At 51.3% G+C, this 70,119-nt stretch overlaps 2 protein-coding genes across 2 annotated transcripts; both read left to right on the plus strand.

Annotated features, from left to right (window-relative positions):
• The first annotated feature begins 2,367 nt into the window (after positions 1–2,367).
• LOC147412803 (serine/threonine-protein kinase PAK 3-like) lies at positions 2,368–24,689 on the plus strand. Its single transcript, XM_086480998.1, has 6 exons — positions 2,368–2,384; positions 4,755–4,872; positions 11,150–11,249; positions 11,654–11,850; positions 22,922–23,059; positions 24,600–24,689. The coding sequence occupies exons 1-6, from the start codon at positions 2,368–2,370 to the stop codon at positions 24,687–24,689; spliced, it is 660 nt and encodes a 219-aa protein (XP_086337124.1).
• A 7,713-nt stretch (positions 24,690–32,402) lies between these two features.
• LOC147412804 (serine/threonine-protein kinase PAK 3-like) lies at positions 32,403–43,280 on the plus strand. Its single transcript, XM_086480999.1, has 4 exons — positions 32,403–32,509; positions 36,571–36,757; positions 41,484–41,621; positions 43,191–43,280. The coding sequence occupies exons 1-4, from the start codon at positions 32,403–32,405 to the stop codon at positions 43,278–43,280; spliced, it is 522 nt and encodes a 173-aa protein (XP_086337125.1).
• Positions 43,281–70,119: the final 26,839 nt, after the last annotated feature.

Here is a 70,119-nt window from a genome sequence, read left to right on the forward strand (position 1 = left end):
TAATTCCCTCAGGTACTTAATACCTTTTTCCATAGTGTTCCATTTGCTTGGGCGGCATTCAATATCTTCCTTAAAGGGATACCTGTACTTTACAGCTGCTAAGAGTCGTTTCCAGAGGCTGGCATTGCCTTTCTTTCTTGCAAGTGCCTTGTCAATGCCTCCATTCTTAGCCAGGGATCCCAATTGCCTAGCTTCTTTACCGTCCAGTTCTATGGTTTCGGCCCCATTATCCCAGCATCGGAGCAACCGGCTGGTAATAGACTCTCCTTCATGACGACTAAAGTCCTTTCTTACATTACGCAGCTCTTTCCTAGAGAAGGGTGTACTTTCCTCTCTCTCTGACTCCTCCTCTGATGCTTTTGTTTTAGAAGGACCCTCGTCTGAATCTTCATCATCTGTAACTGGGCGATCTGTCTTTTTAAGGTGTTTTTTCCCAGTCACAGGGGCCTTATCCTCCTCTTCTGACTCTGACTCCTCTACATGTGCTGGTGAGGCTTTAGAAGGGCCCTCTCCTGGATCTTCCTCATCTCTCACTGGGCGATCTGATTTCTTTGTCCGTTTCCTTCTGGACACAGGGGCAACTTGTGCTGCTAGAGATTGAGTGGGAGCCTTAGTACTTATCGGTGCAGCTGCGGTGCTCGCCGGAGTTGGAGTAGTGCCAGAGCTCACTGTCGGAGTTTGAGCAGTGGCAGCACTTGCTGTGGGAGCAGCAGCAGCGCTTGTGGGAGCTGGAGCAGCGGCAGCGCTTGCTGTGGGAGCTGGAGCAGCGGCAGCGCTTAGCGGGGGGGCCTGCTAGGTCTGAGTGGCTGTGGTGCATGTTACCCTCACTCGCTGTTTCCTTCGCGGGGTCTGAGTAGCTGCAGTGACTGTAGCTGAACAAGACCTATACCTACACCGAAATTTAACATACCACCACACCCCCTGAAACACATGTAAGAGAACTGATAGTAAAAGGACCATATATAAAATCATTATATTTGGATGTTGACGCTCACATCCAGGAGCCACGTAATCTGATAGATTCCAAGTGCTATAGAAGGGAGCAGTATAGTTTCCCCAGGTATGACTGAAAGTGTAACTAATAACAGAATCCACTATGTAACGCAAGATGTACCTGGGTAAATTTGCTAACCAATTTATCCCAGCACAAACCAGTGATAAGCACCATAGCATAGTGGTAAATTTCGCCCAGCGCCTATAAGGGATAATCCACAAGATAAGGCTAACAACAAGTAAACAATAATTCAACGCATACAGCAGATGAGGCGATATCACGGCACTTAATTTCAAACAAAACATTAGAAGAGAACCCCGTGGTATTAAACTTAAGAGGTTTATCATCTTGTGAGCTGTTTGTTTTAATTTCCAACCGTTCAAAAATCTCGGAAAAAAAATTCAGCTCTTTTAAAAACAAGCGGGAGTTTGTGCTATTCAGGTAATTTATCGGAGCTCTGGTCGTGCCCCACGTTGGGCGCCAATTGTATCTGTCACGGTTTGAGGCTGGGCCGGCCACTAACGAATGACAGACGCTCTCTACTAACCCCTCTCCCCTCCCAAAAGGGAAAAGGAGAGAGAACAAGGGAGAGAGTCTTCACAGTTTGGAAAAGAAAACTAAAACAGCTTTAATGGAACAATAACAATAAAAGAAAAGATAATAATAAGAATAAGGAAAAAATGAAATACATACAGTATGTACAAATATATACAAAACCAATACCGAACCCAACTCCCCCCCACCCTGATGACAATACGTCACCACCACACCGCAGGGCTGGCACTGGGGCAGTCCCAGGCTGGACTCGGCAGCAGACAGGGACGGGATGCAGGAGCTGGACTCAGGCACTGGATTCAGGGATGCACGGATCAGTCCTCCTCAGATGTCGGCCATCGAAGAAGAGCGAAGGGGAGCGAAGGGGCGAGACCCTCGTGATCTCTCAGCTTTATACTGAATATGACGTCTATGGGATGGAATACTCTGTTGGTCAGGTTTGGGTCACCTGTCCAGTTCGCTCCTCCCTGTAGGTGCGACCCTTTTCACTCCTGGCACCCCAACACGCAGTACAAGATTTAGCAGTGACCTTGGTCGCCATAAGAACAAGTATAAGCAAGGGCCTCTCTGCATCCCATTCCTTGGTACGAACTATAAACATCAGGCCTTATCACTGCTAGGAGCAGTCACTGTCTGGAAAAACAGGCTGCTGTTTCAGAAAGTGCTGGTAGTTAGAGGAGACTTAACTGAAAAGTTAAAGCACTAAAACAGAATTAGTTCTGATTTAGCCCAAACCAGGACATACCCTGAGAGGCTCTTCCTCAAGAGAAGGAGGCTGTCCTTCCGCCATCTCTGTTGCCACGACCCCAAGCGACCAGATGTCCACCTTGGGGCCGTAGGCTTCTTTCGTCACCACGTCTGGTGCCAGCCAGTCGGGAGACCCGACCACTGTGCTCCATCGACTCTGCTCAGGGCTGAGCCGAGCACAGACGCCAAAAGCAGCTGAGGAGAAAAACAAGTGGTGTTAAAGGCAGCTCGAATTAGGAAAGCGAGCAAAAGAAATCCCCACTCAATGCCCGAGAACACGTTGTGGAATCTATCTGGAAAAGCGGCCGTGCTCTGTTTGCTCAGTGCTGTAGCCACGGAAATATTGTGGAATTGGCCACTTCAAACCCACCCCTCAAGTTCCCTGCAGTGGCTTTTGTTGACTTGAACCGTTAGACTGTAACTCCCTCTCTCTGGAAGGGCCACACACAAACCAAAGCCGCTCTTGACACCTTTCTCCTTTCTGTGCCTCTCTGCAGATTGGAACTGTGCTCGGAGCTGGCAGCAGTGGTCAGCGCACTACCACAGGCATCCCTTCTGGGGAACTGGCTGTCAGTCAAAAGCACCCCCATGCCACAGCCTGGATTTGACAGTCTCGTCCACTGCAAGCAGAATGTTGTCGCTTTTGATGTCCCTGTGAATTGCTTGCTTTGAATGAAGGAAATCCAGGGCTTGCAGGCACTGAGAGGTAAAAAGAAAACATGAGGGTAAAAATTAATGACGAGATTTCATCACTCAAGAAGGAAATGCCTCTAAAACAATTAATTTCCAGATGAACTGTGAGCAATGCCTGAATACTGCACTGTCAAGAGGAATAGCTTGCTGCTTCAACACTATTAAAGTAACAACTTTCCAAAGGAAGGCATATCAGGTTTGGGAAGAGAAATGTCCATTACTATCAGAGACTAGCCCCTGAAAGCACAGGCAGGATGGCTGCTGCCGCAATCAGTGTGCTATCTCCATCCATATTGTGATAGGTAAAGACACAGACCATTTAAAGTGTCAAAATCCAACGTGAATTTTATTATATTAGCAAGCGAACAAGAGCAAAGGCAACGCTGGGCGGCCGGGGAGTCTGCACTCCACCAACGGCTCGCAACTTTCTGCCTCGTATAAGCACATTATATACAGTCTCATTTCCTGTATTCGCAACGTCAAGACCAGTGTGATGTTATAATCAGGGCGATACTCTGCGCATGCTTCTTTTGTTGCTGGGGGTCTTCTTCTGCCTCCTGGTGGTCGTAAGGATGAAGGCCGAAGGTCTTCCTTGTTGCCCTGTGGGTGAACTCATGCAAGAATGTGATTGCTTAACCCCCTCAGCTGCGGGTCTTATTTACTTTGCCAGATGTCCCTCGGTTGAGCTATCAAGCCTTGCGAGCACATAAGTCTTTCATCCATACCCTCCCCTACAGTTTTAATGAACAAAGCATAATATGTTACCTATTACAGGGTGACCGTGGGGTCCCACAACTGGGACAGTGGTGTGTGGTGGGGGGGCACCCCCACCTCGGTTGTTGTGCCCCTCATGCTCGCCCTGCCACTTGCTGCCCCCCCCCCCCCCCCCCAGGGTGATCCTGTGTCCCCAGGCCCTGTCACACACACCACCACACCCGCCCCATCGGGTGATCCTGTATTCCCCAGGCCTGTGACACCCTAACATGCGGAAAAGACTTTACAACCCGAAAGGTTACACAGTAGGTATGTTTATTGCGCGCAGATGCACGGGGGATTGCTCCACCACAAACGTCCATCCCCACTGGGGCCGCTTCTCCAGTATTTCTCCAGTTAAAACCTCACCTATTTTGAAACGCCTAGACATAGTCATGACCTGTCCCCAAAAAGGCCATTCCTTCCTGTCACTTGTCATTTCCATAAGCTCCGCCTCGGGCTTTTCCTCAGGGCGCTTGCGCAGTTCCTCCTGGTGGTCCTGGGCAGGGGTCTTCAGGGATGAAGGCCGTAGGTCTTCCTCACTCTGCACTCCTCCCCTCTCCCCTGGAATCTCTAATTTGGCTGAGCTTGCAGTACCAGACTGGTTTCAGCCTGGTCTGTCCCTGGGTGCACACCTGGCTATCTCCTTTTTGTTCTTGGTTAGAGATGGGTGTTAGCTAGCCCTCCTTAGCTCTTCTCTCCTCCTGCCTTTGACGCCTTTGAGCCATGAATTAGGTCCTTGTTTCTGTCTTTTCTGTTTCCCTTATCAGCTTCTTTCTCAAGCAATTTGCAGGGGTTAGTGACTAATTGCTTACTTCCATGCATGTTAGTTCTAGGATGCAAGTTTTAATAGTTTTAGCTTTGTTTTTCTATGTAGCTCCCTATTAATATTTTCGATATATCTTGGGTTATAAAATATATTTTCTATGTGGCCCTCTATCACCGGCAGTCTTTTCCATGAGGTCGTTTAGCTGTGCCTGTTCATCTCAGTGCCCTTGTTTTCTTTTTTCAGCTACCTGGTCGGTGATGAGCTCCGGGTGGTGATGGAATACATGGCCGGAGGCGCTTTAACCGAAGATGTTACCCAGTTTTGTATGGAGGAAGGGCAGATGGCAGCTGTCTGTAGGGAGGTAAGGGATCCCGCGTGTGCTTCCTTTCCCTTGGTGTCCTAGGTTACAGTGTAAAATGTGCCAAAAGGAAAAAAAAAATATTCTATTACCATCTTGAGGAGCTGTTGAGACCAGGTGGGGCGGTGCTCCATGCCTCCCCCCTCTGGACTATCTCCTGTTACTGGGCACAACAATGCCTTATCGCCTGACCCATCGATAACTGGCTCCTGGGCTATCTCCTGTTAATGGCCGATCAAGGAACTGCCTCAGGATTCCCCATCCGATTGTGAGATGCTTCGCCCGGGGGCAAGGAGCCAAGCAGTCCATGCCAAATAAAAACGGAGATTTTGAACACCCTAGCAGCCTTCTTCCACTGGATTCCCAGAGGAGCTTTTCCCCCCACTGGAGTTCCAGAGGACAAGAGCTACCTACCTACCACTGGACCTTCGGAGGAAGACCAGACCCTTTTACCTGATCGCTGCTTCAACACAACTACATCCATCACTTCAGGAGGACTGCAGCCAGCATCTTATCGGACTGCTACTGGCACCCTAACAGGGGGTCAGGTTGTATTTCTGACTCTGTCAGTGTAAACCAATGGGTTGTTTGTTTTTCCCTGCCTTGTGTTAGATATGGATATATATATATATTAGTAAAGAACTGTTATTCCCATTCCTCACATCTTTGCCTGAAGGCCCGTTAATTTCAAAATTATAATAATTTGGAGGGAAGGGGGTTGCACTTTCCATTTCAAGGGAGGCTCCTGCCTTCCTCCGCAGACACCTGTCTTTCAAACCAAGACACTTGGACAGGATGGTACTGGTGAACAGGTGGCAAGAACAGGAGGGATTTCATCTTGAGAGCTTTGTTTCTGCCTTGCTTTATGATATGGAGAAGAAAGGGCATCTTAAGTGAACTGCTACCAGTGTCACTGCACTTTCTGTACTCTGTGCTTACACTCTTAAACACCGTTATTGCATTACATTTTTTTAAATTTTTTTTGTTTAGTTTGACTCTTCTCAACTTTTCCTCTTTAAAGACGTGCCTGGAGCATGTCTGTACTGCATTCCTTGCCTGTAAAAGCAAACATGCTGGTGGCAGAATTTTAAAAGAACAGCAAGGTAAAGGAGAGACTCATTTTGTAATAAGTAACATATTGTGCTTTGTTCATTAAACCTGTATGGGAAGGTATGGATGGAAGATTTATGTGCCCGCAAGGCTTGATAGCCCAACCGAAGGACATTCTTGCATAAGTCAACAGGACCCGTAGCTGAGGGGGTTGAGTAGTCACATTCTTGCAGAAGTCCACCCACAGGACAACGAGGAAGACCTTCAGCCTTCATCCTTACGATCACCAGGAGGCAGAGAAAGACCCCCCAGCAACAGAAGGAACATGCGCAGAGTATCGCCCTGATTGCGACATCGCGAATACAGGAAATGAGACTGTATATAATGTGCTTACACGAGGCGGGAAGTTGCGAGCCGCTGGCGGAGCGCAGACTCCCCAGCCGCCCAGCGCTGCCTTTGCTCTTGTTCGCTTGCTAATATAATAAAATTTGCATTGGATTTTGACACTTTAATTTGTCCGTGTCTTTACCTATCACAATTTGGTGCCGTGACTCGGATCGCGACTAGATTGTGGCCTGCAGCTGCATTGGGGAGGCGCCCCGCCATCTGGCGGCCCCTGCAGCCCTCAGGTCGCTTCTGTCTCGACCGACGAACCTAAATTGAACACTGAGCAAAAGAGAACCGGTAACCCTGTAATCTTTGTGCACGAAGCTCCGAACGAAGACGCAGGACGCGTGAGTATAGACCGGGAATCCGTTCGGTTTGGGTTGGGTAGCCTGGGGCACGGTGTATGAGACGTCCTGCCAAGGCGAAGTGAGTGCGGACCCTCTAGTAGTGCGTTTCTCGTAGCCCGCGAGGGAGCGAGCCCCAAACGAGGGGAGCAGTTGGTGTGTGTGTGTGAGTGCCTCAGAAGATGGGACAAAGGAAAAGCAAGCCCTTTGAGCCCATGGGAGAGGGGCCCCATGTGAAATTGCCCCAAATACGGCCCGATAGTCCCCTAGGGCTGATGTTGGAACACTGGGATAACTTTCCCTCCAGGCAGGGAAAAGGATAAAGTAAAAATGATCCATTATTGCATGGAGGTCTGGGGCGGAAAACAGATTCGAGGAGACCATCTGTATTGGCCTGTTTTTGGATCATTTGAGGATTGGATATGTCAGGCGCTAAACATTTATGTTAACTCAAAGGAACCATTTAATTTGGAAGAAAGTGAATATGCCAGTCTGTGGATGGTGGACGACACTAGGGTAAATTTATACCCTTTAAAAGAAAAGGGGGGTGGCTACCGAGGGAGGAAGAATAGAGAGGAAGAATTAATAAAGCTTTCAAGGAATATCAAGAAGCAGATGAGTCGCCCACTAAATGGTTAGAGAGACTACGAAAGAGTCTCCAAATGTATTCCAGTCTGAATGTAGACACTCAGGAGGGGCAGGCCCTGCTGAAAATGCAATTTGTAGCAAATGCATGGGAAGATATTAGAAGAAAAATTGAGAAGATAGATGACTGGCAAAACAGAGGCTTGGATGAGTTATTGAGGGAGGCACAGAAGGTGTTTGTCAGAAGGGAGGACGAGAGGTTTAAGAAGCAGGCAAGGCTGATGGTAGCAGTGGCTCGGGAAGGACAGCGTGGGGGTGGGATTACAAGACGGACCCAAGACCTGGGGTGGAAGGAACAAGGAGAAAGTTATTATTGTGGAGTTATTGTGGAGGGTTATTATTGTGGGAAGAAGGGTCATATGAGAAGGGAATGCAGAAAGTGGCTGCAAGATGAGAAAATATTCAAGGAGGATTAGGGGTGTCAGAGGCTCTATTTGCTGGGGGCTAGACGTAAAACCGAGCCCTTGATAAAAATTAAAATAGGTCCCCAGCAACAGGAAATCGAGTTCCTTGTGGACTCAGGGGCCGAGAGGTCCACAGTACAAGAGTTACCCCGGGGATGTCACTTGTCCCCGGAGACAATGCAAGTAATTGGAGCAAAAGGAGAGCCTTTCGGGGTTCCAGTAATAAAAGACGTTCTTTTTGAAACAAAATCTAAATTTGGGGTGGGATCCCTATTGTTGGTCCCAGAAGCAGATTATAACCTACTGGGACAAAATATAATCATCACACTGGACATTAATTTGGAAGTTAAAAATAATGAGTTACAAGTAAAATTATGTCCCCTTAGAAGTGAGGATGAAGTAAAAATTAACCCCGAGGTTTGGTACACTCCGGAGACAGTGGGCAAATTAAATATCCCACCCTTCACTGTAACTACCAAGGATCCGGAAATTCCAGTAAAAATAAAACAATACCCAATCTCACAAGAAGGCAGGATGGGGTTGAAACCAGAGATTGAAAGATTGATTAAACCAAGGCTACTGGAACCATGCATGTCTCCCTTCAATACACCCATCTTACCCATAAAGGAAACTGATGGGTCCTATAGATTAGTCCATGACCTACGGGAAATTAACAAAAGAACACTTGCAAGGTTCCCAGTTGTGGCAAATACTCAGCCAGCTGGGACCTAAAAGTAAAGAGACCTTACTAACCCCATGGTGGGAAGGGCCTTGTCCTGTTTTACTTACTACAGAAACCTCCATACGAACAGCTAAAAGAGGGTGAACTCACGCAAGCCGAATCAAAGAACCCGTAAAGAATCAACAGTGGCAAGTGACCAGTGTACCCAGGGACCTAAAAATAAAATTTCAAAGGACCTGAATGAACACCTTTAAAATTGAATATAGTGAGAATCCAATTCTGACTGAAGATGGGCATGTAGATGCTGAAATCAAGTGTGGTATATTAACTGTTACCCATTCCTGTGCTTTGTGTGTAAGGTGTGTCGGGAACGGTGGTGGGCCCATTGCCGAGACGGAAAACCCCCAAGGGGCGTCTGTTGAATTTGCTGGGAGCGAGAAAGAGAACTTACAGAATTGGCACTAAAATTAAAAGAATCACAGGGAGAGATTATTCCCGAATCAAGGGAATGGTGGGAGATATTTGCTAAGGGAATCCGGCCCGAAAATTATTGTTACCATTCGAACGAACCGATTCCTTTTGTCGCTGTAATAGTAAGAGGGCAGTGCCGGAAGTTCCTGAAAGTGGTGAAGTGCAACGCACCCCAAGTTAAAGATACCAACTGGAATTCGTACATCCTGAGGCAAGCTGCTAAAGTAAGCACTAGCCCTCCTGAAGAATACCCCTGCTGCCGAGAAGATGGTACCCCTCGTGGCTCGAAGCAACCGAGTCGACGAGCGAGGCAGAGGAGTAAAAAAACTGTGGAGGAACAAACCCAACGATTGGGACTGCAAAGCCTCAAGGATGGTAGCAAAAAGGCGAAGCCCTGGAGCGCAAACGACAAAAATCGGGTACGGGTGTCAAACTGGGGTAGGAATAAGCAATTGGTATATTACAAAACCCACCACTTTTCCCGATACGTATTTATAGGGGCAATCTGGGTAGTATTATGCGTCCCTGTCTGTGAGCCATATGCACACCAACCTTTTAAATGGACATTATCCAGATGGGAAGATCAAGCCATAGTGCAAACAGTAACTGCTCCTGCGTCTCCCAGTTTCACCCCCACATTGTGCCAACTGGTACCGATACAACCCTGTTTACCGGGGATCTCCCTCCGCGTCCGGAGGAAATTGTAAGTTTCCGATTGGAGTCCCCATGTTATCTTTATAAATATCACGCAGCCCAACGACTCGGGGTGGGTAACTGGAAAGACTTGGGGAATTCGTTATTGGGAGTCAGGAACAGATAGAGGGGGACTGATAAAAAGGAGGCCATTCCAAATGATCCTGAACCAATTGGACCAAATTCCATACTCGCACACGAACAAACTCTGGGACCTACAAATGATACAGAAATTAGCAATGATACGCAGTTTACTAGTAAGAATACTCACTCTAGTATAACTATCCCGGAAGAAGATTTAGGAGGGAATACCTTATGGAAAGTGATGCAAGCGAGCTACCAAGTATTGAATAAAACTAACCCACAAATGACCAGCTCCTGTTGGCTGTGTTATGGCATTAGACCGCCCTTTTACGAGGCTGTGGGAATTACATCTAAGGCCAAGCGTGTAAATGGGACGAACCCTGAATCATGATTGAACCATTCTCCTTGGCTTACTACTTTGTTGTCAACATTGGCGGGACCATTAATACTGCTCACTTTAACGCTTGCATTCGGACCGTGTATTTTCAATAAAGTTATCGCGATAGTTAAGGACCGTTTAAAAGCCGCTCACCTGATACTTGTTCGAGCAAAGTACGAATTGGTACCCGATGAGCCCGATTTAGCAGAAACCCTTGTCTTGAGTGCTCAAGAGCTACAAGGGTTCAATGAACAAAATAATGGACAAAAGAAAAAGGGGGGATTGTAATAGGTAACATATTGTGCTTTGTTCATTAAACCTGTATGGGAAGGTATGGATGAAAGATTTATGTGCTCACAAGAAGGCTTGATAGCCCAACCGAAGGACATCCAGCAAAGTAAACAGGACCCGCGGCTGAGGGGGTTGAGTAATCACATTCTTGCATAAGTTCACCCACAGGGCAACAAGGAAGACCTTCAGCCTTCATCCTTACGACCACCAGGAGGCAGAGAAAGACCCCCCAGCAACAGAAGGAACATGTGCAGAGTATCGACCTGATTGCGACATCGCCCTGATTGCGACATCGCGAATGCAGGAAATGAGACTGTATATAATGTGCTTACACGAGGCGGGAAGGCGCGAGCCGCTGGCGGAGCGCAGACTCCCCGGCCGCCCAGCGTTGCCTTTGCTCTTGTTCGCTTGCTAATATAATAAAATTCAAATTGGATTTTGACACTTTAAATTGTCCGTGTCTCTACCTATCACAGCCTGACAATAAAGTCACCCACCCAACAGAGATCCAGTTCACACCGAAGGAAGGGACTTTCTCATTTCTTGCAAACAGTATTTTGTCATATGGATGGAGATAGCACACTGATTGCGGCAGCAGCCATCCTGCCTGTGCTTTCAGGGGCTAGTCTCTGATAGTAATGGACATTTCTCTTCCCAAACCTGAGATGCCTTCCTTTGGAAAGTTGTTAATGTAATAGTATTGAAGCAGCAAGCTATTCCTCTTGACAGCGCAGTATTCAGGCATTGCTCACAATTCATCTGGAAATTAATTGTTTTAGAGGCATTTCCTTCTTGAGTGATGAAATCAGGTCATTAATTTTTACCCTCATGTTTCCTTTTTACCTCTCACTCCCTGCAACCCCTGGATTTCCTTCATTCAAAGCAAGGGATTCACAGGGACATCAAAAGCGACAACATTCTGCTTGCAGTGGACGAGACTGTCAAATCCAGGCTGCGGCATGGGGCTGCTTTGGACTGACAGCCAGTTCCCCAGAAGGGATGCCTGTGGTAGTGCGCTGACCACTGCTGCCAGCTCCGAGCACAGTTCCAATCTGCAGAGAGGCACAGAAAGGAGAAAGGTGTCAAGAGCGGCTTTGGTTTGTGTGTGGCCCTTCCAGAGAGAGGGAGTTACAGTCTAACGGTTCAAGTCAACAAAAGCCACTGCAGGGAACTTGAGGGGTGGGTTTGAAGTGGCCAATTCCACAATATTTCCGTGGCTACAGCACTGAGCAAACAGAGCACGGCCGCTTTTCCAGATAGATTCCACAACGTGTTCTCGGGCATTGAGTGGGGATTTCTTTTGCTCGCTTTCCTAATTCGAGCTGCCTTTAACACCACTTGTTTTTCTCCTCAGCTGCTTTTGGCGTCTGTGCTCGGCTCAGCCCTGAGCAGAGTCGATGGAGCACAGTGGTCGGGTCTCCCGACTGGCTGGCACCAGACGTGGTGACGAAAGAAGCCTACGGCCCCAAGGTGGACATCTGGTCGCTTGGGGTCGTGGCAACAGAGATGGCGGAAGGACAGCCTCCTTCTCTTGAGGAAGAGCCTCTCAGGGTATGTCCTGGTTTGGGCTAAATCAGAACTAATTCTGTTTTAGTGCTTTAACTTTTCAGTTAAGTCTCCTCTAACTACCAGCACTTTCTGAAACAGCAGCATGTTTTCCAGACAGTGACTGCTCCTAGCAGTGATAAGGCCTGATGTTTATAGTTCGTACCAAGGAATGGGATGCAGAGAGGCCCTTGCTTATACTTGTTCTTATGGCGACCAAGGTCACTGCTAAATCTTGTACTGCGTGTTGGGGTGCCAGGAGTGAAAAGGGTCGCACCTACAGGGAGGAGCGAACTGGACAGGTGACCCAAACCTGACCAACAGAGTATTCCATCCCATAGACGTCATATTCAGTATAAAGCTGAGAGATCACGAGGGTCTCGCCCCTTCGCTCACCTTCGCTCTTCTTCGATGGCCGACATCTGAGGAGGACTGATCCGTGCATCCCTGAGTCCAGCTCCTGCATCCCGTCCCTGTCTGCTGCCGAGTCCAGCCTGGGACTGCCCCAGTGCCAGCCCTGCGGTGTGGTGGTGACGTATTGTCATCAGGGTGGGGGGGAGTTGGGTTCGGTATTGGTTTTGTATATATTTGTACATACTGTATGTATTTCATTTTTTCCTTATTCTTATTATTATCTTTTCTTTTATTGTTATTGTTCCATTAAAGCTGTTTTAGTTTTCTTTTCCAAACTGTGAAGACTCTCTCCCTTGTTCTCTCTCCTTTTCCCTTTTGGGAGGGGAGAGGGGTTAGTAGAGAGCGTCTGTCATTCGTTAGTGGCCGGCCCAGCCTCAAACCGTGACAGATACAATTGGCGCCCAACGTGGGGCACGACCAGAGCTCCGATAAATTACCTGAATAGCACAAACTCCCGCTTGTTTTTAAAAGAGCTGAATTTTTTTTCCGAGATTTTTGAACGGTTGGAAATTAAAACAAACAGCTCACAAGATGATAAACCTCTTAAGTTTAATACCACGGGGTTCTCTTCTAATGTTTTGTTTGAAATTAAGTGCCGTGATATCGCCTCATCTGCTGTATGCGTTGAATTATTGTTTACTTGTTGTTAGCCTTATCTTGTGGATTATCCCTTATAGGCGCTGGGCGAAATTTACCACTATGCTATGGTGCTTATCACTGGTTTGTGCTGGGATAAATTGGTTAGCAAATTTACCCAGGTACATCTTGCGTTACATAGTGGATTCTGTTATTAGTTACACTTTCAGTCATACCTGGGGAAACTATACTGCTCCCTTCTATAGCACTTGGAATCTATCAGATTACGTGGCTCCTGGATGTGAGCGTCAACATCCAAATATAATGATTTTATATATGGTCCTTTTACTATCAGTTCTCTTACATGTGTTTCAGGGGGTGTGGTGGTATGTTAAATTTCGGTGTAGGTATAGGTCTTGTTCAGCTACAGTCACTGCAGCTACTCAGACCCCGCGAAGGAAACAGCGAGTGAGGGTAACATGCACCACAGCCACTCAGACCTAGCAGGCCCCCCCGCTAAGCGCTGCCGCTGCTCCAGCTCCCACAGCAAGCGCTGCCGCTGCTCCAGCTCCCACAAGCGCTGCTGCTGCTCCCACAGCAAGTGCTGCCACTGCTCAAACTCCGACAGTGAGCTCTGGCACTACTCCAACTCCGGCGAGCACCGCAGCTGCACCGATAAGTACTAAGGCTCCCACTCAATCTCTAGCAGCACAAGTTGCCCCTGTGTCCAGAAGGAAACGGACAAAGAAATCAGATCGCCCAGTGAGAGATGAGGAAGATCCAGGAGAGGGCCCTTCTAAAGCCTCACCAGCACATGTAGAGGAGTCAGAGTCAGAAGAGGAGGATAAGGCCCCTGTGACTGGGAAAAAACACCTTAAAAAGACAGATCGCCCAGTTACAGATGATGAAGATTCAGACGAGGGTCCTTCTAAAACAAAAGCATCAGAGGAGGAGTCAGAGAGAGAGGAAAGTACACCCTTCTCTAGGAAAGAGCTGCGTAATGTAAGAAAGGACTTTAGTCGTCATGAAGGAGAGTCTATTACCAGCCGGTTGCTCCGATGCTGGGATAATGGGGCCGAAACCATAGAACTGGACGGTAAAGAAGCTAGGCAATTGGGATCCCTGGCTAAGAATGGAGGCATTGACAAGGCACTTGCAAGAAAGAAAGGCAATGCCAGCCTCTGGAAACGACTCTTAGCAGCTGTAAAGTACAGGTATCCCTTTAAGGAAGATATTGAATGCCGCCCAAGCAAATGGAACACTATGGAAAAAGGTATTAAGTACCTGAGGGAATTAGCTGTGCGAGAGGTGATCTATAGTGACTGGCAAGCAATTATAGATCCCGATGAAATGCCGTGTCAGCGACCCATATTGAGGAAGTTTGTACAGAGTGCACCATCAATGTATTCCCATACATTGTCAACAATGGTCTGGGGAGGAGATGCCGAGACACCAACTGTGAATGAGGGGGCTAACAAAGTGCGACAGTATGAGGACAGTCTCGCTGATCCCATGAAGGCCTGTGTCTCAGCTGTAGCTAAGGAAATGGCTGATGAAATATCTAAGAAAATGGAAAAAATGTATGAGAAATTGTCTAAGAAAGAGGATAAATCCTGTTCTTCCCCTAAATGGACTCGTGTTGAAGCCATTAGGAGAAGACGCTATCCTGCAAGGCCAGCCCGAAGGGAACAGTACATGTCCCGAGGTTCCATGTGGTCTTTCCTGCGTGAGCATGGAGAGGACATGAGTAAGTGGGATGGTAAACCTACTTTTGTCTTGCGGGCTCAAGTACGTAGGTTACAAGGTAGAACAAACAAAAGAGAAAGTTCTTCTACCAGAGCGATTGCTCCAGTGAATACAAACCCATTTCTTGATGGGGATTGCGCTAAAAATTAGAGGAGCCCTGCCTCCAGCCAGGTGGAGGAGAGGGACAACCGAATTTATTCGACTGTGTGGATCCGATGGCCTGGCACGTTAAAACCACAGAAGTATAAGGCCCTTGTAGATACTGGTGCACAATGCACCCTAGTGCCATCGAATCGTAAAGGAACACAAACTGTTACTATCGCTGGAGTGACAGGAGGATCTCAAGAACTGACTGTTGTGGAGGCCGAGATGAGCCTAACTGGGGACAAATGGGAGAAGCACCCTATAGTGACTGGTCCTGATGCTCCATGCATCCTTGGCATAGACTTTTAAAAGAGAGGGTACTATAAAGACCCAAAAGGTCGTCGGTGGGTTTTTGGTATAGCACCTATAGAGGCTAAAGAACTATTAGCTTCATTGCCTAAACTTTCAGAGGAGCCCACTGCTGTGGGACAGATGAAGGTTGAAGATCAACAGGTGCCAATTGCTACCGAAACAGTGCATAGACGACAATATCGTACCAGCCAAGACTCACTGATTCCCATTTCTAAGCTCATTCGTGAACTTGAGCGTAAAAAGGTGATTTACAAGACTCATTCACCCTTTAACAGCCCTGTATGGCCAGTGCGGAAGTCTAAAGGAGAATGGAGATTAACAGTGGACTATCGTGGCCTGAATGAAGTTACACCACCGCTTAGTGCTGCTGTGCCGGACATATTAGAACTTCAGTATGAACTGGAGTCAAAGGCAGCTAAGTGGTATGCTACAATTGACATTGCTAACGCATTCTTTTCTATTCCTATAGCATCGGAATGCAGGCCACAGTTTGCTTTCACCTGGAGGGGTATCCAGTATACCTGGACTCGACTGCCCCAGGGGTGGAAACACAGCCCTACCATCTGCCATGGACTGATCCATTCTGCACTGGAGAAGGGTGGAGCTCCAGAACACCTGCAATACATTGATGACATCATTATATGGGGTAATTCAGCAGAAGAAGTCTTCAAGAAAGGTAAGAAGATCATTGAAATTCTCTTAGACGCCGGTTTTGCCATAAAAAGGAGCAAGGTCAAAGGACCTGCACAAGAGATCCAGTTTCTGGGAATCAAGTGGCAAGATGGGCGCCGCCAGATCCCGATGGACGTGGTTAATAAAATCTCTGCTATGTCCCCACCAACTAACAAAAAGGAAACACAAGCCTTCTTAGGCGTTGTGGGTTTCTGGCGAATGCGTATTCCTGGTTACAGTCAGATTGTGAAACCTCTCTATGTAGTGACTCGAAAGAAAAACAGTTTTAACTGGGGCCCTGAACAGCAATAAGCCTTTGAACAAATCAAACGTGAGATTGTACATGCAGTATCGCTTGGGCCAGTCCGAACAGGACAGGACATTAAAAATATACTCTATACTGCAGCCGGGGATAATGGTCCAACCTGGAGTTTGTGGCAGAGAGCACCAGGGGAGACTCGAGGTCGACCCCTAGGATTTTGGAGCCGAGGATATCAAGGCTCTGAGGCCATCTATACCCCGACTGAAAAAGAAATACTGGCAGCGTATGAAGGAGTCAGAGCTGCTTCGGCGGTGATTGGTACTGAAGTACAGCTCCTCCTGGCAGCACGGTTGCCAGTACTAGGCTGGATGTTCAAGGGTGAGGTTCCTTCTATTCATCATGCCACTGATGCTACCTGGAGTAAGTGAGTTGCCTTAATCACACAGAGGGCCCGGATAGGAAACCCCAATCGTCCAGGAATTTTAGAAGTCATTACTGATTGGCCAGAAGGTAAAGACTTTATAATGACACCAGAAGAAGGGGTAACACGTGCTGTAGAAGCCCCACCATATAATCAGTTGCCAGATAATGAAAAGCAATATGCTCTGTTCACTGATGGATCCTGCCGCCTTGTAGGGAATCGTCGGAAGTGGAAAGCTGCTGTGTGGAGTCCCACACGACGAGTCGCAGAAGCAGCTGAGGGAGAAGGTGAATCGAGTCAGTTTGCTGAGGTAAAAGCCATCCAGTTGGCCTTGGACATTGCTGAACGGGAAAAGTGGCCAGTACTTATCTTTACACTGACTCATGGATGGTAGCTAATGCCTTGTGGGGTTGGCTGAAACAGTGGAAGCAGAATAACTGGGAGCGCAGAAGTAAACCAATTTGGGCTGCTGCATTGTGGCAAGACATTGCTGCCCGGATGGAGAAACTAGTTGTCAAGGTACGTCATGTAGATGCTCACGTACCTAAAAGTCGGGCCGCTGAGGAACATCGAAACAATCAGCAAGCGGATCAGGCTGCGGAAGTGTTCCAAACAGACCTAGATTGGGAACATAAAGGTGAACTGTTTCTAGCTCGGTGGGCCCATGACACTTCAGGACATCAGGGAAGAGATGCGACGTACAAGTGGGCTCGTGATCGAGGGGTGGATTTAACTATGGACGCTATTGCGCAGGTTATCCACGACTGTGAAACATGCACCTCAATTAAGCAAGCTAAACGGTTAAAACCTTTGTGGTATGGGGGACGATGGTTGAAATATAAGTATGGAGAGGCCTGGCAGATTGATTATATCACATTGCCTCAAACCCGCCAGGGTAAGCGTTACGTGCTTACAATGGTGGAAGCGACCACCGGATCACTGGAAACATATCCAGTACCTCATGCCACTGCCCGGAATACCATCCCGGGCCTTGAAAAGCAAATTTTGTGGCGACATGGTACTCCAGAAAGAATTGAGTCGGATAATGGGACTCATTTCAAAAACAATCTTATAGACAACTGGGCTAAGGAACATGGTATTGAGTGGGTATATCATATTCCCTACCATGCTCCAGCCTCTGGGAAAATTGAACGGTACAATGGACTATCAAAAGCTACTCTGAAAGCAATGGGTGGTGGAACTTTCAAAAACTGGGACAAGCATTTAGCACAAGCCACCTGGTTAGTTAACACCAGAGGATCTATCAATCGAGCCGGTCCTGCCCAATCTGACCTTTTACATACAGTTGAAGGGGATAAAGTTCCTGTGGTGTGTGAAAGGAATTTGTTGGGAAAAACTGTGTGGGTATTTCCTGCTTCGGGCAAAGGCAAACCCATTCGTGGGGTTGCTTTCGCTCAAGGACCTGGTCATACTTGGTGGGTAATGATGAAGGATGGTGAAGTCCAATGTGTACCTCAAGGGAATTTAACTTTGGGTGAGAACACTTAATTCTGACCTGTACAGTGTTAATTGTTACATAATACTAACAGTGTTCAATAAGTGTCTTTCAGAATAACTGGAGCTAGCCTCATCGAGTGACGTCCAACAACTTCTTAGAGATGGACTTGCAAACCCTGGGCACGAACCACAACGAACTTCATGACATCTTTCCTGCCCTGAGAGACTGCTATGGAAGAATGGAAATCCATAATCATGAACTAAACAAACCTAATGAACTTTCATGTAAAAAGACAAATTATAAGCTAGTAATGAGTATGGCGTAAATGGTATGGAATAAGGGGTGGAATGTCCTGGTTTGGGCTAAATCGGAACTAATTCTGGTTTAGTGCTTTAACTTTTCAGTTAAGTCTCCTCTAACTACCAGCACTTTCTGAAACAGCAGCCTGTTTTTCCAGACAGTGACTGCTCCCAGCAGTGATAAGGCCTGATGTTTATAGTTCGTACCAAGGAATGGGATGCAGAGAGGCCCTTGCTTATACTTGTTCTTATGGCGACCAAGGTCACTGCTAAATCTTGTACTGCGTGTTGGGGTGCCAGGAGTGAAAAGGGTCGCACCTACAGGGAGGAGCGAACTGGACAGGTGACCCAAACCTGACCAACAGAGTATTCCATCCCATAGACGTCATATTCAGTATAAAGCTGAGAGATCACGAGGGTCTCGCCCCTTCGCTCCCCTTCGCTCTTCTTCGATGGCCGACATCTGAGGAGGACTGATCCGTGCATCCCTGAATCCAGTGCCTGAGTCCAGCTCCTGCATCCCGTCCCTGTCTGCTGCCGAGTCCAGCCTGGGACTGCCCCAGTGCCAGCCCTGCGGTGTGGTGGTGACGTATTGTCATCAGGGTGGGGGGGAGTTGGGTTCGGTATTGGTTTTGTATATATTTGTACATACTGTATATATTTCATTTTTTCCTTATTCTTATTCTTATCTTTTCTTTTATTGTTATTGTTCCATTAAAGCTGTTTTAGTTTTCTTTTCCAAACCGTAAAGTCTCTCTCCCTTGTTCTCTCTCCTTTTCCCTTTTGGGAGAGGAGAGGGGTTAGTAGAGAGCGTCTGTCATTCGTTAGTGGCCGGCCCAGCCTCAAACCGTGACAGGGTAAGGTGCACATAAAATCAGATACCAGTGTCTTTCAAATCTATCCCGTTAGTCCCCCGTGAGGCAAAAACCCAGCCGCATCAGCTGGAACCAGCTCCCCCATGGCCCGCTTCTCAAGCTGTCACTGCAGCACAGCAGCATCTCCTGTAGCTTTGGTGAAGTCAAGGGGAAGACTTCCAAAGAGACGTGACTTGTAGCCAGGTCAGAGATGTGCCATCTGTGCCTTCAACTGGGCTTGAAATACCTTGTATGCATTTTGAAATCTCTTTGAGCTCTATCTCTGAGTGACAGCAATTTTTCAGCGGCAAGTTTCTCCAGTTGGGGAATTTTCTGAAAAGCATTCCGGCTGTGTCTGCAGGCAGAGAAGTCTTTTCAAACTCGGGTCGGTGCTGATGGCTTACCTGAGCCTTTCAGGAAGTGTCGCTGCTTGTAGAAATGCCATAATTACTCATTAGCAAATGACTTTCTAAAAATGGGGTTTAGCACAGAAACTTGGAGGAAACTCATGTATTTTTAATGTTTTGAGGTTTTCCGATTCAGCCTCATTCCTTAAAATGAAATGACCAGCTCTTATCCCAAAGGAGTGTGTGAGAGTGAAGGCGTGTATACCAAGATAAAACCTCAGGACTGGTAGCTGGAACAAAGTTAGGTGCTGCACAGTTAATTCCCGATAGGGATGCAGGAATGTATGAGGAAATGAATTGTGACCGTGTGTATAGATAGATCATTTGTGTTGAGGCTGGAATTGAAATCGAGCATGACGTGTAGCTTTTCCCATAGCAGTAAGGCTGTGCTCTCTCTGGTCTATGGCACCCAGTGTGTGTGCTGCAGGCCGAGAGAAGAAACAGCAGAAGGGTCAGGACATACCCCCAGGCAGGCTACTTAAGAAAGGAATACAACAACTACACCAGTGTCAGTCCTCCGCTCTGCTTGAACAAAGATTCCTGAGTTTTCTTGGAAGGCTTGTTTTGGTTTGGTAGGTGCCCGGGGTTGTTGGTTCCAGTGCACACAGGAGGAGCGGTGTGCACTGTGCCACCTCCTGAGGGGGGGAGAAGAAGTAAAGAGGTTTGGGTTCAGCCTGATGCTGAGTAAGCTGAGTGCACCGCAGCTGGCAGGGTGGCATTAGGCCTGTGTCCCTGGATTGGAGGCTGAAAATTCCCAGCTTCCTTAACCTCAAAGGTTGCTTAGGGCTCCTGGAGAAGCCTCAGGTCAACTGTGAGGCAGGGAACTGGATTTTTTCTCTCTGATCAAATTCACATTCAGCCATTCCTGCCCTTGCCCAGATTATTGGAGATGCTCTTTTTCTCCCTACATGCCTCGTCTGCTGCGGGAGGTGAGATCAGCTTGAGCACTCAGAGCTTCACGGTGTCTTCAGGTGCCTGAGTAAAACTGCAGGAGGTTAAAATCAGGCACCTGGACTTGGTCCCATCTATGTTCACTTCCTGGGCTCTTGGGCAGAGCCTGTTGCCCCTGAGCTGGGAACAGTGAACAGCTTGTGATGGACCGCCTGAAGTTCCCCAGTTCCCAGCTGGTTTTGTGAAAGTGAATCATCCCCTGCAGGGACAGGATCCTTCTGCTGTTGTGTGTGGAATCCCAGAGTGCAGCGAGAGCTCTCAGCTGCATCCAAACAGGAGAGCTGATAAGCAAGACCTGTGTTTACAGGCCAGGTTTGTAGCTGACGGCACACAGTAGCTCTTGGGTTTAATATTCACATTTAGACCCCATCCAGGGAGTTCTGCGAAGCCTGGAAACCAAAGGATGTTCTTTCACATTTTTGGGAATGCTTGTTTTAACAGTGCAAGGCACGCAGCAGCTTCCGTTCCTGACAGGAGTTGAAATACCTAAATGTACTCTAAGGGCGTTAAAGGATCATTGATCAAAGAGTTAACACCAGTCTGAATGTAGATACGATTGTTGTTTTCCACGTGTAGAGCAAACGCATCCCCTGTTGCTCACGTTCTTTCCAGCCGACGCAGAACTCACAGGAATGAACCATTTTCCAGCCAAGAGTGGCCTGGATATTTCTGTGACGGTGTTTGTTTTCTCTCACTGGGATTTCCTTCCACCAGGCATATGCCTGGGGCCTGAGGGACAAATATTGGTGCGATAAATGTCCTTTGAAACGCTGCTTGGACCTCCCCAGTTTCAGTTTTAAAAATACCCAAGAAACCAAATCCTAGGCATTTCTGTTTGCTTTTTCATTTGTGAACCAGAGTGCCTCAGTTTTCTTCAAAACTAGAGCATGTTTTCCAAATGCTGCGGATCTTCTACAGTTTCAGGCTGCTAAGTCATCTGTGTGTTCTTCTGTCATGTATCTGGGTGCCCTGGATAACTTGAGGGTATCATTTTCAGAGACTGCAGCTGCAGCTGTATGCCAAATCCCTTCTTGTTTCTGGGTACATTAAAGAAATTGAGGAGCTTCTTGCCCCTTTGCAGCTACTGCAAACACTCATTTCCTTTGGACTGCACTTGCTTGTCTCTGCCAGCTGGATCACAGGAAAGCAAAAGAGACGTGACAAGAAGGTACTTGAGCTTCCCCTAGAGCTTTTGCTGTGGTCGTAGAACTATTGGAAAGGTGCAGTACCCAGCTAAAGATGACTCTCATGATTGGTGTTCTGTGAAGAAAGGAGCAGCTGAAAGAGCTCCATTTGTCCCGGCACTCCTGTTTCACAGCCAGGCGAATGGAGCCGGAATAAAATTCCCAAGGCTGGCGTGGGTGCTGTGTTCCTTTACTGCAGGAGAAGGGACGTCCCTGGGGCAGCACAATTTAAATGCAGTAAGGACAGGCGCTCCGGCTCACCGCTGTGCCCGGTGCCTGAGGTCAGCTGCAGATGGATGGGACAAGGCTGATTTTGTGACACTTCTCTTGTGGGAAAAGTAGAGAAACTTCCTTTTATTGTTTTTCCTCTAGGATAGTTCATTTGCCTTTTTAAGCCTGGAAATTTTCCTCTACCTTTAAGAGGATAAGAGCAAAGTCCCTTTGGCCACCGTCTCTTTAAATGCCAGTAGCGCAGAGCTGTTCTTGTCAGGGCGGACATTTGTATGGAAGACTCCCGGGCCTATTGCTATTATTATTGCTGTATATTTGGGACATATTCTGCAAGTTTAGGTTCAAACAGTTCAAAACATTTGTCTTGCCGTTCTGAAGAACATCTTACAAAAGCAGAATGAACTCATCTGTCCAGCTTCTCAGCGTGTTAGACCTTGGTTCCAAGTGAACCTCCCTGGATAATGCTTGCCTGATGTTTTAAAAATTACGTTCCAATTCCTCGGCATGAGGTCTGTCAGGAAGACTTGCTGATCTGGAATTTGGAGACTGCTGAAAGACAGAGTTGCGGGTGGCTCCTGTCTGCCCAGTTATGTGTTTTCTTCATAATATATTTGTGCACGCAGCTAACATGTCTGTGTTGAAAATGAGGTTCCAAATGTTTCTGTTTATCCAAGGAATAAGCTGATGGATCTACTTGTTTTCCCTCTAGTTACCATTTTTATCTAGAACAGAGCGAAAATCTGGACTACCTGTCTTTTAAGGAAGCTGTACTTTAGGGAGCCGTGAGCACTGCAGGGATGCATTTTATGTCCGAATCCTTTGAAATAATACAGCTGGACCAAGTTGACTCTTTAAAATAGCCAGGAAAGCTGGTGTCGATGCACAGAGAAGCCAAATGTGCTTTTGCTGATGGAGTTCCTCCTAACTAGGTCAGCCACTGCAATCAGCTGTCACGGCAAGATCCCGTTGATGTTGGAGTAGCTGTGGCTGCATCAGAGGTTTTTTGTAGGTAGAGAAAAATCATCTCTAACCCTCTGCCAGGGAGGAAACTGGCACTGGAGGCTGGACCTTAAAAAATGGGCTCTCTGTGAGCAGTTCTGGGTAAGAATGAAACAGGTGGAGTCTCGTGTTTCTTGTCACTCTAGGCGATGGATCTGAGAGCGACCAACGGGACACCAGAGCTGCAGAACCCCGAGCAACTGTCCGCTGAGTATCGGGCCTTTTGGAGCTGCTGCCTGGAGGTGGACGTGGGCAGGCGAGGGTCTGCCCAGGACCTTCTGCAGGTAAAACGCAAAGCGGCTGCAGGTGAAACAGCTGCGCTGTGTCCTGGTTTTCTCATCAGCTGAGCTCGAAGGCATCAGATGGAGCCCCCTCGTGTTAGTCTCCACTCTCGGTGCTTTTCAGATGAAAAACCAGTGGAATCCTACAGTGGTTTGGGCTGGAAGGGACCATTAGAGGCCATCTAGTCCAGCCCCCCTGCAGTGAGCAGGGACATCTTTAGCTGCATCAGGTTGCTCAGAGCCGCATCCAGCCTGACCTTGGATGTCTCCAGGGATGGGGCTTCTGCCACCTCTCTGGGCAGCCTGTGCCTGTGTTTCAGCACCCTCAGCGTAAAAGATTTCTTCCTTGTATCTAGTCCGAATCTGGCCTCTTTAGTTTAAAACCGTTACCCCTTTTCCTATTGCGACAGACCCTGCTAAAAAGTCTGTCCCTGTCTTTCTTCTAGGCCCCCTTTAAGCAGTGGAAGGGTGCTAGAAGGTCTTCCCGGAGCCTTCTCTTCTGCAGGCTGAACAACCCCAACTCGCTCAGCTTGTGCTCACAGGGCAGGTGTTCCATCCCTCTGGTCATTTTCGTGGCCCTCTTTTGTGTTTTGGTAGGAAGTTCAGTTTTACAGGGTGGCAAAATAACTGCAGTGGAACGATAGCAGGTGCAGAGGCCTGCAATGGTGTTGGGGACTGGTGTATGCCGAGAGATGAGCAGGGAGGAACGCAGTGAAGTCAGTCCCAGCCAAGCGGACAGAAGTTTGGCGGTGGGAAGGAAGGGGCTGCGGGTGCTCCCTGTGAGCATCAGAGGGGCCCCGGCTTGTCCCTCGAGCCCCACTTGTAGAGGTTTCTGCCATCGAAACGGGGACGGCTGAGAAGGACTTGTCACAGCTCCTTCTGTTGCCTGGCCTAGTCGAGTAGATGAAAACTGCTGCAGGTTTGGTGCTAGGTTTTGTGGCAGATAGGGAGTGGCACCGTGTGCCCCTTGGCTGTGCCTGCTGTGAAGGTGCCAGCCAGCGCAGGAGGGGCAGGGCATGGGGTGGTAGACACTGCTGTCCCTGCAACCCAGAGCTGAGTGCATCAGCGTTCTGTCACTTGTCTCCCTGCTCTTCTCTCGACCTCAGTGGTCTTCAGAAGAACACATGGGCCTAAATATTGCTGGGATAAACATTTCCTAGAGGTACTGGAGTTCCTTGAGGAGTGGCTTGTGCCCCTCCTCTTTTCTGACCACTAAAAGAGCCCGTGTCTGTAGCAAACAGGAACCTAAGTGAGCATTTTGAGGTTCCTGAGAGGAACAAGGCCCTGGGACAGCAAGCAGCATTCCCAGAGCACTGGCAGGGCAAAATTGCCAGCAAGCTGAAGACACCTTGATAAATGGATTAATCGAATGACGGGCCATGTTGGCCTGGGATAGCAAGGGACTGGACTTGCAGGCGCAGGTGCAGGTGCTCCCCTCAGTCCCATTTCTGCATAGTCCTGGTAACCAGCAGAACACTGCTTGAGCCCGTCAGTAACTGAGTTTGGAAAGTAATGGTTCATTTCTTTTTTTTCCTTTGGGCAGCATCCATTTTTAAAGAAAGCCCAGCCTCTGTCCAGCCTGACGCCTGTGATCATTGCAGCAAAGGAAGCGATTGAGAACAGCAGCTGCTAGCGCTTCAGGGGGGCTTTCTCCCACGCCAGCTCAGAGCAGGAGTGAGAGCCAAACCTCTAACTTAACCCCTAACCCAACCCAGTTCCTCGAGTAAAAATTTATGGTTTGCCTTCTTCCTGCTTTTTGGCTCCTTCCTTTATTTTTAAGATGAAAGACGGCTTAAGACAGAGAGGTAACGACCGAAAATGCTTTGCTGCCTCATCCCTTTCCAAGGTAAAGCAAACTGAGTTGGAAGGGTCTCTTCCTTCTCACCCTGTGAATAAGCTGTACATTCACTTTTAAATTGTCACTTGTTTCTTAGAGACGGAAAGTCCCTTTGACGGTTGTTATATTCTGGTATGGTTTGGAATTGGAGAAGGGTCTCCTGCATTCCTAAGCTGCCGACTGCGCTGCCTTTTCAGTACATACTCGCTGGTATGTGCCCAGTCGTGGTCCTTCTAGAGGAGGAAGAAAGTGAACCTGCATTTGCAACCAACAGTGAATGAGGGGTGGGGCAGGCAAGAGCTCCTGTGGAGAGACAGGCTTTCAGCTGTGACCATGCAGTGTTTTGTTCTTGACAGTGTGGTTTGTGTCACTAACTGCAATCTGTTTGCCTGGGTGAGAGTCTCCCTGAGCTGAAACAGCAGAAAGATCAGTCCGTGTGCTCAGAAAGGGCTCGTCTGATGCAAAGCTACCAGAGAAAGGTGAGGTGAGAGCGGGCCCAGCCTTGCTTGGTGCTGAGCCCCAGCAGAGCCCTCGCAGAGCCCAGAGCAGCCTCAGCATCCGCAGAGCCAGGCGGGAAGAAGGCGCTCGTGGAGGCAAGCAGCAGCAGACCAGCCCTGAATGGGTGAGCTTGGCCTGGGGAGGGAGTCGCCACCTCCCTTTGGTGCATAAGCTCCAAGAGCCCAGGGCCTGTCACCTGAAGTCCCTGCTTGCGCTGAGGGCTCCCGGGTACTTGGGGCTGGTGTGACCCCATTGCAAACATGAGGCAATAGTGGCAGGTTGTGTTTGGAAAGTCAGGCCCTTTTGCTGCTGCCCGTTGTGTGTGTCATTTGTCCAGCCCAGCCGTAGGCTCAGGGATCGGCTACAGGCACTGCTGCTACTGCCACGGAGGTCAGGGAGAATGTGGTTGTTGGCCTCCACGGCAGCACAGCTGGTTGCTTAAGCAGCGGGTGCTGATAATGCCATGGGTAGGGGGGCTGGGGGTGTCCCTCGTCTGAGCGGGTGGAAGGGAGCTGCCCGCTGTCCTTATTCTGAAAAAAACAGGACCAAGCTTTGAGAAAGGAACTCTTGCTGACAGACCACTTGGTCCATCAGACAGAACATTAGGCCCTGGATCTGGGGAAAACTCAAGGTTTGCCAATCCTACGAAAATTTTGGGAAAAACAAGGCCGAAAACCAAAGCCAAACACCAGGGCCAGACTTGGGAAAGCAAAGGAAGGAAAAACTCCATCACTAAAGAGAGAAAAAGAAGGATAAAACACTTCCTTTGCTTGCCGTACATGAGCTGCGGGGGGCGGCCCCAGCGGCAGCCGCCGCCTCTGGAGCCCGGGCGGTCCCGGAGCTGCCCGCACAGCTTGCCAACCGCGGCTGAGACCGGGTCGGCTCTTCTACCCCCAAACAGGCGCATACTGCCTGTAGCAGTGATCTTCCCCGGTGTACGTGTTTTGGGAAGGCCCTGGTGGCAAACGGCTGTGGAGAGCAGGGTGGCAGTGAACTTCCCAAAGAGGCCATGATGCCACGCTGGTTTTTTTCCTGCTGGCTGTGAGCAGGCAGCGCTCGGAGGCAGGCGCCACTGCCTGCCACGGGGCCTGCACACCCTCATCCCGCAGGCAGAGTGTTCAGCAGGGGTTTGTCAGGGCCGTCCGATCCCAGCTTCCGCCTCCCCTCCTGCTTGGAAACCCCCCGTGTTGCTGACACCCCCCACCTCCACCCCCCCTTGAGAGGCCACCGTGCCCCACGCCCATAACGGCGGCTCTGTGACATCAGCCCCAGGGCCAAGGCCATCAGAGGCAGCGAGACTGCTGCGGGCAGTACGTCGGCGGCTGCGCTGGAGGCAACAAGACCTCCTTCTTGCAGCTGACGCTGACACGTGCCGCTGGCAGCAATGAAATTGCTCGCCCTCCTCGTCCTGCTGGCCGTGTGCCGGCCTGCGCACGGCATGTGGGACAGCTGTGGGTAAGTGGGCCGAGGCTCTGGGAGGGAGCTCGGGCAGCCCTCGATGGGCTTCACTGGAGAGGGCCCGCGTGGCCCCTGTGGCCACTCCACAGCTTCCCAAACCCCCTGTGGGAGCCGCAGCTCCTTTCCAGCACCCAGGCTGCTGGCACAACCCGTTTACGGGGCTACAGCGGACAGAGGGCTGGAGGCACAGCCACGGGGTTCCCTGGCCCTGCCGTCCATGCAGCCCCTTGGAGGGAGGGAAGACGGCTGACCTTCAGCCTCAACAGCAGCACAGCCGTCCAGCAGCACACTCATGAGTTTCTTCTTACAGCGGGAGCTGCGGGCTCCGGCCCATGGCGGCTAGCTACGGCATGTCGCGCGTCGTGGGTGGCACGGGTGCCCAGCCAGGGGCCTGGCCCTGGATCGTCAGCATCCAGAGCCCCTGGGGCCACGTGTGCGGAGGGTCCCTCATCAGCCCGCAGTGGGTCCTGACAGCAGCCCACTGCTTCAACGCGGCCAGGTAAGGAGGGCCAGGGAAGGGGGCTATCCCCACAGCACCGGCAGGCGCCCCCTCCGCAGCCCCACGAGCTCCTGCCATCCCGCTGCCTTGCAGTATGCCCGGTGCCGGGGCACTGGCGAGCCCAGCTGAGAGACTGCTCCGCAGAAGGCTGGGCTCGTGCCACCGCTTCCTAGCAGCCTCCAGCTCCACGTTCCTGGTGCCCAAGGCATGCTAGGGCAGTGGCACCCTCCGCAGCGCCGCTTTCCTCCCTGCCTTGGGAAGCAGAAGGCAGGGAACCGCGGGGCTGCTGCAGCACGTGGCTCCGCTCCCTCTGAGGCCTCTCTGCATCTGCCTTCCAGGTACCTCACCATGTGGCGTGTGGTGATCGGGGCCACCCACTTGGCTCAGCTGGGCCCTGAGACCCAAGTGCGCAGTATTTATCGCCTGATACTTCACGAACACTACAACAACGTCACGGAAAGGAACGACATCGCCTTGCTGGAACTGGACCAGCCTGCCCAGTGCGGCTACTACGTACAGCTGGCCTGCGTGCCCGACGCCTCGCTCAGAGTGTCAGAGCTGACGAGCTGCTACGTCAGCGGTTGGGGTGCCACCATGGCAAGATGTGAGTTCCCAAAGAATATTTGTGTGCCGAGGGTAAGCTCGGCACGCTGGGGAGGCGGGCCGGGCTTCTTGGCAGCGGCGGCGGCGAAAGCCAGAGTCGGGCTGCGGGGACGTACGGCCACGGAGAGATGGGCCCGAGCCATTAGCCAAAGCGAGATGGAAGGGCAAGCCCGGCACAAGGCCTCTGCAGGGGCAAAGGCGAGCCCTAGGGAAGGGCTTGGCCCACACAGGGGAGGAGAAGTGGGAACAGAAAGGCTGCTCCTGAGAACTCCTTTCTGTGCTCACAGCTGCAGGATCGACTGCTGTCCTGCAGGAGGCCCAGGTCCACCTCATCGATGTCAAGCTCTGCAACAGCAGCCGCTGGTACAGAGGGGCCGTCCACCCCCACAACCTGTGTGCCGGCTATCCGCGGGGCGGCATCGACACCTGCCAGGTAGGAGCGTGCTCCGCGCCAGCCCCCAGCAGCACAGGCAGCCCTGTCGCCAGCGCCCAAACGTCCCCCGGCGCGTGCTGCGCCTGCCGAGTCGCCCTCCTGCCGCTGGGTCCCCACCGCTCTCGGGGCTTGCCTCCCCTTCCCCGTCTGCAGGCCCTTGCCCAGCACCCCTCTTGTCCCACAGCCCCGGCACTCTGCCCAGAAAGGCCACCCAGTGCTCTTGCCCCAGCCCACAGGTCCGCATCCCAGTCCTGCAACGTCCCCCTTCCACACCTCCAGGAGCAGCGGGCAGAGAGGAGAGAGCGCCCTACCTTGCAGGCCCACCACCCCCTCCCAGACAAGGTCCTGCAGGCTCCAGCACCTGAACAGAGCCTTTCTGGGCACTGGGTACAGCTCTGGCCGGTGCCAGGAGAGAGAAGGAGCCGGCCACAGTGCTGACAGGGGCCACCCAACACCACCAGAACCCTCTGACTCTCCTCCGCTCCGCTGCAGGGTGACAGCGGTGGTCCTCTGGTCTGTCAAGACAAGCACGCCGACTACTTCTGGCTCGTGGGGGTGACCAGCTGGGGGATAGGCTGCGCGAGAGCCAGGCGGCCCGGAGTCTACACCTCCACGCAGCACTTTTACGACTGGATCCTGGTACAGATGGGACTGCACCCAGCAGTCCGGGCTGCTCCAACGGCGCGGGCATGGAGTCATTTTCTCACCGCCTCCACCCCCGTGCAGAGGCCAAGGCCGATCCCCACACAGTCGGGCACGTTTAGCTCCTGCCCATTCCCACTCCAGAAGCTGGTGGTGTTCTTTACTCGGCTGCAGGAGCTCCTGCAGGTGCTAAGGGGGAAAAAGGCTTGAGCAGCAAGAGGAAGAGGATCCAGTGCAGGCTGCAGAGTAGCACCACCGTTTCCTCCTGGGGCAATGCCCGCTGAGATCCAAAGGCAGCCTCAGTGCCACTGGCCTGCTCTCTCCTGCCCACGCTCCTCTCAGGGCACACACAACTGCTGCTCTTGACTTAGGTCTTGAAATAAAGTTGACCATTTTCACAGCTAACCAGGCTTCAGTCCAGTCTCCTGGGCAAGGCAAGGACTTCCATGCCCAGCACCTGCAGAACGAGGCTGCAGGCAGACAAGCGGGTCACACGGGCAAAGAGTCACTGCAAAAGCTGCAACCGTGCCCGGTCCGAGACGAGGGTGCTCAGAGCCACCGTGGGGTGGAGAAGACTGGCTAGATGGAGGCTAGCAAGAGGAGAGGAGGAAATGATGTGACACGCAGCCAGCGTTGGGGGTATGCCTTAAGGCAGGCAAGCGGAAGATTAGGGCCTGCCGGGAGCCTTCGCTTACTGAACGCACCGTGGGAAACGCCTGAGCATGCCAAGAGATATTGCTGCCTGTAGCAAAGCGAGTGCGAAGCTGACGGGAGTCAGAGTGCCATGAGGAAGAGCCGGATTTCACAGGTAGTTAAGGGGGATTGGTGTGGGTGGGAGGTGGCCACACTTGACAGATAAGTGAAGGAAGAGTTGGGGTGGTTTTGGGGAGAGCAGTCTGGCAGGGACAGCAGTACCCAGGAAAAAACTGCATCGATAATGCCGTGGAAGTCCGAGGTGACGCAGCTAACAGTGCCTGAAACAGCAAACCTGTGGACGGCTGTGGCAAACCTGGGAGCAAGGGGGAACAAATACCCGCGGGGAGGTCCCTTGCTTGGGAGGAGACAGGGGCGGAGAAAGGGGGGAGTCAAGGCATTTGAGGGGCATGTATAGGCATGGAAAAAGGAGGGGAGGGGGGGATGAAGGAGCCAGCCACACAGAGGCAAAATGCTGGTTGGTGTGCTTGTTTGACTGAGCCCTGCAGGTGATCACCGCACCTCCTCTTGGAGAGCGATTCCCACTCCTTTGTGTGCAGCCCCGCTCTGCACCCGCGGCGCGGGTGGGTCCAGAGGGCTGGCGGCCAGCAAGGGCAGGAGGGAACACAGTCCACGGCGACCTAGCGGTGGGCAAGAGCGAGTGTCTCGGGCCAGTAGAGAACACAGAACGGGGAGGGAGGGAGGCAGGTACAAGGAGTCAATTGTACCTTCTCAGCTAGTTCTCTTGTCTTATGTGATGAAACCATCGAAACAAAGGAATGTTGCTGGGAAGACTCTCCCATCCTCCCCATCCTAATTTGTATATCAGAGATTTTGATCAGTAAAATAACCAATGATTAGGTTAGGATAGGACTATTAAGAAAGTTATAGAATAGGGCGGACCAATCATTGTAACTGTCAAAATTAATAGCGGGCAGAACATGCATGCTTATGTTAAAATCTGTTAAAGATCATGACTTTGCAGAAAAAAGGGATAAGATGTTGAATTTTTGATGTAACTTTGAAGCCCGTCGGGTGGAGCTATCCCCCCGTGCTTCCCAGCGCTGCAATAAAGATGTGCCGGCTTCTCTGCAAGCGTGTAGATAAGTTTGTCGTGATTGCGACCCTCCGTCCACACTTGGGGCCGTGTCACCCCTCTTCTGCTCCGGGTGCCTCCCTGTGCCTGTGCCCTCCCATCTTCCATCGCTGGCGTCACTCTTTTGCTTCCCTGTACCTTTCTTCTTCTGTCTCTTCTTGTCCCCTGCTCCCTGTTCGTCCTCTCTGCTTTCCAAGCCCCTCTCTTCTTCTGCTATTCTACCTGCCCCTTTGGTTTTGCTTGCTCTCCCTCTGTCCTGCTCCCTGCCCCTCTTTTTTCCTTCCTCTGTCTCTGTCCTGCAGCGCATGGCTGGGTTTTCGTTCCCTGCCTCTTTGTCCCAATCTGCATGCCTCCTTGATGTTCCCAATCTCTCTGGCTTCTTGCCTGCGCTGCTTTTTCTCTCTCTGCCTCTGTGTCCCACTCCCTGCCCCTGTCCTTCTCTCTCTCCTTCATCGAATCCTAGAATGTATTAGGTTGGAAGGGACCTCTAAAGGCCATCTAGTCCAAACCCCCTACAACAAGCAGGGACATCTCTAACTAGGTCAGGTTGCTCAGAGCTCCATCAGGCCTGACCTTGAATGGCTCCAGGGATGGGGCTTCCAGTACCTCTCTGGCAAGCTCTTCCAGTGACCCACCACCCTCATATTAAAGAACTTTTTCCTAATGTCCAACTGAAATCTAGCCTTTTCTAGCTCAAAACCATTACCTCTCGTCCTATTGCTACAAACCCTTGCGAATTGTTCTTCCCCTGCCTTCTTAGAGGCCCCTTTCGGGTATTGGAAGGTCGCTACCGGGTCCTCCTGGAGCCTTCTCTTCTCCAGGCTGAACAACCCCAACTCTCTCAGCCTGTCTTCATAGGGGTGTCAGACCTTGGTGGCCCCAAACTAATCTCAAGCAAAGACAACAGGAGTTGGAAGAGAAGAGAATGGTAAATGTCTGCTTTCCTAGGTAAAGTTAGGAGGGACATCATTTACTTGACTGCAGTTTCTTTGTTGTTGTTTTGTATAGAAGACGGGGCTTATTGCCCCAAAGGGGTGCTAGCTTTGTGGAATTTCCACCTAGCACACATTTCTGTGCAGAACTGGAATTAAACAAATATCCTGACTGTGTTTTTCAGCTCTTTGCAGACTGAGTAAAAGAACCCTGATTTGGGGGACAACAGGGCTTACAGTGCTACTACCGCCCCCAGCTTTTTGGAAAAGACGTAGAAGAAAATGGGAATAATGAGCTCCTAGAGAGGAGGGAGTAAGAAAAGCCACAAGATGACTGAGAGCTATGTCTGTAGTTGGATAAAGCTGCTCTGAGAGAGAGACATCCATCTTCCCTCCGTGGGAGAGTCAGGAAAACGATTAGAAATGAGGAGCTGTAAGAAGCTGTCCTTTTTTAACCCCAGTGTCAAAGCTGTCCTTTGAGCATTTCCTAATCCCACTGCAGCTGAAGTGGGTCAGGTACCTCAAAAGCATCTCTTGACTGACCCAGCTGATATCTGCAGTTGTCCATATGAGAAGGGGAAAGACACTGGTTTTGAATAATGGCCTCCTTAATAGCTTTAGCCTTAGGGTCTGGCTCACTGCGGTGGGTGCCCAGATGCACTGCGAGCCCCAGGACTACCGGCCCATGCACCACGAGGACTTCAAGGAGGACCTGCGCAAGTTCCGCCGGAAGAGGCACAGCGGGGCGGGCGAGCGCAGCAAGCGGGAGCTCTACAGCCGCCTCAAGAACTTCTGAGGGACCCCTGCAGCCCCCTGCCCCCCCCCCCCCCCGGGGCAGCCAGCACTCACCGTCGCCCAGCCCAAAACCTGGTGGCCCCCACACACACAGACACACACACACACATAGAGCTCTGTGCTGGGTGCCCTGCCCAGCATCACCTCCCTCAGCAGCTGCGGGGTGGGGGGAGGGGGGGAGGGGGGCCATGGTTGTGGGGTTTTACCCCTTTTTTCCACTAAACAGGCTTTAGGTTTTACACCAAATGGTGGCTGGGGGCTGTAGCATGTGGGCGGGGATTGCCTAGGGGGGCTCAATCCCTGCCAGGTTGAACCTTCCTCTGGGAGTGGGGGTCAGGCTACCTCCCCTCCCCAGCATCAGGGATGGGGCTCGGGGGCTGTGGGGCAGCCCCCCAAGCCAGTGCCCCCCTTCCCCTTGCACCCTGGGCTGGGTGGGGGGTGGCTGTGCCAGCTTTGGGAAAGCCACGGGGCTGCAGCACATCCCCCACCACCACCCCCCCGAGCCCTGGGGGGTGCCATGGAGCTGGGCAGACCCTCTCTGGGAGGCTGGGTGTCCCCAGGGAAGGTGGCGACCCCCCCTCTCCGAGGGCTGCGATCCCCCCTCAGCAGAACTTAATGGGCAGAACTGTTACTGAAAAGCACTTAAACCTCCTTTGCAGCCAGGGGGGGCTGCAGGGGGTGGGGCTGGGATGTGCCCCTTTTACCGGTCACTGACTATTTGAGGAGTTCCTTGTTGTGGTGGTGTTTTGCCACCCCGTTGGTTACCTTTGGGAGGGCAGGCGGGGCTTCACCCCCACCCCAGAGTGGCTGCTGCCAAAGCACCACATGCTGGGGGGGGGGGGGAATGGCCCCTGTGCCCCCATGTCTTGTCTGTTTTTATTGTTTTTTTTAACATTTCTGGTTAATAACTCAGTGAGGAGGGAAAGCTTTGGCTCTGGTCTGTGACTGCGCTGCCAATCTGAGGGGCGTCGGGGGGTCCCCCCCTGCTTTGGGGGCGGGGTTGAGGCGCTTGGGGGAATGGGAGAGCTGTTTAAAGGGGTGATGGCTGCCCTCTGGTGCTGGGATCACAGCTGGACCAACCCCCTCAGGGCTGTGTGTGGGGCAGGAGGAGGGGTGGGGATGGTGGGGTGACCGTGGGGTCCCACAACTGGGACAGTGGTGTGTGGTGGGGGGGCACCCCCACCTCGGTTGTTGTGCCCCTCATGCTCGCCCTGCCACTTGATGTCCCCCCCCCCCCCACCTGGGTGATCCTGTGTCCCCAGGCCCTGTCATACACACCACCACCCCACACCCCCCCCGGGTGATCCTGTGTCCCCCAGGCCTGTGACACCCTTAACGTGCGGAAAAGACTTTACAACCCGAAAGGTTACACAGTAGGTATGTTTATTGAGCGCAGATGCACGGGGGATCGCTCCACCACAAACGTCCATCCCCACTGGGGCCGCTTCTCCAGTATTTCTCCAGTTAAAACCTCACCTATTTTGAAACGCCTAGACATAGTCATGACCTGTCCCCAAAAAGGCCATTCCTTCCTGTCACTTGTCATTTCCATAAGCTCCGCCTCGGGCTTTTCCTCAGGGCGCTTGCGCAGTTCCTCCTGGTGGTCCTGGGCAGGGGTCTTCAGGGATGAAGGCCGTAGGTCTTCCTCACTCTGCACTCCTCCCCTCTCCCCTGGAATCTCTAATTTGGCTGAGCTTGCAGTACCAGACTGGTTTCAGCCTGGTCTGTCCCTGGGTGCACACCTGGCTATCTCCTTTTTGTTCTTGGTTAGAGATGGGTGTTAGCTAGCCCTCCTTAGCTCTTCTCTCCTCCTGCCTTTGACGCCTTTGAGCCATGAATTAGGTCCTTGTTTCTGTCTTTTCTGTTTCCCTTATCAGCTTCTTTCTCAAGCAATTTGCAGGGGTTAGTGACCAATTGCTTACTTCCATGCATGTTAGTTCTAGGATGCAAGTTTTAATAGTTTTAGCTTTGTTTTTCTATGTAGCTCCCTATTAATATTTTCGATATATCTTGGGTTATAAAATATATTTTCTATGTGGCCCTCTATCACCGGCAGTCTTTTCCATGAGGTCGTTTAGCTGTGCCTGTTCATCTCCGTGCCCTTGTTTTCTTTTTTCAGCTACCTGGTCAGTGATGAGCTCCGGGTGGTGATGGAATACATGGCCGGAGGCGCTTTAACCGAAGATGTTACCCAGTTTTGTATGGAGGAAGGGCAGATGGCAGCTGTCTGTAGGGAGGTAAGGGATCCCGCGTGTGCTTCCTTTCCCTTGGTGTCCTAGGTTACAGTGTAAAATGTGCCAAAAGGAAAAAAAAAAATAATTCTATTACCATCTTGAGGAGCTGTTGAGACCAGGTGGGGCGGTGCTCCCTGCCTCCCCCCTCTGGACTATCTCCTGTTCATGGGCACAACAATGCCTTATCGCCTGACCCATCGATAACTCGCTCCTGGGCTATCTCCTGTTAATGGCCCATCAAGGAACTGCCTCAAGACTCCCATTCCCATTGTGAGATGCTCCGCCCGGGGGGGAAGGAGCCAAGCAGTCCATGCCAAATAAAAACAGAGATTTCGAACACCCTAGCAGCCTTTCTTCCACTGGATTCCCAGAGGAGTTTTTCCCCCCACTGGAGTTCCAGAGGACAGGAGCTACCTACCTACCACTGGACCTTCGGAGGAAGACCAGACCCTTTTACCTGATCGCTGCTTCAACACAACTACACCCATCGCTTCAGGAGGACTGCAGCCAGCATCTTATCGGACTGCTACTGCCACCCTAACAGGGGGTCAGGTTGTATTTCTGACTCTGTCAGTGTAAACCAATGGGTTGTTTGTTTTTCCCTGCCTTGTGTTAGATATAGATAGATATATATATATATATTAGTAAAGAACTGTTATTCCCATTCCTCACATCTTTGCCTGAAGGCCCGTTAATTTCAAAATTATAATAATTTGGAGGGAAGGGGGTTGCACTTTCCATTTCAAGGGAGGCTCCTGCCTTCCTCCGCAGACACCTGTCTTTCAAACCAAGACACTTGGACAGGATGGTACTGGTGAACAGATGGCAAGAACAGGAGGGATTTCATCTTGAGAGCTTTGTTTCTGCCTTGCTTTATGATATGGAGAAGAAAGGGCATCTTAAGTGAACTGCTACCAGTGTCACTGCACTTTCTGTACTCTGTGCTTACACTCTTAAACACCGTTATTGCATTACATTTTTTTAAATTTTTTTTGTTTAGTTTGACTCTTCTCAACTTTTCCTCTTTAAAGACGTGCCTGGAGCATGTCTGTACTGCATTCCTTGCCTGTAAAAGCAAACATGCTGGTGGCAGAATTTTAAAAGAACAGCAAGGTAAAGGAGAGACTCATTTGTCAGAGTCCTCAGCTTAAAAGGATAGCATTCCACCCAAAATGGTCTTTGCTCCTGAAAAATGACTAATATGCTATTTCCAAATCTGCTGTAGAGCCTGACAATAAAGTCACCCACCCAACAGAGATCCAGTTCACACCAAAGGAAGGGACTTTCTCATTTCTTGCAAACAGGACTTTGTCATATTAATGGAGATAGCACACTGATTGCGGCAGCAGCCATCCTGCCTGTGCTTTCAGGGGCTAGTCTGTGACAGTAACGGACATTTCTCTTCCCAAACCTGATATGCCTTCCTTTGGAAAGTTGTTACTTTAATAGTGTTGAAGCAGCAAGCTATTCCTCTTGACAGCGCAGTATTCAGGCATTGCTCACAATTCATCTGGAAATTAATTGTTTTAGAGGCATTTCCTTCTTGAGTGATGAAATCAGGTCATTAATTTTTACCCTCATGTTTCCTTTTTACCTCTCAGTGCCTGCAAGCCCTGGATTTCCTTCATTCAAAGCAAGTGCTGCAAGCTACAGCACTGAGCAAACAGAGCACGGCCGCTTTTCCAGATAGATTCCACAACGTGTTCTCGGGCATTGAGTGGGCATTTCTTTTGCTCGCTTTCCTAATTCGCGCTGCCTTTAACACCACTTGTTTTTCTCCTCATCTGCTTTTGGCGTCTGTGCTCGGCTCAGCCCTGAGCAGAGTCGATGGAGCACAGTGGTCGGGTCTCCCGACTGGCTGGCACCAGACGTGGTGACGAAAGAAGCCTACGGCCCCAAGGTGGACATCTGGTCTCTTGGGGTCGTGGCAACAGAGATGGCGGAAGGACAGCCTCCTTCTCTTGAGGAAGAACCTCTCAGGGTATGTCCTGGTTTGGGCTAAATCAGAACTAATTCTGTTTTAGTGCTTTAACTTTTCAGTTAAGTCTCCTCTAACTACCAGCACTTTCTGAAATAGCAGCCTGTTTTTCCAGACAGTGACTGCTCCTAGCAGTGATAAGGCCTGATGTTTATAGTTCGTACCAAGGAATGGGATGCAGAGAGGCCCTTGCTTATACTTGTTCTTATGGCGACCAAGGTCACTGCTAAATCTTGTACTGCGTGTTGGGGTGCCAGGAGTGAAAAGGGTCGCACCTACAGGGAGGAGCGAACTGGACAGGTGACCCAAACCTGACCAACAGAGTATTCCATCCCATAGACGTCATATTCAGTATAAAGCTGAGAGATCACGAGGGTCTCGCCCCTTCGCTCCCCTTCGCTCTTCTTCGATGGCCGACATCTGAGGAGGACTGATCCGTGCATCCCTGAATCCAGTGCCTGAGTCCAGCTCCTGCATCCCGTCCCTGTCTGCTGCCGAGTCCAGCCTGGGACTGTCCCAGTGCCAGCCCTGCGGTGTGGTGGTGACGTATTGTCATCAGGGTGGGGGGGGAGTTGGGTTTGGTATTGGTTTTGTATATATTTGTACATACTGTATATATTTCATTTTTTCCTTATTCTTATTCTTATCTTTTCTTTTATTGTTATTGTTCCATTAAAGCTGTTTTAGTTTTCTTTTCCAAACCGTAAACTCTCTCTCCCTTGTTCTCTCTCCTTTTCCCTTTTGGGAGAGGAGAGGGGTTAGTAGAGAGCGTCTGTCATTCGTTAGTAGCCGGCCCAGCCTCAAACCGTGACAGGGTAAGGTGCACATAAAATCGGATACCAGTGTCTTTCAAATCTATCCCGTTAGTCCCCCGTGAGGCAAAAACCCAGCCGCATCAGCTGGAACCAGTTCCCCCATGGCCCGCTTCTCAAGCTGTCACTGCAGCACAGCAGCATCTCCTGTAGCTTTGGGGAAGTCAAGGGGAAGACTTCCAAAGAGACGTGACTTGTAGCCAGGTCAGAGATGTGCCATCTGTGCCTTCAACTGGGCTTGAAATACCTTGTATGCATTTTGAAATCTCTTTGAGCTGTATCTCTGAGTGACAGCGATTTTTCAGCGGCAAGTTTCTCCAGTTGGGGAATTTTCTGAAAAGCATTCCGGCTGTGTCTGCAGGCAGAGAAGTCTTTTCAAACTCGGGTCGGTGCCGATGGCTTACCTGAGCCTTTCAGGAAGTGTCGCTGCTTGTAGAAATGCCATAATTACTCATTAGCAAATGACTTTCTAAAAATGGGTTTTAGCACTGAAACTTGGAGGAAACTCATGTATTTTTAATGTTTTGAGGTTTTCCGATTCAGCCTCATTCCTTAAAATGAAATGACCAGCTCTTATCCCAAAGGAGTGTGTGAGAGTGAAGGCGTGTATACCAAGATAAAACCTCAGGACTGGTAGCTGGAACAAAGTTAGGTGCTGCACAGTTAATTCCTGATAGGGATGCAGGAATGTATGAGGAAATGAATTGTGACCGTGTGTATAGATAGATCGTTTGTGTTGAGGCTGGAATTGAAATCGAGCATGACGTGTAGCTTTTCCCATAGCAGTAAGGCTGTGCTCTCTCTGGTCTATGGCACCCAGTGTGTGTGCTGCAGGCCGAGAGAAGAAACAGCAGAAGGGTCAGGACATACCCCCAGGCAGGCTACTTAAGAAAGGAATACAACAACTACACCAGTGTCAGTCCTCCGCTCTGCTTGAACAAAGATTCCTGAGTTTACTTGGAAGGCTAGTTTTGGTTTGGTAGGTGCCCGGGGTTGTTGGTTCCAGCGCACACAGGAGGAGCGGTGTGCACTGTGCCACCTCCTGAGGGGGGGAGAAGAAGTAAAGAGGTTTGGGTTCAGCCTGATGCTGAGTAAGCTGAGTGCACCGCAGCTGGCAGGGTGGCGGTAGGCCTGTGTCCCTGGTTTGGAGGCTGAAAATTCCCAGCTTCCTTAACCTCAAAGGTTGCTTAGGGCTCCTGGAGAAGCCTCAGGTCAACTGTGAGGCAGGGAACTGGATTTTTTCTCTCTGATCAAATTCACATTCAGCCATTCCTGCCCTTGCCCAGATTATTGGAGATGCTCTTTTTCTCCCTACATGCCTCGTCTGCTGCGGGAGGTGAGATCAGCTTGAGCACTCAGAGCTTCACGGTGTCTTCAGGTGCCTGAGTAAAACTGCAGGAGGTTAAAATCAGGCACCTGGACTTGGTCCCATCTGTGTTCACTTCCTGGGCTCTTGGGCAGAGCCTGTTGCCCCTGAGCTGGGAACAGTGAACAGCTTGTGATGGACCGCCTGAAGTTCCCCAGTTCCCAGCTGGTTTTGTGAAAGTGAATCATCCCCAGCAGGGACAGGATCCTTCTGCTGTTGTGTGTGGAATCCCAGAGTGCAGCGAGAGCTCTCAGCTGCATCCAAACAGGAGAGCTGATAAGCAAGACCTGTGTTTACAGGCCAGGTTTGTAGCTGACGGCACACAGTAGCTGTTAGGTTTAATATTCACATTTAGACCCCATCCAGGGAGTTCTGCGAAGCCTGGAAACCAAAGGATGTTCTTTCACATTTTTGGGAATGCTTGTTTTAACAGTGCAAGGCACACAGCAGCTTCCGTTCCTGACAGGAGTTGAAATACCTAAATGTACTCTAAGGGCGTTAAAGGATCATTGATCAAAGAGTTAACACCAGTCTGAATGTAGATACGATTGTTGTTTTCCACGTGTAGAGCAAACGCATCCCCTTTGCTCACGTTCTTTCCAGCCGACGCAGAACTCACAGGAATGAACCATTTTCCAGCCAAGAGTGGCCTGGATATTTCTGTGACGGTGTTTGTTTTCTCTCACTGGGATTTCCTTCCACCAGGCATATGCCTGGGGCCTGAGGGACAAATATTGGTGCGATAAATGTCCTTTGAAACGCTGCTTGGACCTCCCCAGTTTCAGTTTTAAAAATACCCAAGAAACCAAATCCTAGGCATTTCTGTTTGCTTTTTCATTTGTGAACCAGAGTGCCTCAGTTTTCTTCAAAACTAGAGCATGTTTTCCAAATGCTGCGGATCTTCTACAGTTTCAGGCTGCTAAGTCATCTGTGTGTTCTTCTGTCATGTATCTGGGTGCCCTGGATAACTTGAGGGTATCATTTTCAGAGACTGCAGCTGCAGCTGTATGCCAAATCCCTTCTTGTTTCTGGGTACATTAAAGAAATTGAGGAGCTTCTTGCCCCTTTGCAGCTACTGCAAACACTCATTTCCTTTGGACTGCACTTGCTTGTCTCTGCCAGCTGGATCACAGGAAAGCAAAAGAGACGTGACAAGAAGGTACTTGAGCTTCCCCTAGAGCTTTTGCTGTGGTCGTAGAACTATTGGAAAGGTGCAGTACCCAGCTAAAGATGACTCTCATGATTGGTGTTCTGTGAAGAAAGGAGCAGCTGAAAGAGCTCCATTTGTCCCGGCACTCCTGTTTCACAGCCAGGCGAATGGAGCCGGAATAAAATTCCCAAGGCTGGCGTGGGTGCTGTGTTCCTTTACTGCAGGAGAAGGGACGTCCCTGGGGCAGCACAATTTAAATGCAGTAAGGACAGGCGCTCCGGCTCACCGCTGTGCCCGGTGCCTGAGGTCAGCTGCAGATGGATGGGACAAGGCTGATTTTGTGACACTTCTCTTGTGGGAAAAGTAGAGAAACTTCCTTTTATTGTTTTTCCTCTAGGATAGTTCATTTGCCTTTTTAAGCCTGGAAATTTTCCTCTACCTTTAAGAGGATAAGAGCAAAGTCCCTTTGGCCACCGTCTCTTTAAATGCCAGTAGCGCAGAGCTGTTCTTGTCATGGCGGACATTTGTATGGAAGACTCCCGGGCCTATTGCTATTATTATTGCTGTATATTTGGGACATATTCTGCAAGTTTAGGTTCAAACAGTTCAAAACATTTGTCTTGCCGTTCTGAAGAACATCTTACAAAAGCAGAATGAACTCATCTGTCCAGCTTCTCAGCGTGTTAGACCTTGGTTCCAAGTGAACCTCCCTGGATAATGCTTGCCTGATGTTTTAAAAATTACGTTCCAATTCCTCGGCATGAGGTCTGTCAGGAAGACTTGCTGATCTGGAATTTGGAGACTGCTGAAAGACAGAGTTGCGGGTGGCTCCTGTCTGCCCAGTTATGTGTTTTCTTCATAATATATTTGTGCACGCAGCTAACATGTCTGTGTTGAAAATGAGGTTCCAAATGTTTCTGTTTATCCAAGGAATAAGCTGATGGATCTACTTGTTTTCCCTCTAGTTACCATTTTTATCTAGAACAGAGCGAAAATCTGGACTACCTGTCTTTTAAGGAAGCTGTACTTTAGGGAGCCGTGAGCACTGCAGGGATGCATTTTATGTCCGAATCCTTTGAAATAATACAGCTGGACCAAGTTGACTCTTTAAAATAGCCAGGAAAGCTGGTGTCGATGCACAGAGAAGCCAAATGTGCTTTTGCTGATGGAGTTCCTCCTAACTAGGTCAGCCACTGCAATCAGCTGTCACGGCAAGATCCCGTTGATGTTGGAGTAGCTGTGGCTGCATCAGAGGTTTTTTGTAGGTAGAGAAAAATCATCTCTAACCCTCTGCCAGGGAGGAAACTGGCACTGGAGGCTGGACCTTAAAAAATGGGCTCTCTGTGAGCAGTTCTGGGTAAGAATGAAACAGGTGGAGTCTCGTGTTTCTTGTCACTCTAGGCGATGGATCTGAGAGCGACCAACGGGACACCAGAGCTGCAGAACCCCGAGCAACTGTCCGCTGAGTATCGGGCCTTTTGGAGCTGCTGCCTGGAGGTGGACGTGGGCAGGCGAGGGTCTGCCCAGGACCTTCTGCAGGTAAAACGCAAAGCGGCTGCAGGTGAAACAGCTGCGCTGTGTCCTGGTTTTCTCATCAGCTGAGCTCGAAGGCATCAGATGGAGCCCCCTCGTGTTAGTCTCCACTCTCGGTGCTTTTCAGATGAAAAACCAGTGGAATCCTACAGTGGTTTGGGCTGGAAGGGACCATTAGAGGCCATCTAGTCCAGCCCCCCTGCAGTGAGCAGGGACATCTTTAGCTGCATCAGGTTGCTCGGAGCCGCATCCAGCCTGACCTTGAATGTCTCCAGGGATGGGGCTTCTGCCACCTCTCTGGGCAGCCTGTGCCTGTGTTTCAGCACCCTCAGCGTAAAAGATTTCTTCCTTATATCTAGTCCGAATCTGGCCTCTTTAGTTTAAAACCGTTACCCCTTTTCCTATTGCGACAGACCCTGCTAAAAAGTCTGTCCCTGTCTTTCTTCTAGGCCCCCTTTAAGCAGTGGAAGGGTGCTAGAAGGTCTTCCCGGAGCCTTCTCTTCTGCAGGCTGAACAACCCCAACTCGCTCAGCTTGTGCTCACAGGGCAGGTGTTCCATCCCTCTGGTCATTTTCGTGGCCCTCTTTTGTGTTTTGGTAGGAAGTTCAGTTTTACAGGGTGGCAAAATAACTGCAGTGGAACGATAGCAGGTGCAGAGGCCTGCAATGGTGTTGGGGACTGGTGTATGCCGAGAGATGAGCAGGGAGGAACGCAGTGAAGTCAGTCCCAGCCAAGCGGACAGAGGTTTGGCGGTGGGAAGGAAGGGGCTGCGGGTTCTCCCTGTGAGCATCAGAGGGGCCCCGGCTTGTCCCTCCTGCGCCACTTGTAGAGGTTTCTGCCGCTGAGCCCCACTTGTAGAGGTTTCTGCCATCGAAACGGGGACGGCTGAGAAGGACTTGTCACAGCTCCTTCTGTTGCCTGGCCTAGTCGAGTAGATGAAAACTGCTGCAGGTTTGGTGCTAGGTTTTGTGGCAGATAGGGAGTGGCACCGTGTGCCCCTTGGCTGTGCCTGCTGTGAAGGTGCCAGCCAGCGCAGGAGGGGCAGGGCATGGGGTGGTAGACACTGCTGTCCCTGCAACCCAGAGCTGAGTGCATCAGCGTTCTGTCACTTGTCTCCCTGCTCTTCTCTCGACCTCAGTGGTCTTCAGAAGAACACATGGGCCTAAATATTGCTGGGATAAACATTTCCTAGAGGTACTGGAGTTCCTTGAGGAGTGGCTTGTGCCCCTCCTCTTTTCTGACCACTAAAAGAGCCCGTGTCTGTAGCAAACAGGAACCTAAGTGAGCATTTTGAGGTTCCTGAGAGGAACAAGGCCCTGGGACAGCAAGCAGCATTCCCAGAGCACTGGCAGGGCAAAATTGCCAGCAAGCTGAAGACACCTTGATAAATGGATTAATCGAATGACGGGCCATGTTGGCCTGGGATAGCAAGGGACTGGACTTGCAGGCGCAGGTGCAGGTGCTCCCCTCAGTCCCATTTCTGCATAGTCCTGGTAACCAGCAGAACACTGCTTGAGCCCGTCAGTAACTGAGTTTGGAAAGTAATGGTTCATTTCTTTTTTTTCCTTTGGGCAGCATCCATTTTTAAAGAAAGCCCAGCCTCTGTCCAGCCTGACGCCTGTGATCATTGCAGCAAAGGAAGCGATTGAGAACAGCAGCTGCTAGCGCTTCAGGGGGGCTTTCTCCCACGCCAGCTCAGAGCAGGAGTGAGAGCCAAACCTCTAACTTAACCCCTAACCCAACCCAGTTCCTCGAGTAAAAATTTATGGTTTGCCTTCTTCCTGCTTTTTGGCTCCTTCCTTTATTTTTAAGATGAAAGACGGCTTAAGACAGAGAGGTAACGACCGAAAATGCTTTGCTGCCTCATCCCTTTCCAAGGTAAAGCAAACTGAGTTGGAAGGGTCTCTTCCTTCTCACCCTGTGAATAAGCTGTACATTCACTTTTAAATTGTCACTTGTTTCTTAGAGACGGAAAGTCCCTTTGACGGTTGTTATATTCTGGTATGGTTCGGAATTGGAGAAGGGTCTCCTGCATTCCTAAGCTGCCGACTGCGCTGCCTTTTCAGTACATACTCGCTGGTATGTGCCCAGTCGTGGTCCTTCTAGAGGAGGAAGAAAGTGAACCTGCATTTGCAACCAACAGTGAATGAGGGGTGGGGCAGGCAAGAGCTCCTGTGGAGAGACAGGCTTTCAGCTGTGACCATGCAGTGTTTTGTTCTTGACAGTGTGGTTTGTGTCACTAACTGCAATCTGTTTGCCTGGGTGAGAGTCTCCCTGAGCTGAAACAGCAGAAAGATCAGTCCGTGTGCTCAGAAAGGGCTCGTCTGATGCAAAGCTACCAGAGAAAGGTGAGGTGAGAGCGGGCCCAGCCTTGCTTGGTGCTGAGCCCCAGCAGAGCCCTCGCAGAGCCCAGAGCAGCCTCAGCATCCGCAGAGCCAGGCGGGAAGAAGGCGCTCGTGGAGGCAAGCAGCAGCAGACCAGCCCTGAATGGGTGAGCTTGGCCTGGGGAGGGAGTCGCCACCTCCCTTTGGTGCATAAGCTCCAAGAGCCCAGGGCCTGTCACCTGAAGTCCCTGCTTGCGCTGAGGGCTCCCGGGTACTTGGGGCTGGTGTGACCCCATTGCAAACATGAGGCAATAGTGGCAGGTTGTGTTTGGAAAGTCAGGCCCTTTTGCTGCTGCCCGTTGTGTGTGTCATTTGTCCAGCCCAGCCGTAGGCTCAGGGATCGGCTACAGGCACTGCTGCTACTGCCACGGAGGTCAGGGAGAATGTGGTTGTTGGCCTCCACGGCAGCACAGCTGGTTGCTTAAGCAGCGGGTGCTGATAATGCCATGGGTAGGGGCGCTGGGGGTGTCCCTCGTCTGAGCGGGTGGAAGGGAGCTGCCCGCTGTCCTTATTCTGAAAAAAACAGGACCAAGCTTTGAGAAAGGAACTCTTGCTGACAGACCACTTGGTCCATCAGACAGAACATTAGGCCCTGGATCTGGGGAAAACTCAAGGTTTGCCAATCCTACGAAAATTTTGGGAAAAACAAGGCCGAAAACCAAAGCCAAACACCAGGGCCAGACTTGGGAAAGCAAAGGAAGGAAAAACTCCATCACTAAAGAGAGAAAAAGAAGGATAAAACACTTCCTTTGCTTGCCGTACATGAGCTGCGGGGGGCGGCCCCAGAGGCAGCCGCCGCCTCTGGAGCCCGGGCGGTCCCGGAGCTGCCCGCACAGCTTGCCAACCGCGGCTGAGACCGGGTCGGCTCTTCTACCCTCAAACAGGCGCATACTGCCTGTAGCGGTGCTCTTCCCCGGTGTACGTGTTTTGGGAAGGCCCTGGTGGCAAACAGCTGTGGAGAGCAGGGTGGCAGTGAACTTCCCAAAGAGGCCATGATGCCACGCTGGTTTTTTTCCTGCTGGCTGTGAGCAGGCAGCGCTCGGAGGCAGGCGCCACTGCCTGCCACGGGGCCTGCACACCCTCATCCCGCAGGCAGAGTGTTCAGCAGGGGTTTGTCAGGGCTGTCCGATCCCAGCTTCCGCCTCCCCTCCTGCTTGGAAACCCCCCGTGTTGCTGACACCCCCCACCTCCACCCCCCCTTGAGAGGCCACCGTGCCCCACGCCCATAACGGTGGCTCTGTGACATCAGCCCCGGGGCCAAGGCCATCAGAGGCAGCGAGACTGCTGCGGGCAGTACGTCGGCGGCTGCGCTGGAGGCAACAAGACCTCCTTCTTGCAGCTGACGCTGACACGTGCCGCTGGCAGCAATGAAATTGCTCGCCCTTCTCGTCCTGCTGGCCGTGTGCCGGCCTGCGCACGGCATGTGGGACAGCTGTGGGTAAGTGGGCCGAGGCTCTGGGAGGGAGCTCGGGCAGCCCTCGATGGGCTTCACTGGAGAGGGCCCGCGTGGCCCCTGTGGCCACTCCACAGCTTCCCAAACCCCCTGTGGGAGCCGCAGCTCCTTGCCAGCACCCAGGCTGCTGGCACAACCCGTTTACGGGGCTACAGCGGACAGAGGGCTGGAGGCACAGCCACGGGGTTCCCTGGCCCTGCCGTCCATGCAGCCCCTTGGAGGGAGGGAAGACGGCTGACCTTCAGCCTCAACAGCAGCACAGCCGTCCAGCAGCACACTCATGAGTTTCTTCTTACAGCGGGAGCTGCGGGCTCCGGCCCATGGCGGCTAGCTACGGCATGTCGCGCGTCGTGGGTGGCACGGGTGCCCAGCCAGGGGCCTGGCCCTGGATCGTCAGCATCCAGAGCCCCTGGGGCCACGTGTGCGGAGGGTCCCTCATCAGCCCGCAGTGGGTCCTGACAGCAGCCCACTGCTTCAACGCGGCCAGGTAAGGAGGGCCAGGGAAGGGGGCTATCCCCACAGCACCGGCAGGCGCCCCCTCCGCAGCCCCACGAGCTCCTGCCATCCCGCTGCCTTGCAGTATGCCCGGTGCCGGGGCACTGGCGAGCCCAGCTGAGAGACTGCTCCGCAGAAGGCTGGGCTCGTGCCACCGCTTCCTAGCAGCCTCCAGCTCCACGTTCCTGGTGCCCAAGGCATGCTAGGGCAGTGGCACCCTCCGCAGCGCCGCTTTCCTCCCTGCCTTGGGAAGCAGAAGGCAGGGAACCGCGGGGCTGCTGCAGCACGTGGCTCCGCTCCCTCTGAGGCCTCTCTGCATCTGCCTTCCAGGTACCTCACCATGTGGCGTGTGGTGATCGGGGCCACCCACTTGGCTCAGCTGGGCCCTGAGACCCAAGTGCGCAGTATTTATCGCCTGATACTTCACGAACACTACAACAACGTCACGGAAAGGAACGACATCGCCTTGCTGGAACTGGACCAGCCTGCCCAGTGCGGCTACTACGTACAGCTGGCCTGCGTGCCCGACGCCTCGCTCAGAGTGTCAGAGCTGACGAGCTGCTACGTCAGCGGTTGGGGTGCCACCATGGCAAGATGTGAGTTCCCAAAGAGTATTTGTGTGCCGAGGGTAAGCTCGGCACGCTGGGGAGGCGGGCCGGGCTTCTTGGCAGCGGCGGCGGCGAAAGCCAGAGTCGGGCTGCGGGGACGTACGGCCACGGAGAGATGGGCCCGAGCCATTAGCCAAAGCGAGATGGAAGGGCAAGCCCGGCACAAGGCCTCTGCAGGGGCAAAGGCGAGCCCTAGGGAAGGGCTTGGCCCACACAGGGGAGGAGAAGTGGGAACAGAAAGGCTGCTCCTGAGAACTCCTTTCTGTGCTCACAGCTGCAGGATCGACTGCTGTCCTGCAGGAGGCCCAGGTCCACCTCATCGATGTCAAGCTCTGCAACAGCAGCCGCTGGTACAGAGGGGCCGTCCACCCCCACAACCTGTGTGCCGGCTATCCGCGGGGCGGCATCGACACCTGCCAGGTAGGAGCGTGCTCCGCGCCAGCCCCCAGCAGCACAGGCAGCCCTGTCGCCAGCGCCCAAACGTCCCCCGGCGCGTGCTGCGCCTGCCGAGTCGCCCTCCTGCCGCTGGGTCCCCACCGCTCTCGGGGCTTGCCTCCCCTTCCCCGTCTGCAGGCCCTTGCCCAGCACCCCTCTTGTCCCACAGCCCCGGCACTCTGCCCAGAAAGGCCACCCAGTGCTCTTGCCCCAGCCCACAGGTCCGCATCCCAGTCCTGCAACGTCCCCCTTCCACACCTCCAGGAGCAGCGGGCAGAGAGGAGAGAGCGCCCTACCTTGCAGGCCCACCACCCCCTCCCAGACAAGGTCCTGCAGGCTCCAGCACCTGAACAGAGCCTTTCTGGGCACTGGGTACAGCTCTGGCAGGTGCCAGGAGAGAGAAGGAGCCGGCCACAGTGCTGACAGGGGCCACCCAACACCACCAGAACCCTCTGACTCTCCTCCGCTCCGCTGCAGGGTGACAGCGGTGGTCCTCTGGTCTGTCAAGACAAGCACGCCGACTACTTCTGGCTCGTGGGGGTGACCAGCTGGGGGATAGGCTGCGCGAGAGCCAGGCGGCCCGGAGTCTACACCTCCACGCAGCACTTTTACAACTGGATCCTGGTACAGATGGGACTGCACCCAGCAGTCCGGGCTGCTCCAACGGCGCGGGCATGGAGTCATTTTCTCACCGCCTCCACCCCCGTGCAGAGGCCAAGGCCGATCCCCACACAGTCGGGCACGTTTAGCTCCTGCCCATTCCCACTCCAGAAGCTGGTGGAGTTCTTTACTCGGCTGCAGGAGCTCCTGCAGGTACTAAGGGGGAAAAAGGCTTGAGCAGCAAGAGGAAGAGGATCCAGTGCAGGCTGCAGAGTAGCACCACCCTTTCCTCCTGGGGCAATGCCCGCTGAGATCCAAAGGCAGCCTCAGTGCCACTGGCCTGCTCTCTCCTGCCCACGCTCCTCTCAGGGCACACACAACTGCTGCTCTTGACTTAGGTCTTGAAATAAAGTTGACCATTTTCACAGCTAACCAGGCTTCAGTCCAGTCTCCTGGGCAAGGCAAGAACTTCCATGCCCAGCACCTGCAGAACGAGGCTGCAGGCAGACAAGCGGGTCACACGGGCAAAGAGTCACTGCAAAAGCTGCAACCGTGCCCGGTCCGAGACGAGGGTGCTCAGAGCCACCGTGGGGTGGAGAAGACTGGCTAGATGGAGGCTAGCAAGCGGAGAGGAGGAAATGATGTGACACGCAGCCAGCGTTGGGGGTATGCCTTAAGGCAGGCAAGCGGAAGATTAGGGCCTGCCGGGAGCCTTCGCTTACTGAACACACCGTGGGAAACGCCTGAGCATGCCAAGAGATATTGCTGCCTGTAGCAAAGCGAGTGCGAAGCTGACGGGAGTCAGAGTGCCATGAGGAAGAGCCGGATTTCACAGGTAGTTAAGGGGGATTGGTGTGGGAGGTGGCCACACTTGACAGATAACTGAAGGAAGAGCTGGGGTCGTTTTGGGGAGAGCAGTCTGGCAGGGACAGCAGTACCCAGGAAAAAACTGCATCGGTAATGCCGTGGAAGTCCGAGGTGACGCAGCTAACAGTGCCTGAAACAGCAAACCTGTGGACGGCTGTGGCAAACCTGGGAGCAAGCGGGAAAAAATACCCGCGGGGAGGTCCCTTGCTTGGGAGGAGACAGGGGCGGAGAAAGGGGGGAGTCAAGGCATTTGAGGGGCATGTATAGGCATGGAAAAAGGAGGGGAGGGGGGGATGAAGGAGCCAGCCACACAGAGGCAAACTGCTGGTTGGTGTGCTTGTTTGACTGAGCCCTGCAGGTGATCACCGCAGTGCGTCCTACCTCCTCTGGGAGAGCGATTCCCACTCCTTTGTGTGCGGCCCCGCTCTGCACCCGGGGCGCGGGTGGGTCCAGAGGGCTGGCGGCCAGCAAGGGCAGGAGGGAACACAGGCCACGGCGACCCAGCGGTGGGCAAGAGCGAGTGTCTCGGGCCAGCTACTGGTGGGAGCGCTGTGTGTTTGTGCAATTCACTAGGGAAACCTGAAGCTGGACTAGCTCTCGAGCAAAGGAGAGAGACCCTTGGAGTCGTGCGGATGGCCTGTGGTTGCAGCCCACCCGGGTTGTTGAGCTGCCCGGTGGTGCCGATCCTGGGGAAGGCTCAAGAAACGGCGGCTGCCTGTACCTGCAGGCCGGCAGTGGAGTGCGCACAGCGGGAGCCAGCGGTGGTTTGTGGGGCTGTTGAACGGGTTTGGGCTTTAAATGTGCCCAGCCCGGTATGCCTGCTTCCTTTCTCCTTGCAGGTTGTATTCAGAGCTTTAATGCTATTTTTTAAAAAAAGCAAAAGCAAAAGCAACCAGCAAACAAAAAAAAAGCCGGGCAATTCCACCCTGCAACTGGTTGTCTCCCCCCGGCCCTGGCCACCCTGCCAGGCGACATTCACCACCACCAGCAGGGTGCAGGAGCGGGCCCGGGGCAGGGCTTTCACAGGCCGCCCCTAGTTTGAGGCTCCTGGCCGTGCAGTTCCTGGGCAGCGCTCAAGCAATGGCAGCAGTTGCCCACAGCCGGTATTTTTGGTCTTTCTCCCTTTCTCTCATGCTCTGGCTCCCTGGTTTCCAGCTGTTCTCTTTCTGCCTTAAAGCCTGTTGTGCTGCTTCTCTTCCTCTTCCTCACTCGGGCTCCTTGTCCCCATCTTTTTTAGCCTCCTGTCTGCCTGCCCCGGCCCCTCGTGCTCCCCCTGCTCCCCCAGCCCGGAGGCCACCGTTGCTCGGTCCCTCTCTGCCGCCCTGCCCCACACTCCCCCCTCCCGCTGGCCCTCAGGCTCTGGGGGCTGTTTCCCGCCCTGCTCTTGGCTTGGGGGAGGGGCCATGGGTCCCGCGGGGGCGGGGCAGGGCCGGGGGAAGTGTCCCTGCAGGGGCAGGCAGCAGGAAGAGGCCCCGGGGCATGCTGGGAGCTGTAGGCCTGGGGCAGGGGCTGCTGGGCGGCCATGCTGGTGCTGGGCGGTGCAGGCTCTGCTCCAGCCATGGCCTGTCTGAGGTGAGGGCTGGGGCTGCCCCTGAGGTGAGCGAGGCCCTTGGGTGGGTGACGGGGTGTCTCCTGCCTGCTGGCTGCCCGGGGGTGGGGGGTGGGAGCTCCAAGCCAGAGCCGGGTCAGCTGGGGCATCCCCGGGGGTGACCTGAGAGCTGGGGAGGGGAAGGAGAAGGGAGACAGACCCCCCATCAGAGGCACTGGGCACGCCGACTCCCAGAGCCCCCCTGAGCCGCCCCAGCCCCGCTCACCCCCTGCAGCTGCCCCGTCCCCAGCCCTTCCCCTGAGGCCTGTCCCGCAGCCCCAGGCTGCCCCACGGCCTGTCCTGGCAGCGGCGAGCGGGGCCTCGGGCAGGCCCAGGGCTCTGTTAGCACAGGGGGGAAGGAGCGGTGTCTGCAGAAGCTGCTGCAGCAGGAGGGGCTCCAGCCTGGGGCCTGCTGTGACAGTCAGGGTTCTTTCCCTCTGCCAGAGGCCGTGCCAGGGCTCGGTGGTCTGTTCCTGCCCTGGGGATGTCGTCAGCTGCATCCAGCTCAGGCTGAAGCTGAAGAGATGAGCCAAAGTAAAAGCGTCTGGAGAAGGACACGAAGGGGATCCGGCTGCAAGCTGCCCCCAGCTGCAGACAAGAGACAGCCGGCCTCTCGGCATGAGGAAGGGTCCCTGTGAGTAGTCCTCATTAGAGGTGGTCACCAACATGCACCGCGGGGGGGGGGGTGGGGGTGGGTGGTGCGCACGTGAGGCTGTGTATCTAGGAAGCCTCATATTGTAAGAGCTGAGAGAGGCAGAGACAGAAGTGTCTGAACAGTAAAATCCTCCCAGCAGCACCAAGAGCGGGAGCGGCAGTGAGTCCTGGGCCCTAGTGGTATAATCAGATTTGAATTTTGAATTTCATTGATAATTAGTTGTTTTGAATCAACAACTAACGTCTTATAGTTAATTATTTCCTGATTGAATTAATTTACATTATGGTAAGGAGTAGACAAAACCTCACTTATGCTAAGAGACAGCAGGTGCAGGCCTCAGGAAGATGGCAAAAGCTAAAGCTGCTGTGAATTGGGAAGTTGTACAGAACACAGAACGGGGAGGGAGGGAGGCAGGTACAAGGGGTGAAATTGTACGTTCTCAGCTAGTTCTCTTGTCTTATGTGATGAAACCATCGAAACAAAGGAATGTTGCTGTGAAGACTCTCCCATCCTCCCCATCCTAATTTGTATATCAGAGATTTTGATCAGTAAAATAACCAATGATTAGATTAGGATAGGACTGTGATAGGTAAAGACACAGACAATTTAAAGTGTCAAAATCCAATGCGAATTTTATTATATGAGCAAGCGAACAAGAGCAAAGGCAGCGCTGGGCGGCCAGGGAGTCTGCACTCCACCAACGGCTCGCAACTTCCTGCCTCGTGTAAGCACATTATATACAGTCTCATTTCCTGCATTCGCAACGTCACGACCAGTGTGATGTTGTAATCAGGGCGATACTCTGCGCATGCTTCTTTTGTTGCTGGGGGGTCTTCTTCTGCCTCCTGGTGGTCGTAAGGATGAAGGGCGAAGGTCTTCCTCGTTGCCCTGTGGGTGAACTCATGCAAGAATGTGATTGCTTAACCCCCTCAGCTGCGGGTCTTATTTACTTTGCCAGATGTCCCTCGGTTGAGCTATCAAGCCTTGCGAGCACATAAGTCTTTCATCCATACCCTCTCCTACAGTTTTAATGAACAAAGCATAATATGTTACCTATTACAATCCCCCCTTTTTCTTTTATCCATTGTTTGGTTCATTAAATCGTTGTAGCTCTTGAGCACTTAAAGCAAGGGTTTCTGCTAAATCAGACTCATCAGGTACCAATTCGTATTTCGCTCGAATGAGCATCAGGTGAGCGGCTTCTAAACGGTTCTTAACTACTGCAATAACTTTATTAAAAATACAAGGTCCAAACGCAAGCACTAGAGTGAGCAGTATTAATGGTCCCGCCAATGTTGACAATAAAGTAGTAAGCCAAGGAGAATGATTAAACCATGATTCGTACCAACTTTGTTGGGATTCTCGTTCTTTTCTTCGTTGTTCCACCCCCTTTCTTAGCTCTGCCATTGTGTCCCTTACTATTCCGGTATGATCTGCATACACACAGCACTCTTCCTTTAAAGCTACACACAATCCCCCTTGCTCCAAGAATAATAAATCCAAGCCACGTCTATTCTGAAGCACCACTTCTGATAGTCATCTTAGTGATTCTTCCAGTGCGTCTATCGATTTTTCTATTCTGCTTAAATCCTCATCCACTGCAACTCTAAGCGACTTAAATTCAGCTTGTTGATTGATCAGAGAGGTTATCCCTGTGGCCGCTCCGGTCCCTCCAATTGCAAGGAGGGCGGCTATGGTCAGAGCTGTAAACGGTTCTCTCCTAGCAAGATGGTGCTCAGGGGTGGTTTGATAATTGTAAATAAACTCATTTGAATGATATACAATTTTTGGAATTATTGCTACTTGTATGCAATAGTCTTTGCTTTTATTAAAATTTTGTAGGCTCAAGCAGGGCGTTATTCCGATACTTGAGCACACCCATTTTGTGTTTGGCGCTGGTATTAACCAATCCGCGGGGGCTTCCTTGGTGAGTGAAATACTTACATTACACAAATGTTGTTTTATGGGTGGAATTGTCCCTACGCACCGTCCTTTTCCTGTTACTTGTTCCAACGTGAGACCTTGAACCTGATCTTTTCCTTTTTTCCATAAACATTGTGCAGGGTTCGTCCCATTTACACGCTTGGCCTTAGATGTAATTCCCACAGCCTCGTAAAAGGGTGGTCTAATGCCGTAACACAGCCAACAGGAGCTGGTCATTTGTGGGTTAGTTTTATTTAGTATTTGGAAGCTAGCTTGCATTACTTTCCATAGGGTATTTCCTTCCAAATTTGCTTCCGGGATACTTATATTGGGGTGGGTATTGTTACTGGTAAATTGGGTATTATCGCCAGTTTCAGCGGTATCATTAGTGGGTCTCGGAATTTGCTTATGCATAAGCACGGGATTCGGTCCAATCGGTTCAGGATCGTTTGGAACGGCTTCCTTTTTAATAAGTATTAGTCCCCCTCTATCCGTTCCTGATTCCCAATAACGAACCCCCCAAGTTTTTCCAGTCATCCACCCTGGGTCATTGGGCTGTGTGATATTTATAAAAATGAACTCACAATTTCCTCCAGATGCAGAGGGGGATCCTCGGTATCCTAGTTGCACAGAGTCTTCCCCTCTTGGGGGCTTGCACCCTGTAGGCCCCCATCCCGTGGTAAGGTATCTATCCCGATTATGGGGATCCCAATCGGACGCAATTGTTTCACAGCCCCAATATGAACAATAGTAATGTCCAGGCGAATTGCAGTATCCTCGCCCTGGATGCGAGCTAGGGCACATATAATAACTCGGGTTCAAACAAGGTCGAATCGGTACCAGCTGACACAATGAGGGGGTAAAACTGGGGGATTCAGAGACTGGTTTTGTTTGCACTTTAGTTTGGTCTTCCCATCTATACAAGGTCCATTTAAAAGGTTGATGTGCATACGGCTCACAGACAGGGACGCCTGATCCTACCCAGATTATCCCTATAAGTATGTATCGGAAAAAGTGGTGGTTGCAACATACCAATTGCTTATTTTCACCCCAATTTAATACCCGTACCCGATTCTTGTGTTTGCACTCCAGGGCTTCGCCTTTTTGCTACCATCCTTGAGGCAAGATCTCAAGCACTGCTTTGCGGTCCCAATCATTGGGTTTGTTCCTCCACAGTTTTTTTTACTCCTCTGCCTTGCTCGTCGACTCGGTTGCTTCGAGCCACGAGGGGTACCATCTTCTCGGCAGCAGGGGTATTCTTCAGGAGGGCTAGTGCTTACTTTAGCAGCTTACCTTAGGATGTACGAATTCCAGTTGGTATCTTTAACTTGGGGTGCATTACACTTCACCCCTTTCAGGAACTTCCGGCACTGCCCTCTTACTATTTCAGCGACAAAAGGAATCGGTTCGTTCGAATGGTAACAATAATTTTCGGGTCGGATTCCCTTAGCAAATATCTCCCACCATTCTCTTGATTCGGGAATAATCTCTTCCTGCGATTCTTTTAATTTTAGTGCCAATTCTGTAAATTTCCTTTCTCGCTCCCAGCAAATTCGACAGACGCCCCTTGGGGGTTTTCCGTCTCGACAATGGGCCCACCACCGTTCCCGACACACCTTACACACAAAACACACGAATGGATAACAGTTACAACTTAATGTACCACACTTGATTCGGACGTTCTCAGTCTCTATATGTCCATCTTCAGTCAGAGTTGGATTTTCAATATATTTGATTTCAAAAGTATTCATTTAGGTCCTTTGAATTTTTATTTTTAGGTCCCCGGGTACACTAGACCCTTGCCACTGTGGATTCTTTATGGGTCCTTTGATTCGGCTGGCGTGAGTCCACCCTCTTTCGGCTGTCCGTATGGAAGTTTCTGTAGTAAGTAAAACAAGATAAGGCCCTTCCCACTGTGGAATTAATGAGGTCTCTTTCCATGATTTAACCAACACCCAGTCCCCGGGTTTCACTTTATGGATTGCCATGTTTAATGGGGGTCGTTGGACAAGCAATCCTTTTTTCTTCAACTGTTCCCTACGACTCATTATTTGAGTGATGTACCACAGTACATGTGATTCTTTTAATTGAGGGTGGTTATGTGGAACTTCTAGGTCATAGGACATCCTTAACTATTTTAGATACAAAATGAGGTCCCCTGTCGGAATCAATGGCTTCTATTACCCCATATCTTGGGATAACTTCTTCTAACAGCACCTTTACTATGGTTTGGGCCGTTGTTTGCGCAGTCGGGTATGCTTCCACAAAGTGCGTAAGGTGATCCACGATTACCAGTAAATATTTGTACCTACCCACCTTTGGGAGTTCAGTAAAATCTATTTGAACCCTCGCAAAAGACCTATGTGCCAGCTCTCTTCCCCCTAAAGGTCTTTCCCTTACTTGACTCCTATTGACCTTTTGACACACTAAGCAACTGTTTGTTATTTGCTTAGCCAGACTATAAATACCCATACACATGTATTTATTAGCGAATTGGTCTATCAAAGCTTGGGTTCCCCAGTGCGTGGTATCGTGGATTCTTTGTAATACCCTCATAGCCAAGGATTTTGGAAGTACCTGTCTCCCATCGGGTAACACCCATTTTTCCATTTCATCCTTTTTTACTCCCATTTTATGTAATTTCTCCTCTTCTTGAGTGGTGAAACTGAGGAGGTGGACCACCTTTCCATGATGCAAACAATGCTTTACTCCCGGATTCTCACAGGCACATATTATCCCATCCATGCCCCAATCCTCCCAGCAAGCATAACAAGATTCCTTATAGAGATTACCTCCACAGTTGATACATTCTTTTCTCTGTTTGAAGGGATCCTGAGCCCTTAGAACCATTAGAGCAGCTTTTCTAGCCTCCTGATCCGCAGCATTATTACCCCGCTGTCAGAAATCTAGGTCTTTCTGGTGACCTCTCACGTGTACCACTGCTATTCGGTTCGGACCTCGTAGAGCGTGAAGAACTTGGGTTATTAAGCCCTGGTGTATTAAATCCCTTCCCTGGGAATTTATGAGGCCCCGCTCTTCCCCAATTTTTCCAAAGGTATGGACTACCCCATATGCATACTTTGAATCTGTATATATTGTTCCTGTCTTTCCCTTTAATAAACATAATGCTCGGAGTACTGCATAAAGTTCGCACGCTTGAGCTGACCGTGCTGCGTTCAAGGGTCCTGATTCTATCACATTAAGATTTCTTCCCCCGATTATCGCATATCCTGATCTTCTCCTTCCTTCCACCACTCGGGAGGACCCATCCACAAACAGTCTTTCTCCACCTTCCAGTTCCTCTTCCTCCAAGTCTGGCCTTATCTTTGTTTGTTCCTCAATGGTATGTAGACAATTATGTGTCAACCTTTTCCCTTCAGGTTCCCCATACAAAAACTGGGCCGGATTTTGTAAAGTAGTGCTCTCTAAAATCAATTTTGGTGAGGAGATTAAAATCCCTTCGTATTTTAACAACCTAGAATCAGTGATCCATTTTTCAGCTTTCTGTTGTAAAATTCCCCAGATGTTATGAGGTGATAGAACTTTCAATTCGCTTCCGAAGGTTATTTTGTGTGCCTCTTCCACGAGCAGAGCTGCTGCCACTATCGCTTGCAGGCAGGTTGGCCACCCACGGCTCACTGGATCCAAGAGTTTGGGCAGGTATCCTATAGGTTTCTTTTTCCCAGCCCACTCCTGTGCCAATACTCCAAATGCCGTACGCTCATCTGTATTTACAAACAAGTAAAATGGTCTCTTTAAGTCTGGTAAACTTAATACCGGTGCATTAATTAAATCCTCTTTTAAATTTTCTAATTGCTTTTCATCCTCCTTAGACCACTTTAACAATCCCTCTTGGCTTAATTTGGCATATAGAAACTTGACTTTGTTACTATAGTCTTCAATGCATTGTCTGCAGTACCCCATTAATCCCAACAACTGACGAACCTGTCTTTTGTTTGCCGGAGGGGGCATTGATAGTATCCCATTTACTCGCTCGGGATCTACCTTCTTTTTCCCTTTGCTCAACCAATGTCCCAAGTATTTGACCTCTGGTTCTACAAACTGTAATTTTGATCGGGAAACCTTCAGTCCCTTTAGGCTCAGAAAATTTAACAATTTGATTGTCTCCACGCGGACTTTTTCCTCTTCTTGTCCAGCTATCAGGAGGTCATCTACATACTGAATCAGCTGTATTCCTTCTCCCTGCTTGTACTCTTGGAGAATGTGCTCCAGGGCTTGTCCGAACAGATTGGGAGATTCCGTGAACCCTTGAGGCAACACTGTCCATCTTAACTGCTGTTTTCTGTGGGTTTCAGGATCCTCCCATTCAAAGGCAAAATAATCCCTACTACCTTTATCTAGTGGGCAAGCCCAAAATGCGTCCTTGAGATCAACCACACTGTACCATCGACTTTCGGGCCCCAGCTGACTCAGTAAAGTATATGGATTTGCCACAACTGGGAACCTTGCAAGTGTTCTTTTGTTAATTTCCCGTAGGTCATGGACCAATCTGTAAGACCCATCAGTTTTCTTTACGGGTAAGATGGGTGTATTGAAGGGAGACAGGCATGGTTCCAGTAGCCCTTGTTTAATTAATCTTTCAATTTCTGGTTTCAACCCCATCCTGCCTTCCCGTGAGATTGGGTATTGTTTTATTTTTACTGGAATTTCCGGATCCCTGATAGTTACAGTGAAGGGTGGGATATTCAATTTGCCCACTGTCTCCGGAGTGTACCAAACCTCGGGGTTAATTTTTACTTCATCCTCACTCCTAAAGGGACATAATGTTACTTGTAACTCATTATTCTTAACTTCCAAATTAATGCCTAGTGTAATGATCATATCTCGTCCCAGTAGGTTATAATCTGCTTCTAGGACCTGCAATAGGGATCCCACCCCAAATCTAGACTCCGTTTCGAAAAGAACATCCTTTATTACTGGAACTTTGAAAGGCTCTCCTTTTGCTCCAATTACTTGCATTGTCTCCGGGGACAAGTGACATCCCTGGGGTAACTCTTGTACTGTGGACCTCTCGGCCCCTGAGTCCACAAGGAACTCGATTTCCTGTTGCTGGGGACCTATTCTAATTTTTATCAAGGGCTCGGTTTTATGTCTAGCCCCCAGCAAATAGAGCCCCTGACACCCCTAATCCTCCTTGAATATTTTCTCATCCTGCAGCCGTTTTCTGCATTCCCTTCTCATATGACCCTTCCTCCCATAATAATAACACTCCACGTCCTTTCTCCTTGTTCCTTCCACCCCAGGCCTTGGGTCCGTCTTGTGAGTCGATCTAATCCCACCCCCACACTGTCCTTCCCGAGCCACTGCCACCATCAATCTTGCCTGCTTCTTAAACCTCTCGTCCTCCCTTCTGACAAACACCTTCTGTGCCTCCCTCAATAACTCATCCAAGCCTCTGTTTTGCCAGTCATCTATTTTCTCAATTTTTCTTCTAATATCCTCCCATGAGTTTGCTACAAATTGCATTTTCAGCAGAGCCTGCCCCTCCTGAGTGTCTACATTCAGACTGGAATACATTTGGAGACTCTTTCGTAGTCTCTCTAACCATTTAGTGGGCGACCCATCTGCTTCTTGGTGTTCTTTGAAAGCTTTATTAATGTTCTGCCCTCTAGGGACTGCCTCCCTGATACCCTGGATGATGATATTTCTGAGGTCTTGCATATGGCCCCTATGTACCAGGTCCTGATGATCCCAATTAGGCCTCTGTAGGGGCCATTTCACATCTGCCGCTGGCCCCTGGACATGCTGTGCGTCCCAAATTCGCATCCCCGCCCTCCTGATCATGTTTTTCTCCTCTGTGGTGAATAAAATCCCTAAAATAGCCTGAATCTCATCCCATGTATAAGTATTGGGTCCCAAAAATTGATCCACTCTTTCCGCTACTCCCAGCGGGTCGTCCAGGAGATCCCCCATTTTATCTTTAAATTGTCTTACATCCCCTGAATTAATAGGGATGGATACAAACCCCATTCCTGGCTGTGGACCCCCCATTGGCACTTCCCTCAAGGGGTACAAACCGCCACCCTCATGTGTACGTCGTGTTTGGCTTCTGGTTCTACGTCTGTAAGTTTCAGGGGAACTGGGGGGCAAATCAGGGTTTGAGCGGTGAGGGGCCAAGGGCAAGGGTTGAAGCGGTGCGGGTAGTGGTGAAATGGGAGGGGGGGGCGGTGGAGGGGGAATGTATGGTGGTGGTATTACAGGGACCGCGTCTTCCTCTCTATCCTTCCTCCCTCGGTAACCACCCCCCTTTTCTTTTAAAGGGTATAAATTTACCCTAGTGTCGGCTACCATCCACAGACTGGCATACTCACTTTCCTCCAAATTAAATGGTTCCTTTGAGTTAACATAAATGTTTAGCGCCTGACATATCCAGTCCTCAAATGATCCAAAAACAGGCCAATACAGATGGTCTCCTCGAATCTGTTTTCCGCCCCAGACCTCCATGCAATAATGGATCATTTTTACCTTATCCTTTTCCCTGCCTGGAGGGAAAGTTATCCCAGTGTTCCAACATCAACCCTAGGGGACTATCGGGCGGTATTTGGGGCAATTTCACATGGGGCCCCTCTCCCATGGGCTCAAAGGGCTTGCTTTTCCTTTGTCCCATCTTCTGAGGCACTCACACACACCAACTGCTCCCCTCGTTTGTGGCTCGCTCCCTCGCGGGCTACGAGAAACGCACTACTAGAGGATCCGCACTCACTTCGCCTTGGCAGGACGTCTCATACACCGTGCCCCAGGATACCCAACCCAAACCGAACGGATTCCCGGCCTATACTCACGCGTCCTGCGTCTTCGTTCGGAGCTTCGTGCACAAAGATTACAGGGTTACCGGTTCTCCTTTGCTCAGTGTTCAATTTAGGTTCGTCGGTCGAGACAGAAGCGACCTGAGGGCTGCAGGGGCCGCCAGATGGCGGGGCGCCTCCCCAATGCAGCTGCAGGCCACAATCTAGTCGCGATCCGAGTCACGGCACCAAATTATGATAGGTAAAGACACGGACAAATGAAAGTGTCAAAATCCAATGCAAATTTTATTATATGAGCAAGCGAACAAGAGCAAAGGCAGCGCTGGGCGGCCGGGGAGTCTGCGCTCCGCCAACGGCTCGCAACTTCCCGCCTCGTGTAAGCACATGATATACAGTCTCATTTCCTGTATTCGCGACGTCACAATCAGGGCGATACTCTGCGCATGTTCCTTCTGTTGCTGGGGGGTCTTTCTCTGCCTCCTGGTGATCGTAAGGATGAAGGCTGAAGGTCTTCCTCGTTGTCCTGTGGGTGGACTTCTGCAAGAATGTGACTACTCAACCCCCTCAGCTACGGGTCCTGTTGACTTATGCAAGAATGTCCTTCGGTTGGGCTATCAAGCCTTGCGGGCACATAAATCTTCCATCCATACCTTCCCATACAGGTTTAATGAACAAAGCACAATATGTTACTTATTACAAAATGAGTCTCTCCTTTACCTTGTTGTTCTTTTAAAATTCTGCCACCAGCATGTTTGCTTTTACAGGCAAGGAATGCAGTACAGACATGCTCCAGGCACGTCTTTAAAGAGGAAAAGTTGAGAAGAGTCAAACTAAACAAAAAAAATTTAAAAAAATGTAATGCAATAACGGTGTTTAAGAGTGTAATCACAGAGTACAGAAAGTGCAGTGACACTGGTAGCAGTTCACTTAAAATGCTCTTTCTTCTCCATATCATAAAGCAAGGCAGAAACAAAGCTCTCAAGATGAAATCCCTCCTGTTCTTGCCACCTGTTCACCAGTACCATCCTGTCCAAGTGTCTTGGTTTGAAAGACAGGTGTCTGCGGAGGAAGGCAGGAGCCTCCCTTGAAATGGAAAGTGCAACCTCCTTCCCTCCAAATTATTATAATTTTGAAATTAACGGGCCTTCAGGCAAAGATGTGAGGAATGGGAATAACAGTTCTTTACTAATATATATATATATATATATCTATATCTATATCTAACAGAAGGCAGGGAAAAACAAACAACCCATTGGTTTACACTGACAGAGTCAGGAATACAACCTGACCCCCTGTTAGGGTGGCAGTAGCAGTCCGATAAGATGCTGGCTGCAGTCCTCCTGAAGCGATGGGTGTAGTTCTGTTGAAGCAGCGATCAGGTAAAAGGGTCTGGTCTTCCTCCGAAGGTCCAGTGGTAGGTAGGTAGCTCTTGTCCTCTGGAACTCCAGTGGGGGGAAAAGCTCCTCTGGGAATCCAGTGGAAGAAGGCTGCTAGGGTGTTCAAAATCTCCGTTTTTATTTGGCATGGACTGCTTGGCTCCTTCCCCCCAGGCGAAGCATCTCACAATCGGATGGGGAATCGTGAGGCAGTTCTTGATGGGCCATGAACAGGAGATAGCCCAGGAGCCAGTTATCGATGGGTCAGGCGATAAGGCATTGTTGTGCCCATGAACAGGAGATAGTCCAGAGGGGGGAGGCAGGGAGCACCGCCCCACCTGGTCTCAACAGCTCCTCAAGATGGTAATAGAATTATTTTTTTTTTTCCTTTTGGCACATTTTACACTGTAACCTAGGACACCAAGGGAAAGGAAGCACACGCGGGATCCCTTACCTCCCTACAGACAGCTGCCATCTGCCCTTCCTCCATACAAAACTGGGTAACATCTTCGGTTAAAGCGCCTCCGGCCATGTATTCCATCACCACCCGGAGCTCATCACCGACCAGGTAGCTGAAAAAAGAAAACAAGGGCACTGAGATGAACAGGCACAGCTAAACGACCTCATGGAAAAGACTGCCGGTGATAGAGGGCCACATAGAAAATATATTTTATAACCCAAGATATATCGAAAATATTAATAGGGAGCTACATAGAAAAACAAAGCTAAAACTATTAAAACTTGCATCCTAGAACTAACATGCATGGAAGTAAGCAATTAGTCACTAACCCCTGCAAATTGCTTGAGAAAGAAGCTGATAAGGGAAACAGAAAAGACAGAAACAAGGACCTAATTCATGGCTCAAAGGCGTCAAAGGCAGGAGGAGAGAAGAGCTAAGGAGGGCTAGCTAACACCCATCTCTAACCAAGAACAAAAAGGAGATAGCCAGGTGTGCACCCAGGGACAGACCAGGCTGAAACCAGTCTGGTACTGCAAGCTCAGCCAAATTAGAGATTCCAGGGGAGAGGGGAGGAGTGCAGAGTGAGGAAGACCTACGGCCTTCATCCCTGAAGACCCCTGCCCAGGACCACCAGGAGGAACTGCGCAAGCGCCCTGAGGAAAAGCCCGAGGCGGAGCTTATGGAAATGACAAGTGACAGGAAGGAATGGCCTTTTTGGGGACAGGTCATGAATATGTCTAGGTGTTTCAAAATAGGTGAGGTTTTAACTGGAGAAATACTGGAGAAGCGGCCCCAGTGGGGATGGACGTTTGTGGTGGAGCGATCCCCCGTGCATCTGCGCGCAATAAACATACCTACTGTGTAACCTTTTGGGTTGTAAAGTCTTTTCCGCATGTTAGGGTGTCACAGGCCTGGGGACACAGGATCACCCTGGCGGGGGTGTGTGGTGGTATGTGTGACAGGGCCTGGGGACACAGAATCACCCTGGGCGGGGGGGGGCAGCAAGTGGCAGGGCGAGCATGAGGGGCACAACAACCGAGGTGGGGGTGCCCCCCCACCACACACCACTGTCCCAGTTGTGGGACCCCACGGTCACCCCACCGTCCCCACCCCTCCTCCTGCCCCACACACAGCCCTGAGGGGCTTGGTCCAGCTGTGATCCCAGCACCAGAGGGCAGCCATCACCCCTTTATAAAGCTCTTCCGTTCCCCCAAGTGCCTCAACCCCACCCCCAGAGCAGGGGGGGACCCCCCGACGCCCCTCAGATTCGCAGCGCAGTCACAGACCAGAGCCAAAGCTTTCCCTCCTCACTGAGTTATTAACCAGAAATGTTAAAAAAAACAATAAAAACAGACAAGACATGGGGGCACAGGGGCACTTCCCCCCCCCCCCCAGCATGTGGTGCTTTGGCAGCAGCCACTCTGGGGTGGGGGTGAAGCCCCGCCTGCCCCCCCTAAGGTAACCAACGGGGTGGCAAAACACCACCACAACAAGGAACTCCCCAAATAGTCAGTGATCGGTAAAAGGGGCACATCCCAGCCCCACCCCCTGCAGCCCCCCTGGCTGCAAAGGAGGTTTAAGTGCTTTTCAGTAACAGTTCTGCCCATTAAGTTCTGCTGAAGGGGGATCGCAGCCCTCGGAGAGGGGGGGTCGCCACCTTCCCTGGGGACACCCAGCCTCCCAGAGAGGGTCTGCCCAGCTTCATGGCACCCCCCAGGGCTCGGGGGGGTGGTGGTGGGGGATGTGCTGCAGCCCCGTGGCTTTCCCAAAGCTGGCACAGCCACCCCCCACCCAGCCCAGGGTGCAAGGGGAAGGGGGGCACTGGCTTGGGGGGCTGCCCCACAGCCCCCGAGCCCCATCCCTGATGCTGGGGAGGGGAGGTAGCCTGACCCCCACTCCCAGAGGAAGGTTCAACCTGGCAGGGATTGAGCCCCCCTAGGCAATCCCCGCCCACATGCTACAGCCCCCAGCCACCATTTGGTGTAAAACCTAAAGCCTGTTTAGTGGAAAAAAGGGGTAAAAACCCACAACCATGGCCCCCCTCCCCCCCTCCCCCCACCCCGCAGCTGCTGAGGGAGGTGATGCTGGGCAGGGCACCCAGCACAGAGCTCTGTGTGTGTGTGTGTGTGTCTGTGTGTGGGGGCCACCAGGTTTTGGGCTGGGCGACGGTGAGCGCTGGCTGCCCCGGGGGGGGGGAGGGCAGGGGGCTGCGGGGGTCCCTCAGAAGTTCTTGAGGCGGCTGTAGAGCTCCCGCTTGCTGCACTCGCCCGCCCCGCTGTGCCTCTTCCGGCGGAACTTGCGCAGGTCCTCCTTGAAGTCCTCGTGGTGCATGGGCCGGTACTCCTGGGGCTCGCAGTGCATCTGGGCACCCACCGCAGTGAGCCAGACCCTAAGGCTAAAGCTATTAATGAGGCCATTATTCAAAGCGAGTATCTTTCCCCTTGTCTTGGTTTGAAAAGACAGGTGTCTGCGGAGGAAGGCAGGAGCCTCCCTTGAAATGGAAAGTGCAACCCCCTTCCCTCCAAATTATTATAATTTTGAAATTAACGGGCCTTCAGGCAAAGATATGGGGAATAGGAATAACAGTTCTTTACTAATATATATATATATATATAACACAAGGCAGGGAAAAAACAAACAACCCACTGGTTTACACTGATAGAGTCAGGAATATAACCTGACACCCTGTTAGGGTGCCGGTAGCAGTCCGATAAGATGCTGGCTGCAGTCCTCCTGAAGCGATGGGTGTAGTTGTGTTGAAGCAACGATCAGGTAAAAGGGTCTGGTCTTCCTCCGAAGGTCCAGTGGTAGGTAGGTAGCTCTTGTCCTCTGGAACTCCAGTGGGGGGGAAAAGCTCCTCTGGGAATCCAGTGGAAGAAGGCTGCTAGGGTGTTCAAAATCTCCGTTTTTATTTGGCATGGACTGCTTGGCTCCTTCCCCCCGGGCGGAGCATCTCACAATGGGATGGGGAGTTGTGAGGCAGTTCCCTGATGGGCCATGAACAGGAGATAGCCCAGGAGCGAGTTATCGATGGGTCAGGCGATAAGGCATTGTTGTGCCCATGAACAGGAGATAGTCCAGAGGGGGGAGGCAGGGAGCACCGCCCCACCTGGTCTCAACAGCTCCTGAAGATGGTAATAGAATATTTTTTTTCCTTTTGGCACATTTTACACTGTAACCCAGGACATAATCCACCCCTTATTCTATTACCATCTACACCATACCCAACCCAATGCCCCCTTACAGATACATATATACATATATACACAATGAAACCTTACACAGAGTTCTCACTTAAAATTAGGTCTCCTTGTGGTACACAACGGGTTTCCCCATTTTTCTGCATTACCCACCAAGTGTAACCAGGTCCTTGAGCAAAGCAACCCCGCGGAGGGGTGTGCCTTTGCCTGATGTGGGATTAATCCAAACAGTCTTTCCTAACATACCTCTCGTATGTACCACAGGGACTTTATCTCCGTCCACTGTGTGCAAGGGTCCAGACTGGGTGGGACCAGCTCGATTGATGGACCCTCGGGTATTGACCATCCAGGTGGCCTTTGCTAAGTTCAGTTCCCAATTTTTGAAAGTCCCCCCTCCAAGTGCATTTAGGGTAGTCTTAAGTAGCCCATTGCACCGTTCAACTTTCCCGGCAGCTGGTGCATGATAAGGGATATGATATATCCATTCGATTCCATGTTCTCTGGCCCAAGTGCTTATGAGTCTGTTCTTGAAATGTGTCCCGTTGTCTGACTCGATTCTCTCAGGGGTGCCATGTCTCCAAAGAACTTGCTTTTCCAGGCCCAAGATGGTGTTCCGGGCAGTAGCGTGAGGCACAGGGTAGGTCTCCAGCCACCCAGTGGTTGCTTCCACCATGGTCAGCACGTAGCGCTTGCCTTGGCGGGTTTGGGGAAGAGTGATGTAGTCAATTTGCCAGGCTTCCCCATACCTGTACTTCGACCATCGTCCACCGTACCACAGAGGCTTCACCCGCTTGGCCTGCTTGATCGCAGCGCAGTCTCACAGTCTTGGATAACCTGGGAGATACTGTTCATGGTTAGATCCACCCCTCGGTCCCGTGCCCATTTATAAGTGGCCTCTCTGCCTTGATGGCCTGAGGCATCATGGGCCCATCGAGCTAAGAACAACTCTCCTTTATGTTGCCAATCTAAGTCTATCTGAGACACCTCTATTTTTGCAGCCTGATCTACCTGTTCATTGTTACGATGTTCTTCATTAGCCCGACTCCTGGGGACATGAGCATCTACATGACGGACCCTCACAGGTAGCTTCTTTACTCGAGTGGCAATATCTTTCCACTCATCAGCAGCCCAGATTGGTTTTCCCCTACGCTGCCAGTTGGCCTTTTTCCACCTTTCCAGCCAGCCCCACAGAGCGTTGGCTACCATCCACGAATCAGTATAAAGGTAGAGCTTTGGCCACTTCTCTCTTTCAGCAATGTCCAGGGCCAGTTGAACGGCTTTGAGTTCAGCAAGTTGACTTGATCCACCTTCTCCTTCAGTAGCTTGTGCGACCTGTCGTGTGGGGCTCCATACAGCTGCTTTCCACTTCCGGTTCATCCCTACGATGTGACAGGAACCGTCAGTGAAAAGAGCATATCGTGTTTCCTCTGCTGGTAGTTGGTTGTACGGTGGAGCTTCTTCAGCCCGCATCACTTGTTCCTGCTCCTCTTCGTCAGTGAGGCCAAAGTCTTCACCTTCCGGCCAGTTCGTAATTATCTCCAAAATCCCAGTGCGATTTGGGTTTCCAATACGGGCGCGTTGTGTGATGAGGGCAATCCATTTGCTCCATGTGGCGTCGGTGGCGTGGTGGGTGGAGGGAACCTTTCCTTTAAACATCCACCCCAACACCGGTAGTCGGGGTGCCAGGAGGAGTCGTGCTTCGGTGCCAATCACTTCCGAGGCATCTTGGACTCCTTCATAGGCTGCTAGGATTTCCTTCTCTGTGGGAGTGTAGTTGGCCTCAGACCCTCTATAACTTCGACTCCAGAATCCCAGTGGTCGGCCACGAGTCTCTCCAGGCACCTTCTGCCAAAGGCTCCAGGACAAACCATTGTTCCCGGCCGCAGAGTAGAGCACGTTCCTCACCTCTGGTCCCGTCCTGACTGGGCCAAGGGCTAGCGCATGAGCGATCTCCCGCTTGATTTGGGCAAAAGCTTGTTGCTGTTCAGGGCCCCAGTGGAAATCGTTCTTCTTGCGGGTAACCAGGTACAAAGGGCTCACAATCTGGCTGTACTCAGGAATGTGCATTCTCCAAAAACCTATGGCGCCTAGGAAAGCCTGTGTTTCCTTCTTGCTGGTTGGTGGAGACATTGCAGTGATCTTCTTGATGACCTCGGTGGGGATCTGACGCCGTCCGTCTTCCCACTTTACCCCCAGGAACTGGATCTCTTGGGCAGGTCCCTTGACTTTGCTCTTCTTGATGGCAAAACCAGCTTCTAGGAGAATCTGGATGATCTTCTCTCCTTTCCCAAATACTTCCTTTGCCGTGTTCCCCCACACAATGATGTCATCGATGTACTGCAGATGTTCCGGAGCTTCACCCTTTTCCAGTGCAGCCTGGATCAGTCCATGGCAGATGGTGGGACTGTGCTTCCACCCCTGGGGCAGTCGGTTCCAGGTGTACTGTACGCCCCTCCAGGTGAAGGCAAACCGAGGCCTGCATTCTGCTGCCAGAGGAATGGAGAAAAAAGCATTGGCAATGTCAAGAGTGGCATACCACTTTGCTGCCTTGGACTCCAGCTCGTACTGGAGTTCCAGCATGTCCGGCACGGCAGCGCTCAACGGTGGAGTCACTTCATTCAAGCCACGATAGTCCACAGTCAATCTCCATTCTCCGTCAGACTTGCGCACAGGCCAAATGGGGCTGTTGAAGGGTGAGTGGGTCTTGCTGACCACCCCTTGACTCTCCAGCTCGTGGATCATTTTGTGGATGGGGATCACGGCATCTCGATTCGTCCGATACTGCCGGCGGTGCACTGTCGAGGTGGCAATTGGCACTTGTTGCTCTTCCACCTTCAAGAGTCCTACTGCAGATGGGTTTTCTGATAGTCCGGGCAAGGTGTTCAATTGCCTAATGCTCTCTGCCTCCACAGCAGCTATCCCAAATGCCCACCTGAGACCTTTTGGGTCCTTGTAATAGCCGTTCCGGAGGAAGTCTATGCCCAGAATACACGGGGCCTCTGGGCCAGTCAAAATCGGATGTTTCTGCCACTCCTTCCCAGTAAGGCTCACCTCGGCTTCCAACAGAGTCAATTGCTGCGATCCCCCCGTTACCCCGGCAATGGAAACAGGTTCTGCCCCCACATGTCCCGATGGCGTTAGGGTACACTGCACACCAGTATCAACTAACGCTTTGTATTTTTGTGGCTCTGACGTGCCAGGCCATCGGATCCACACCGTCCAAAATATCCGGTTTTCCCATGCCTCTCCCTGGCTAGAGGCAGGGCCCCTCTAGCACTGGTTACCATTTCCTTCCTGGACATACATACTAGAGGTTCCTTCAAGGGGATCTGTCAGATCATCCTCCCTTCTGTAATATCTGGCAGCTCGGTCCTGGGAGGTTGAGGCTACCTTCACTTTAGTGTTACTCCCCCGGTTAGTGTTTCCCTCCTTGAGCTGACGCACCCGTGCTGCCAGAACAGAAGTGGGTTTCCCATCCCACCTTCCCATGTCTTCCCCATGGTCGCGCAGGAAGTACCATAGCTCAGCTCGCGGGGTGTACCCTCTCCCTCTAGCTGGGGGACGTTGGGCTCCGACTTTGGGGCCTGTGACTTGTACCGGTGCCAAATGGGAACTGCTCCTCCTCACCTCCTCCTTTATTTCCCTCATCTCCTCTTGTAGGCTCTTAATCACAGCAGAAACGTTAGCCTGCATTGGGCCATTGATCATGCTTTCAAAATTTCTAAGCTTGCTCGTGACAGAACCCACTGTCTCTCGGTTGTTATCTGCATTAATCATTGCAATGAAGGTGGAGTATTCAGATGGCCCTAGATTTGCCAGATTCCACAACATTTGCCCTGTGCACCTGACTTTGTCAGGGTCATTACCATGCTGTCCATCCCTCCCAAAGAGTACCTCCAATACTGCCACTTCTCTCAGCTGCTGGATCCCTTCCTCAAGGGTCTTCCAGCGCATTCTGTGATGCTGCTCCTGCATTCTCTCTCTGTGGACAAACCTCTCTCTCACACTCATTAAAAGCCGCTCCCAGAGGGAAAGGGTCCCTGGCTCCCTTACAAATACCAGATTGACACCTGAGTCCTGAGTCAAGGGTCCCAAATTCCTTGCCTCACTGCCATCCAGTTGCACACCCGTACCCATAAGATCCCAGACCCGAAGTAACCAGGTTGTAAAAGCCTCACGCCCCCGCCGTACGATTTCTTTGTGCAGATTACGGAGACTGTCGTACGTCAGGGACTCGGTGATTATCTCAACCACTGGCTCGCCTGCAGGTTCTGAGGGCCCTCCTTTCTTAACTGAGCGCTCTGATTTCATCTTAGATTTCCTCGTTTCCACAGGGGCGACTGCTGCTGGCTCTGACTGCCCTTGCGTTTCAGCTGGAACCTGGATGGTTGTAACGTCTGTGGGTTCTACTGCTGCACCATTAGACTCTCCCTCTTCAAGGCAGGAGGAGGGTTTCCCAGCAGCTGAGAGAATGCACTCCTTCAGCATCTGGCCCATCTCACGTATCTCCTTCACCCAATCCGGGTGGTTCATTTCTGATGTGAGCTGTGAGGCAGGGTCAGGTTCTGGAGCAGCATTCCTAGTCAGGGTGGTTATCCAAGCCAATCTCCCCTGATCTCTGAATGCTGAATAAAACAGGATTATCAGCAACACCAGCCACTGTATGATATCATTAGCACTTAGGAAAGCTCTGAATCCTTCGAAAACTGGTGGAGTAGACCCAAAGAGCTGGGTTAGGGGTTGGGAGAAAGTTTCTCCCGGTGTCATTTCCTCACAGTAGGTACCATTATTAAAGTAACCCCAAAAGCATACAGTTAGTGTGTGATAGCTCCGAATACATGTGCCTGCCTTCCAGAGGAAGTTAATAAGCCATGAATTCCCCACCATTCAAGGTCAGGCCTGATGGGGCTCTGAGCAACCTGACCTAGTTAGAGATGTCCCTGCTTGTTGTAGGGGGTTTGGACTAGATGGCCTTTAGAGGTCCCTTCCAACCTAATACATTCTAAGATTCGATGAAGGAGAGAGAGAAGGACAGGGGCAGGGAGTGGGACACAGAGGCAGAGAGAGAAAAAGCAGCGCAGGCAAGAAGCCAGAGAGATTGGGAACATCAAGGAGGCATGCAGATTGGGACAAAGAGGCAGGGAACGAAAACCCAGCCATGCGCTGCAGGACAGAGACAGAGGAAGGAAAAAAGAGGGGCAGGGAGCAGGACAGAGGGAGAGCAAGCAAAACCAAAGGGGCAGGTAGAATAGCAGAAGAAGAGAGGGGCTTGGAAAGCAGAGAGGGACGAACAGGGAGCAGGGGACAAGAAGAGACAGAAGAAGAAAGGTACAGGGAAGCAAAAGAGTGACGCCAGCGATGGAAGATGGGAGGGCACAGGCACAGGGAGGCACCCGGAGCAGAAGAGGGGTGACACGGCCCCAAGTGTGGACGGAGGGTCGCAATCACGACAAACTTATCTACACGCTTGCAGAGAAGCCGGCACATCTTTATTGCAGCGCTGGGAAGCACGGGGGGATAGCTCCACCCGACGGGCTTCAAAATTACATCAAAAATTCAACATCTTATCCCTTTTTTCTGCAAAGTCATGATCTTTAACAGATTTTAACATAAGCATGCATGTTCTGCCCGCTATTAATTTTGACAGTTACAATGATTGGTCCGCCCTATTCTATAACTTTCTTAATAGTCCT

This window comes from Leptosomus discolor, unplaced genomic scaffold (assembly GCF_034619465.1).
Source record: "Leptosomus discolor isolate bLepDis1 unplaced genomic scaffold, bLepDis1.hap2 HAP2_SCAFFOLD_27, whole genome shotgun sequence".
NCBI lineage: Eukaryota > Metazoa > Chordata > Aves > Leptosomiformes > Leptosomidae > Leptosomus > Leptosomus discolor.

Excerpts from the sequence above, each read along its gene's own strand:
- LOC147412804 (XM_086480999.1), top strand. The coding sequence starts at position 32,403 with ATGCACTGCGAGCCCCAGGACTACCGGCCCATGCACCACGAGGACTTC. Across the intron at positions 32,510-36,570 it reads GGGGCGGGCGAGCGCAGCAA|CGTCTGTGCTCGGCTCAGCC; the intron begins GCGGGAGCTCTA and ends ATCTGCTTTTGG. Across the intron at positions 41,622-43,190 it reads CTGCCCAGGACCTTCTGCAG|CATCCATTTTTAAAGAAAGC; the intron begins GTAAAACGCAAA and ends TCCTTTGGGCAG.
- LOC147412803 (XM_086480998.1), top strand. Across the intron at positions 11,250-11,653 it reads GGACGAGACTGTCAAATCCA|CTGCTTTTGGCGTCTGTGCT; the intron begins GGCTGCGGCATG and ends TTTTCTCCTCAG. Across the intron at positions 11,851-22,921 it reads TTGAGGAAGAGCCTCTCAGG|GCGATGGATCTGAGAGCGAC; the intron begins GTATGTCCTGGT and ends TTGTCACTCTAG.